At 36.2% G+C, this 72,089-nt stretch overlaps 1 protein-coding gene and 1 pseudogene across 1 annotated transcript; one reads left to right on the top strand and one right to left on the bottom strand.

The window, feature by feature from the left end:
- Positions 1-34,542: 34,542 nt before the first annotated feature.
- Positions 34,543-35,253, top strand: LOC149239179 (uncharacterized; annotated as a pseudogene).
- Positions 35,254-46,155: 10,902 nt separating this feature from the next.
- Positions 46,156-46,718, bottom strand: LOC149239178 (uncharacterized). Its single transcript, XM_089367084.1, has one exon. The coding sequence runs from the start codon at positions 46,698-46,700 to the stop codon at positions 46,263-46,265; it is 438 nt and encodes a 145-aa protein (XP_089223210.1). The 5' UTR covers positions 46,701-46,718; the 3' UTR covers positions 46,156-46,262.
- Positions 46,719-72,089: the final 25,371 nt, after the last annotated feature.

Here is a 72,089-nt window from a genome sequence, read left to right as displayed (position 1 = left end):
TGTGTGTTTAACAACAGAGCATAAAAGTTATGGATTCTGCCTCTCAGACTTGTATACATTCACATAAAGAGTATGAAATGATGAAATGGAGTCAACAATACATTTTAACACATGAAAACATAAGAAAAACTGAATTGAGCATCATATCACATGGATCCCAAAGAAATAGATGCAATTTTCTCATTAATCTCCTGTTGTAACTGGTACAAAATTATGTCTATGAAATTCTAAGCAATCCCACTGAATCCAACCCTTTACAATGAGAAAGAAACAAAAGATATAGACCTAAATTCAACCTCCTCCGATACTCAAGGGTCGAATCCTTAAGATGGGGAACTAATCCATCAAAAGTTGAACAAGAAACTAGAATCTAGGTAGCCCTAATAACTTGCCTTTAAAAGGGAGGAAACTTATTCATTTGACTTCATGAGAACTTTTGATCTAATGAATCTAACCTTCAGTGACTAATATTCATCTTATTTACATGCGTAGTCACCATTTACATAAGTAAAAACATCATCCATGAGAGAAAACCCAAAATTTACAGTCATGGCACAGCAAAGTGAAAATTTAGCAGAAAATTGTCCTATGCGCAGCATGAGAAGGCTATGCGCATCACTTTTTGCAGGGCCAATTTAGACACCTTCCCGGTGTCCAAATTGAACTCATGATAGCTCATTGGAAAGTCTATCTTGTTTGATTTCCAAATATACCTTTATTTTCCCATTTGGAGTTGATTTGACACCTTAAAAACGTATTCTCCCAAGACTGTTTCTACGCACAGTGCCATGGTAAAAAAGAGGGCAGAAAGGTCATTTTTTGGGTGTTTTTTTGACATTTTGACCAACCAATTTTTCTTCAAAACTTAGAAAATGCACAAAGAGCATGCTAACATTATTAGGAGTCCAATGGTGGTCTTATTTTTGCCATTGGATTATCCTAGGAAAAGCACAGCGCCAATGGCACTGCGCATAGAGCCAAAATTTTTGTGTCAAAACTAATAAATTATTCAAAAATGAAAAAATTATCAAAACATGCTCAAAATATCTCAAAATTTGTGGGAGCCCACCACCATCAAGTTTCTGGGTCAGCCGAGGAAGCTTCAGCAAGCAACCTAAGCCTATCAACCTCCTTTTTTCCTTTGAGGGTTTGTTTTAGCCTTGTCTTCATTTGCTTGATTCTTATGTTACAAATCATGTTCCGGGTCCTGTAATGATGAGCCATGTGACTGATGATTTGATTGTACCTTTTGGACCCTTTTAGTAGCTTCTCCAAATGCAAATTGACCCTATCAAGCCATGTTTCTCTATCCTCTTCAATCTCCTTTTCAAGCCTTTGTTCTGTAGTCAAGGTGGATGGGGTCTTTTCCTATTGCATTAATGATTTTCCTTTGTCATCTTGCCTCTTTTCCTTGAGAGGTTATATCTCCATGCAGACCTATTTGTCACTTAGCTACTTGTTCTCTTGCTCAAGATATGAAATGACATACTTAGCTCTTTCCAAGTTTTCCATCAGTGCTTGGACCTGTCATCCTTTTCCTTTATGAATATATTTTCATTTGTCACCTCATCTTGAGCCTCCAAGTCAACTATCTCAATGCCATGATGAATGTGTGACTGTTCTGGTTCATCATGTTCCATCAAATCAAATTCCCTTTCGTCTTCATCATTGAGGCTTTCCTCCCGCATCTTTTCCTTCCCTTTTTGCACCTGCTGAACCTGTTATGTTGATGAAGAAGGTAAAGCCCCTTCCACCATTTGTAAACCAAGAATTTTCTTATGAGTTGATGAAGAAGGCAATGTCCCTTCCACATTAGGTGGAGTAAACACTTGCCTATCTGCTGCAAACAACTTTCTAGCCCCTCTCTGATATGTCTTGTAGGTTTCTTTCTTCTCAACAACTTTAATCTTTTTAGCCTTCTTACTTTTCTTTACTTTGGTAGTGCTGGAAGTCCTTTCTGCTTCTTGAGGCATCGGTGGAGGAATCTGAGGACCATTGAAGATGTCATTGGAAATAAACGTATCCCAGGAGATGTTTAGGAGGTTGAGATGATGTAGAACAATAATCTTAAGCAAGGAATAGTGACAAATACTATTTATCTGTTGAGGGTATGGCCTTTTCTATATAATGTAAGCCATCTTCTCAATGTTCCTAAATGAGAAGTATGATATGTTCAACATTTTCACTCTTGTGAAGTACATAAGAAGCCTAATATGATAGGTGTATAGTTTGGAAAATCTACCCTCACATGTCAAATACTTCATAATGATCCTCACCATAGGGGTATACTTGCCGTGAAGGAACCTGGAAGGAAAGGTCCTCTTCTTTTCATTATTGTACCTGGATTCGATGTATAGCTCATAGTAGTGCTCATCTAAATCTTGTTCTTTATACCATTTTCCCCCACATTCAGAATCCTTGTACATCAGCAATGATGGAGGTGGAAACTACAAATGTGACCCCAACAAGAGTTACCCTATTATCACGGAGATTTACTACAAAAATCATGGTCAGCTCAGGATGATGTTGAACTCTTTTTACTCGCTCACAAAACTCATAACATCCTAGATACCTGAAACAAGAGACAATCATAGGGGGACCCTCTAACTCTCTGATGTTTGATGGTTCCTCTCTGATAATTCTGCCTCCCTTATGTGGTTTTCTATGATGCTGAGGTTCATCTTCCATGCTTTCAATACCAATGTTTTCCTCCTCCTCATAATCATTATCCTCTTTATCCATGTTTTTGAATTTGAAGCTTTAGAAACCCTGGAGAAGGTAACCAGGAAGTGGGAGTTATGGTGAGTAGGGATCACGAGGTATTCACTCAGTGAACCTCTGACATATCACGTGCATCCATATCATATTAAACAATACCCTTAATTTGACTACATATTGTGAAATCCCTCTAAAAATTACGTTATTTAACCCCCTACCAATATGAACCCAATACAGCTTCCGAACTTAAGAAACCCATACTTTCACTAGATATTGTAGGCATACATTTATTCATTAACATTTTTTATACCCATTTATATTTTTTCATTAACTTTAACCTCCATTTTTTATATTTGTCAATATAAAAAGCCTTTACCCCTATATATCCCACAATATATTATGTCATTTTTTCCTCAATATATATCCCCCAATATGAAACCACATGGTATGATATTGTTCCCCTAGTGAAGTCCCTGTGGTAGGGATAGAGAAAGGGGAGAGGAATTTGTGTGATGTAGGAATGAGATATGTATGATGTGAGAGTGAGAAAGGGGGGTATTTTTTAGTAGCGACTATTTTGTAAGTAGGGGTTTTAGGGATTTTGTTTAGGGACTAGGGTATGTGTATTTGACAGTAGGGAATATGGAATAGGGATGATATTTAGGGATATGACAATAAGATATCAGAATAAACATAAAAATGGTAAGCAGGGAGGTTTTTTAGAAAACCTACCATTTGAAAATTTTAATAGCGAACAAACTCAAAAATATTGAAATGAGTGCTGGGAGGATAGCTTAGGAAGTATACTTACTTGTTTGAGGCTCTATGTAGCAAAAGGAGTGATTTGGATGCTTGTTAGGATAATTTTGATGGTTGTCGGCCCTATGTGCAACGATGTGTATAGGTGCACATCACCCTGTTGTATGTGTAGCACCATGAAAAAATACACAGGCATGCAGCATGCACAGCACTCGGGCTCTATGCACAGCGCTCTCGTTGTATGCGCAACGCCCTGCTTGCGTGTGCAGCTCTTGGGTTCTATGTGCAGCACCCAAGTTCTATGCGCAATTCCCGTGGATTCTTCAGCCACCAATTCACTGCAACTCGGTTTTTCTCTTTGCAAATGAGCATGATGAAGTTTAGCTCATCCCTTTGAGGTTTTATAACTATAATTTTCACTATAGGGACCCACCACTTTAATCATTCACCTTTTAAAATTTCTTTCTCATGTTTCTTTCTAATGCTTTTGAGTGGCTGATATGCTTTAAGGCTTTGCATTATGGAGTGTATAGCAGGGAATATATGACTTTAAGCAGCTTGGGAAATTAGAGACTTTATCATGAAATGACTTTGACAATTACAAATAAATCTTCCATTTTCAACTCAAAAACAATGTTTTTGAGATGAAAAGCTACAAAGAACCAAAGAAAACATCCATATATCAATTTTGATTGAAAGAGACTAAATGACCTTTATTAGGTCTTCCCCACACTTGTTGTTGCCCTTTATTTGGATACAATAATGACCCTAGACCTAGAAAGATGAAACCTAATGACCTAAATGAAAAATGAAGACCTGATTTCATGACTAATTTTGACTAAGATGACAAGAGTGACAAAAGGTTTTAAAAGCTCAGCCAACTATGAGAGTGGGTCAGTAGACATCTTTGTGAGGGAAAATACCAATCCTGACTCAAACAACCATCAGGGAATCAATTTCAAAGTATGACCTAGCAGAATGACTTGAAATTGCAACGTGAGACACCTAAAATGATCATGTAAAAAGAGGATTGTGAACTCTGATGGAAGTATGCAAATACTGACACTAACAAAAGGAAAATAAGCAGCAAGCTTTTGTGAATCAATTTTAATAGAAACTGAGATCTGTTGATAAAAATAATGCACAACAATGTTTGGCAGTGCAACACTGAGCATAAATGAAGGAACCTCTGCGATGTTGGACATGTTGGGAAAACCACCTAAGGAAATATTTCCCACACCAGCGTAGCACAAGACTGGAAATTTATAATATTTAGGAGGCTCAAATAGTGGGAGAAGTGGCTCAAAGTTTTCCTAGGATCTACGTAGCAGTAGACAGTTAGCAATAAAATCATAAAGATTCCATCATTGAGATGGAAGGTAAGATAACTGACCATTATGTTTCAATTTTAATAGATATCGATTCAAATTATAGTTATATCACTGTAGAATTCACACAAAAATGTAAGGTGATTACAGAGCAGCAGGAGGAACTATAATGCCCCTTACCCTCATTCACCCACTTTTACAAGCCCTCCAGGTAAATGTGAAACATAGTGCTACTATGATATCACTCAACCTCCTAGGTTACCTTAAGGAAATGGAGTCGACACAACAAGACCTTACTCGATTTCCTTAGGTGCTACAAGACCCAAAAGGGCTGACCCACCCTTCTTGGACCTCTGTCCCTGAGACAACATACCTTTTTTTGAACCCAAGCCCTAGTCGCTCGCTTGCTAAGCCCTCCAAGTGACTGAGAACCTCTGGTCACTCCCATGATCCTCCCTGAGTGCATAACCATGCTGTAGAAAATCATCTATCCCTCTTGCATAAGGACTCCACAAAACCCTTTCATGCAAGAATTTTTACACACTACGAACTCTCTATGCAGATTTGCAATATTTAACGCTGGAGCATTCATCAACAATTACTTTAACTTTTCAAAACCGGTTGCACACTCCTCTATCCATTCAAACTTCTTACCTTTCCTCCGCAATGATGTAATAGAACAGGTATTGCATGAGAAGTTCTTGATGAACCTCCTATAGTAACCTGATAAACACATGAATGATCTGACTTCATCCACATTTCTAGGAGTTGGCCATTCCATAATAGCTCTTATCTTTTCTGGATCTAGTGCTATGCTTTCTTTGGAGACAACATGCCCCAAGTAGTGCACCTCTGTTTGAAAGAAACTACACTTTCTAATCCTTTCATACAACTAATTATCTCTTAGAAACCTCAACGTTGCTACTAAATGCCTGGCATGCTCTTCCTCATTCTTAGAATGTACCAGGATTTCATTAATGAATACAATAACAAACTTTTCTAGATAAGGACACAACACATTATTCATTAAACACATAAAATTAGCTAGAGAATTAGTCAAACCAAATGGAACTACAAAAAAATCATAATGCCCATACCTGATCCTAAAGGCAATCTTGTTGATGTCCTCTTGTTTGATGTGTACTTGATGGTATCCTGATCTTAAGTCAATCTTTGAGAATCTTGTTGCTCCCTTCAACTGATCAAAAAGTCATTAATCCTGGGCAAGAGGTACCTATTCTTGATCATAACCTTGTTCAATTGCCTGTAATCAATGCACAACTTGAGATTACCATCCTTCTTCTTCACAAAAAATAATGGTGCACCCCAAGGTGATACACTTGGTTGAATGTATCCCTTCTCAAGAATTTCATTCAACTGCAACTTCAACTATACTAACTCTAGGGTGCTCATCCTATAAGGTGCGTTTGATGTTGGTGCCACCCTTGGTACCAAATCAATAGAAAATTCCACTTCTCTATGAGGAGGCAACTTTGGAACCTCTAATAGAAACACATCCTAAAATTTCTCTAATACAGGGTACCTCTAGAAGATTTCTACATCCTCAACATCCTTACCCTTGTTACTAGAAATATGAACTGCAAACATTACACACCCTTTCTCGCAACTACACTGAACCTTCATATTTGTGACCATCCTCACTGACGTAGGCTTCTTCTTTCCCTACGATATTACTTTTTCCCCATTATTATCTAGCCACTCAATATCCTTATCATAAAAATCTACTTTCGTCTGTCAAGATACAACCAATCCATAGCCCAAAGCATACTATATGATGCTAATGGCAGTACATTCAAATATTTTTTTCAAGGCATACCATTCAACTCGAATGCACAATCTCTTACCTAGTGATGATCTCTCTTCTTAGTACTTGTAGCCAACTACACCAACCAAGACTCTGCATCCACTTATTATTTCAATCCATAGTTATCCACCAGGTCAGGATTAACATAATTATAATTAGATCCGGGATCAATCAAAATAGAAATAACTTGATCACAAAGCCTACCATCCATCTCAATGATATATGTCTAGTGATATTCCTGCTTGGTGTCCACAACTACATAAATATGAGGAATACTATGACCAACATCCCCAATTGTCTGTGCTTACTGAGCATTAAAGATCTAAGGCCTACCTCCATGGCACAATGGACAATCCTTCTTACGATGATCTTTGCCACATATCCAACACTGCAAAATTCCCCTACCATCACCTCTAGTCTATTTCTCTTCGGGCTACGACCCATACCCCTTCTCAATTGTATTGAACTTCTTGTAAGGAACCACATTTTATTTCTCACCTGCATCTTAAGGTCTTCCCCACTTTGGTGGCAACATCCTTTTAACTTTCTCATTTCCTTTCAAGTCATGCCTAGGCTCAACTTTGGGCTTTGACTGCTCATAACAATGCTTTAGCTTCCTGATGACTTCCTCCAATGATCTACACTCACGAAACTCAATCTGGTCTTTATATTCTACTAGTATCCAATTGATGAATCTCTGTATCTTAGCCTTCTCATCTTGAGATAAGGGACATACCTCAACAACTCTAGGAACCTGCTAATGTACATCATATGTCATAGAACCTATCTGCAACTCATAAATCTCCTTAGCTCTATCATCATAGTACCTCTCCAACAAGTACTTCTTCTTGAAGAGTCTCTCAAACTCATCCCAATCAACCACACATTTGCATCTTCTGACTTCTTCATCTCTGCATCAAATGTATGAGGCTTCACTTTCTTGGACTCCTCAGTTAAAAAATCACCCCTCTTATAAGGATGATGACAATGATGACTGTCGTGATGTATCCTAGAAGAGGAAGTAGAATGATGTCCATACATACCAGTCCTCGTGTCAGGTGTTTCCAATGATCTGCCACCTCTAATTGTATCCCCTTTATCCAACCTGTATCCAGACTGAGACTTGCTACCATAGGCTCCATTAGTTTTTTATTACTACTCTTGATTGATCCTCGACTATCACTGTCTCTGAAACTCTGACAAGCTTTGAAGAATCCCTCCATTGACCTCTACCTGCTTCTCTTGAGCCCTTGCAAGTCTTTCTTGAGCCTCAACCAACCTCTCATTATATTCTTTGCAAATTTTGGCCTCTTCCCTCAAACACATCAATGCATCTACTATACCAGGAGAATACTCTTTTGCTTGCTACCTAACTGATTTGTAGGGAGAGTCACGGGAACTGTAGTCTAACATTTTGCTCGTCATCTTTGATTTTCTTCTTCTTGCAAGTATACCATGTGAGATAAAACCAAATAGATACCAAAATCAAAACCATACCTTATTGTTGTTCAGGGGAGGCTTATCTCATCTTAAAGATCATTCTACACTAGCATGTACATGTATAATCATAAGCATATACATATAATCACATCAACACATAAACATCACAACAACATAACAACATCATGCGTGGCCATAACAAATGTATATCGTGACCCATGCATGACAATGATAACCTTGACAATATCAGACTTTACTCGAAGATAGCGCAACCCTCTCTCATACCACCCTGTAATGCCTTTGCCCCTCATTTACCTACCTTACCATCCCTCCAAGTAAATGTGAAACAGAGTGCTACTATGATATGACTCAAAATCCTAGATGACCATAATGAAATGGAGTCGACACAACAAGACCTTACTAGCTTTCCTCAGGTGGTAAATCACCCCAAAAGGGATAGCCCACCCTTCCTCGATCTCTATCCCTAAGACAACTTATCTTTTTCTAAACTATAGCCCTAGTCGCTCCCATGAGCCTATCTGAGTGTAATTGTAGCATTTATCTGTCAGTGCATGCCAACAACTACGAGATTTAAGGTTTTTTTCTAGGGCTAGAACCCAGTCACTGCACATAACTCCATGAAACTTATCGAACTCATAAAATACATGAAGACAATGCTTTTGATAACAAACTTGATCAAGGACTTGGCCTAATCCAGTCTAACTATAACTGTCATTTTGTCGAACACTTGGTAAATATGCAACCTACGGGTCATGAATGCAATTCTAAACATAAAGAGCTGAAAATTTGTCTGAGGTTTAACAAGAAGGATCACTACCTTCGCACATTAGCTGTCATAACATCAATTAGGTTTTTCATTCATTTTTCATTCAGTTACAAGTAAAAACATGGAAGGAGCCATGACTAAGAGCATCCAGATAACCATGCTTATAAGAAGCATATAACTAGATAAATAACAATGAGAGAACAACCATTAAAGCCACATAATAACAACCTTATTTACTCATCAAAAGCAAGAGAAACTTAACTCTTATTAAAAATAAGAAATCCAACCATGTTCGGGACTTCCATGTACCACCTGACCATAGATTGGCTAAACCAAATCCTTCTTTCAACCAATCACCCTTGCGCCATATTCCAAGAATGAATGTGGGATCTCATGGGATAAAACAATCCATAAACAACAAAGGGAATCCATAGGTTAAACCACCTCAATCCTCACTATACCGCATCTCACCTAAACCAGTGTCCAAATCACAAAACCAAACTGATCTTAGATGCCTCGAAATTCTTCTCCAATACCTTGAGGAATTTTCCCGTCTCCACCCTCAAGCTTTACCATGTATCCCACCATTACTGATCAAGGGATTCCTAGGCATTTGGGATTTTCCTGAGACCACCTCACTTGGATCCAAAACCTTCCGACAATCCAAAGCTCAAACCTAGAAAAGTCCAATCACACCATGGCTATTCGACAATTGCAAGGAAATTCTGAAATCCATTGTCGAAACATGGGAAAATCCATGCCAGTAACAATGAAAGGACCAAATACCAACACGCACATACGATGCATGTCAAAACCAGCTAGGAAATCATACATGTAACTTGTTACGTGAAATTAGTCATGTTGAAGTTGTTTGATCCAACTTTTCCTTGCTTGATCCTTACATTCCTTTGCTTTCCTTGTCTTTCCTTTTCTTTCCTGCTTTCCTTCTCCTCCTAGTACTTTTCTCCTCTATGTGACTAATTCCAAAACTGAACTGACAAAAGGCTACCAACTGATGCTCTGATGTATTTTTATTATTGATTCTTCTAATTTCTTCATTTCCATTCTTTTCCTTCAATTTTCTCCTCACATGGAACCTATGACCTTTCACTTCCCTTTTTTCCTAATTTCCTTTATTTTCATAAATAAAATACCAGTAATGAGTTTTTTCCTTTTCAAAGACTTCACTCTTGCCTTTGCCAACTTCTCCTTAGCCATAAATACACAAAGTGATGGCCACTAGGATATTTTTCCCAACATTAAGCATGGAATAAGTATCCTTGTACCTTGGTGTTATTTTGCCTTTGTTAACTTTATAAATTTAAACTTTGAAATGGGAACTATAAACTCAAAATGGGAAATGTAGACAGAAAACCCTGAAAACCCATAAAAAACAGTGCTAAAAACGAAAAGTGTGTATACTAGAACAATGGTTTTTTTTAGGGTCAATTTCGAACATGTTTTAAAAATGGCAGTGAAAATGAAATTTTCGTGCAAAAAACACCCTGAAAATGAAAAATGTTGATACTGGAAAGATGGTTTCTTTTTTTTAGGGTCAATTTTCAACATTTTTAAAAGATACTAGTAAAACCGATTTTTTATGTGCAAAAAAACAGTTGTTTATGAGGAAAAAAACACACTAATGTTTTTGGTAGAATAACATTTTTCTTTCCTAAGTTTAAATTCAACATGTCTTAGTAATGACCATAAAGATAAAATAATGAGATCTAAAATACATTAAAATTCTATTAGTTTTCATCCATGTTGTTAAACATATAATAACATCACACTAAAGAATGCTAAAATTCTAATTGTTTTCAACCATAACATTAAAGACACAAAAAAAATGGAATTTTTTCAACCATAAAATTAAAATACCATGACATTATGAACAAATTACATGAATAAATTAATCAAAATGTCATTATTTGTATATTGAATGAAACATACATTATATCTCTTATTTAATGTTGCATTGTAGATATTCTAAACAATAAAAATCATCATAATTAAAACATATAATCCAACAACATAAAAATGACTCATAACTTCTGATTTAACACCATATGGAAATCAAATTTTTTATTTCAATATACGATGCAAACATCAGTTATATAAATTGTCTTACAAAATTATTCAAAATCACTTATATTTTCTTGCACACCATCAGAATTCACATCTTAAAATGAAAGACTAGATGCAGACGAAGATGTTCCATATTCTTCTCTTTCATCAACTAGTGCCCCATATGAGTCCACATGCATGCCCAATATGTCAAGTTTCAAAATTCTTCTGGATCTATGACTAGTTTCAACAGACTTCCATCTCAACATTGTTCCTTATGGTAACAACCTTTTCAGAATCTCTATCATCTTGAACCGAAGACTTCCTCTCCTTTTTAAATTGAAGTCATAAACAAGTATGTCAACATCCTCCAATTTTAAGAGGTCCGTGCAACAACGATTTAAGTTTGTACCCTTTCTTTTTCTCTTTCCGCTATTTTTTTTTGTCAACTACCATCTCTGGCTTATACACACCATTGAATGGTTGTGTATTTGTGGCATACCAATGTACTTCAACACCTGTAACATCCTCATTTTCAGTGAATACCTTTATAACTTTAGCAAACCATAATGGATAGCCATTGTGATCTCCATCTGCTAGCACTGTGATCATGCAACCCTCCTTAATATTATATACTGAACACCTATAAAGGTGCTCCTTCACTTCACGTTGTGCATGAGATCTTCTGGAACCAATATACATCTCTCTTTCCTCTACCTGTGAAGAATTAATAATACCTTGAGGTTGTTGTTTTTCAACAATGTTTATTTCCTCGTATTCATTTGACACATTTTGTGGCCAAATAAATGGATTTTTCAAAGGTATATATTCATTTGTTGTTGTTGAAATGATATCACTTTGATTATTGAAAAATGACTCCCACCAAACTGAATCAGCAATGTCAAAGTACTCATATGTATATCTAATACATTTTTTAATTTCTTCTAGGCAATCAGAATAATGTATATCTCTATTATGTCTGCGTGCATTATGAATTTCACCAACTAATTGTAATCAGAATATTTTTATGCAAATATTGGATGATTTGGAATGAACTTAAAAAATTTCCAAACTTGATGACGATGCCCATTCTTTAGTATTTGAATACTTCTTGCCCCATATTAGTGTTTTCCCATCAATTTTTTTGCTACGAAATTGATGTTGGAAGCTCGCGTCACTAAGTTGTTCAATGCATTTCTCCTCACCATGCGATCCCAGAGTAAACCTTTGCATGTCAACAGTTTCTTCCAACACATCAAAAGTAGGCTCTGGCATGTATGATTTCTTAATACATTCAATTAATGATGGCAAGCTCCCAACATCCTTCCTCCTCAATGTGACTGAAAAACGACAGAAAATCTGATCAATATGGTCATGAGTGTGCCCAATAAGAAGGAAACCAAACTTTACCTTTTGAAAATTTCTTAATTCAACAAGCATGCTTAGATATCCAAAAACAACTTGATTTTTGTTTTCATGGTAAGCGTTGTCCAATTGTAGATACAAAACTTCAAAAATATTACCAAACCAATGAGAAAGCACATCATGAATTATGGTTATTGTCAGATTTGCATCATTATGAATATTTGGAGCTGTGAAGTATTCCCTTGGAAACATTTTCCCATTGAAGACCATATAGCCGACCAAGTGATACTGAATAAAATTTTTCGCTTGTAAAATTTTGGGTGTGAGAAAAAAATGTGGTAAAAGTTTTTTCTTCTGGTCCATACCATCAATTATCAAACCCAAATATTTATTTGGATTATCATAACACTTCTTTTGATGCTTGTACAACTTTTTCCTTTCTAGTTTGTGGTTCGTGATGCTCCTGAAGTTCTTTGACAATTGAATCTACACAAAATAAAAGAAAGCCATTAATAACTACGTTTTCATAGTTGATGACTATACAATTTTAAAAGTTAAAGTTATGAATGCTTACTTCTTTCTAACCATTCACATTTGTCCCTTTTTTATTTAAGAGAAGCACATGTATTGCAAATCCCCATCCTTATCTTCTTAGGAATATGGACATTGTTGAATTATTTCTTCCATACCTTCATAAAATATTGATATGTAATAAAGCAACCATTTCCCTCAGAACCTTCTGCATTTTCTTTGTATAAGTTGTAGATTTCTCGTCTTAAAAAATTATCTAGAATATGTATTATCTCTCTATTTGGCATACACTCTCCATGCTTTGAAAAGAAATCTTTCATCCATGACATTGCGGTATTTGATAATGGCCCAAACTTTCATTTATGATGTACTTCTGAATAAAATGTGGGATCATGTTCCAAATTTTCTTGGATTCTCGAGAGACGAAAATTACCCATCGAATGAAACATTTTGAAAGCCTTTCTACAAATAAATAAAGATCCATTATGATAATCATAACCTGAAAATGTAGATTGCATGCACCCAACTAAATATGAATTTTGCATGCTTTTATTCATTGACAAATATCCCTTTTTTCTCTCTAATGCAAATTTGAAATCCATATGTTTCAAGCAATCTTTTTGACAAAATTCACTTGAAATGAGAGTGCTGATAGAACTTCTTCTTGTCAGATATTCTACTCTACCCCTTGTATAACTAAAAAATCTTACATTGATATGAAAAGGTTTGCTTCTACTCCTCGATACAATATTTCTTGGCAACATCTCCATCATTGGATAATCATTTGTATAAGCATTTTCATCATCATTATGAGGAATGTTATCCACACTATGATCAGTTGTGCTTTTCAAATACTGGCTTCGAGGATATTCTTCATCTTCCCCTTCTTCAGTGCTACTATCATAGTCCTTAGAATTGGGACTAAATGGAAAATTTGACTTGATGTTTATTGGATATTCTTCGTCATGTGCATTGTCAGTGCTGCTCTCCTAGTCCATAGAATTAGGACTACGTCGAAAATGTGATTGTTTAATTACTAAAAATGATACATCGTGTACCTTTTCACTGCTACTCTCATAGTCCTTGGGATTAGGATTAGGTGCTTCATCCTATCCTTCATAACTACTGCTCTCATAGTCCATAGGATTAGGACTAAGAGGATATCATGACACTCCATCCTTTTGAAAATTTTCATCATGCTCTTCATCACTGTTGCTCTCATAGTCCATAGGATTAGGACTAAGTAGACATCGTGACACTCCATTCTTTTGAAATTCGTCATCATGCTCTTCATCACTACTGCTCTCATAGTCCATTGGATTAAGAATAAGAGGACACCGTGACACTCCATTCTTTTGAAATTTTTCATCATGCTTTTCATCATTGTTGCTCTCATAGTCCATAAGATTAGGACTAAGTGGACACTATGACACTTCATTCTTTTGAAATCCTTCATCATGTTCTTCATCATTGTTGCTTTCATAGTCCATGGGATTATGACTAAGTGGACACTGTGACACTCTATTCAGTTGAAATTCTTCATCGTTGTTGCTCTCATAGTCCATAGGATTAGGACTATGTGGACACCATGACACTCCATTCTTTTGAAATTCGTCATCATGCTCTTCATCACTGCTTCTCTCATAGTCCATAGGATTAGGACTAAGAGGACACCGTGACACTCCATTCTTTTGAAATTTTTCATCATGCTCTTCATCCCTGCTGCTCTCATAGTCCATAGGATTAGGACTAAGTTGACACTGTGACACTCCATTCTTTTGAAATTCGTCATCATGCTCTTCATCACAGCTACTCTCATAGTCCATAGGATTAGGACTAAGTGGACATAGTGACACTCTATTCTTTTGAAATTCTTCATCATGCTCCTTATCACTGTTGCTCTCATAATCCTTAAGATTAGGACTAAGTGGAAACCATGACTCTTTAGTTATTTGAAATTCTTCATCCCCTCTTTCATTAGTGTTGCTCTCATAGTCTTAGGATTAGGACTAAGTGGAAGAATTGACTCTCTATTCATAGTGAAAGAATTTTTGTTATATTCATCAATACGAATAGAGTTGTTACACGATGAATATGTTGATGCTTCACAAAGTGAAACTTCCCTATCAGAAGAATCCATCACTTTCAAATAGAAGAGGTTGAATGATACAAATGCAAACACTCCTAATGATATTATATAGCTTAAAGAATGAAATTTTCCCTCCAAAAATTTCGTTTCATGTATTTACCTCCATCATTTTATTCTACAATTTATTGAAAAAATTTAACCAAATTTTTTTGTTGAAATAAATCTTTAAATTTAAAATCCCCCTTCCCCACCCCGGCCACCCAATGGCTTGTGGGGGTGGCAGCCGATTCCGAGAATCGGCGCCACCCCTTTCGGTCGTTGGGCCACTGGGGTGGGGTGGGGCTGGGGTTCGGGAGGCAGGGCAGTTGTTGGGAAACCAGGGTGGGCTAGCGGGGACGGATCCAATGGACAGCTCGGTTGGCCGGCTGATATTCAAGGGTATGGCGGCAAGGTGATGTATTTTTTAAATTTCTCATATTCTTCTTTTAAATTGTTATGGTTTATAAAATTAATTATCATTTATCGTTTTCATTGTTAATTTAAGTTATTATTATTTTTTGATTTACTGATTTATATGTGTCTTTTTTTTTTAGGAAAACGGCATCCAAGAATATTTTTGTGAATCTTTCTGGACCAAAGACTCTTAAAGGTGGATCTTCAAAAAACATTGGTGAACGAATCCCACCTGAGCTGATGGCTACAGATCTTTCAAGTGCCTCAAACGATAAGAAGATGATTTGAGACTGGAAGAAATAAAAATAAGTGAAGCTTCCATCAATTGTCTAGTATGTGAAAGAAAGAGAAAGCCAAAATGTGCAAATATAATTATACGTTGATATACCTAATGATAATGGAATTTATGAGCTGATGGGAAAGGTCATAAACATGTATTCGGTATCGGACAATGAAGTTGTTTACATACTTACAAAACTACCCATCACATGAAAATATTAAATAATAGTTATCATATTCATTGTATGACACGAGAGAGGTATCTACAAAGTTGTGTAAACAAATCATAAATGAGATGATGCAAAATATCGTAAGTATTGTTATTTATATTTGTGTTTACATTCTTGTAACTATTTCACTATATTTTTATAACTTTGTTTTTATTGACATATGATATTTTGTTTGGCAAAATTTTGTTGAAAGTTGTTCAATTAGGTTGGGAGGCATTCATTTCATAGAGCATGATATTAAACTTGTCAACAGTTTCTACTCAGTGTCAGAAGAAGATATGGCAAACAATCAAAATGTAGTAATTCATGATGCTACAAAACTACATGCAAGGGATAAAAAAAAGGCTCTAGTGGATAAATCTAGCAAAGGTATACAAGTTATTTTTGAAGACAAGGAAGTTGAAACTAGAAGTGAAGAATATGTTGTCATTACTGAGGATGAAATTGGAACTGAGAAGAGCTGTAAAAGACCAAAAGTAATAATTCCGAAGAATAAATTTGTTCCAGTTAATGATGAGAATGTTATGAGAAAGAAAAGTAAAGTTGAACATTTTGAAGTAGTCCTTACCAACAATCAAGAACCTATTGAAACTTCAAAAGAAAGCATAGAAATTATTACACCAGGAGCTGATTTAGAGGATGGCATTATCAAAACAAAACAAAATGTCATTCGATAGAACTTGACAAAGAGAAACTTAATTGAGAATGGTCGTACATTTTAGATTAATGTCAGAGAAATCTATAAGGCAAGTGAAGGACAATGTAAATATCAAATCAGAAAGCCACACCATCTGCATGTTCACAACTTGAAGACATTGATGAGGTACAATCCATATGCTCATGTGGTTAATTATGTGCTTCTTATTGATCCAGTTCAAGTTCCCAACAGAGAAGCATTTGATAAGTCAAATTTTTTTGAATACAATTATCATGTGTTTGGGGGGAACCATTCTGTAGAACCTGAAAGACAATTGATAGAGGAATATCCCAATAACCCATTTTTTGAAACAATGAAATGTATCATTTATGCTGGTTTTTCAGATATAAAAGAAAAGTTAGTGGCATGGAATCATAATTGAGATAACAAATATAGGATATATATGACTTTCATCCAAGGGGTTAGATTTATTCATAGTGAATATGAAGAAAAATGTGGTGGGGATAAGATAAATGTTACTGTAGATTTCCAAAGGGAATGTTCTATGGAAATAGGCTATCAAATTGAAGAGAAAATCAATTCAAATGGAGGCAAAAATGACAAAGTTAGTGATTTATTTAGAGGCATTGATAACATTTTCCAGTTGTAATTTAGAACTGGAGAGATATGGGAGTTGATTAATGACACTTTTAGCATGTGGGAGAACATTGGCATGAAAAAAAAGAAGGTCAAAAGGTCTAAACCATTGATATGTAGCAACAGTAAATCAAGTCCTGAAATGAAGCAACTTCCAAAAGATATGACTATCACACCTCATCAAGCATTGCAAGGAGTGAAGGATGAAAAACTTGTCAAAGCAATATTATCTCGTTTGAGGTCAGGGGAATTATCATTGGAGGAAATGTTTGAGGAATTTCAAAAGTAAGTTTGTTGAATTATTTTTATTTATTTCTAGATTATAATTTTCTTTTAAATATAACATATCGTTCTTGGTAGTATTTGTTATACATATCATTATATTAACCTTTTTTACTTTATCTATCCAGTCACAAAGTTTACATGAAAATTCAAGAACGAATGGTTAAATTGTTGAATGAAGATAGTTGAGATGATGTGTTATGCAACTATCCAAATTCAAGTTCTACATCAACTTTAACTTGTTTTTATCTTGCATTTAAAAAAGAATGTTGATTTATACATTCATTTTTATTCATCTATATACTATTTTTAATTTACAACTAACACATATATTTGTTTATTTTATAAAAGATGAAAAAGGATGAAAATGGATTACCAGATAGTTTCAGAACCTTTATTGAAAAAATTAAGATCGAAAGACTAAAGAAGCAATGTATTAAGAATGTTGAACTTGATCCAACTCTTACTCATTTCATTTGGACTTGGCTTGACACTATTCAATATCAAGTAATAGAAGGCGACTATGATGACATTTCTAAACTCATACCTGAAAGGGATTCTGCCCTAGTTATTGCAGATATTCCCCATGGTTTCAATATTCCAAACATTGACTATGATAGTGACGCTTATACTTATCAAGATCTTAGTAAAGTGGTTGCGAGATTCCTATAAGTCACATAATCACCATTATGTAGATTGGTGACATTTGATTCAGACACACAATTGATAATGTTATTGTCAAACTTCAACGGGAAAACAAGTTCAAGGATGCAATTTACATGGTAATACGTTTAAAATGTATATTTGATTAAGGTTAAAAAATTCATTTATGTACAAGTTAATTGAACCTTTACTATTTCATAGTACAAGAAAAAGTCAAATCTTCTAACCGTGAAGATCAAGCATTTATAAATGATTGTGAGTTCATCCATATTTGTAGATGGGCAAAAGATGATAGCTATATGTCTATGATTTTTAATTGGGTAGATGGAAAGAGTCATAGCCAAATACTGACTTATGATGTTGTTGTGAGAAAACTAACATATGAAAACAAAGAAGCAAAAGGTGAGATATTTAACATTTACAAAAAACCACAGTTATTGATTAACTATCTTATAGACATATGTTCAAATGAAGGAGATTGAGTTCTGGATTTATTTTTTGGCTCAGGTAAGTTTTATTATATGGAATTGAATTTCAATATGTTATTTCTTAATTTATATGCCATTGTACTAATTTACTTCATTATTTCTTTTGTGCTTGATAATTAGGTACAACACTAGCATATTGCCTTCAGAAATGAAGAAATTGCATTTCCATTGAAAAAGATCCAATACAATGAAATTTTATTCAGCAAATAATTAATGCTCTTCAATTTCTTCCATATGGAATGCAAGAAATTGGGTTGAAGAAAGGGGACTTTAGTGAATCACGTGTTGCAAAAAAGGTAAAGGAACCCCAATCACCATTACACGGAATGATTGGAAAGGCATACATTGGGAGATTCATAGACATCAAAGATCCATTAAAAGAGGAAAATGAGCAAAATGAAGCAGAAAATATTGTGGAAGAAGACAATGATGAAACTCTAGAGGACGAAATTTAATTTATGCTCGGAAATGAAGCTCATTTTTTGTAACTATTAATTAGTTGACTTTGATATTTTATGAGAATAATAAGCACTCAATTAAGGTTGTTATGTTGGCATTATGAGACAAGTGTTGTCTTTGATGGCAAACCACACTGATGAGAAATCATAGTGCAGAAGGACAACAGCAAGGAATTGATGATCAGATTATAAGAAGATGAGAAAGTTCATACACGCAGGTTCATTAAGCCCAAGTCGCGTATACAAGCAGGTTCACTATATACAAAGTCACGTATACGCAGGTTCTCTATATACCAAGTCGCGTGTACATGCAGGTTGGCTTCAGTAAAAGCGCGTGTATGTGGAAAACTTATCTTTGGTCCATGGCGGTTATTCCTTGGAAGTTGTGCCTATGGTTTTGGACCTTGGTGTCTCGACGGACGTGTTGATCCCTAGTTTTGAGGATGATGGTATTGGATTTCTATGGTTTTGGCTCTTGGTATTGAACAAGGCCTAAGGCTAAATAAGGAGAAGGAAATCATTAGGCAAGTGTATCTGAAAAGTCTTGAATATATGATGAAGTATTAGATCCAGTGTGCAGGTTATTGGTTGATGATGTATTGCTTGATCTGAGCTAAGGAGAGATCTCATCGGTTGATGGAGAACAAGATCTAAGGAGAGATCGGGATCAAATGGTTTGAAATGAACTATCTTTATATGGTTGATTATGCAAATTTCTAGATCTGCATACTGACGCAATGGTATGTTCTGGGTATAACTGAAATCTGGTACAGCTGCAATTTATGAAAAATTATTTTTAGATCTGTACGCAGGTTGTCTTCGGTAAAACCGCGTGTATACGCGGGTTGCCTTCATTGTAGTAGCGTATATCTTTTGGAGCTTGATTTTTTGGGTTGCAGCTGGGTCTGACTGTTATTGCAGAGTTCTGTAGTCTGCTCTGTGTTCTGGTGACTGGGTTTGACAGGGTTTCAGTGGTTCATTGATTCAAAGATTGATGATGCTAGTATTGGTTGTTTTATGCTTCAATGATTTGTGAATGAATCATGGTCTTCAGATTGTAATGTTGTGCTTCAGGAGTATCCAGTCTGAAAATTGATGAAAAGTGGTACCTGAAGGAAAGAAGATTGTAGGCCTACACCTACGTACTAGTATCTTAGCTAGTACAAGAGCAAAGGGGGTTGAAGCTCCCTTCCAAGGAAGTTTGGAGAACGAGAGAAGGTTGAAGCCTTCTGCAGGTTGTAGCCTGTGTACTGGTATAAGGCTGCACCAGTACAAAAGATTGTAAACTGAAGTTCTTATTAAAGAAAGATAGAGACGACTTGCAGCAGGTGGTTTTCACCCACATTGTGTTTCCACCTTATATCATGGTGTTCATGTGTGTGGCTTTTGTGTGATGATCTGTTCTGTTATATTGTTTACTCTTAATATGGTGAATAATGACCTGATGCACTTAAACTATCTGAATTATAAGTTTTTCTGGTTATACGCTGTTTTCTTTAGACACAGTAGCGTGTACACGCTGGTTCACTTAACTGAAGTAGCGTATATGTTTCTGAGCATTGAAAAAGTACTATTGATCTGATAATACTGATTCACCCCCCCTCTCAGTATTATTTCCAACAATTGGTATCGGAGCAGGTCCTTCAGAGAAGCTTGATCGCTTGAAGGTAGATCGTTCATCATGAGCAACTACGAGAGAGAAGCATCAATCAGGCCACCGGTTTTTGATGGGACAAACTTCAATTATTGGAAGGTAAGAGTTACTGCCTATCTTCAATCTCTTGGTACAGAAGTCTGGGACATCGTAGAAACAGGCTACGCTTTTCCTTCAGCTACTCCTACAGATGCAGCTGAGAAAAAGAAGTATGAAACAAATGCGAAAGCAGTCAGTACCCTATTAGGATGTATATCCCAAACATAATTCATGAAGGTAATGCACTACAAATCCGCAAAAGAGATATGGGACAAAATTGTCACGAGCTATGAAGGAGATGAATAGGTAAAGCGTGCTAAACTTCAAACTCTCAGGATTCAGTATGAGACTCTCAAGATGTATAATGATGAAAGTGTGGCTAACTATTTTCTTCGGGTAGATGAGATTGTTAATTGTATGAAAAATCTGGGTGAAGAAATAAAAGAGGCTATAGTGGTTGAAAAAGTTCTAAGATCATTGTCCCCCAAGTTTGAATCTAAAGTATCTGCAATAGAAGAAAAGGAAAATCTACGAATTCTTACTATGTCTCAGCTACATGGAATTCTAACTGCTTATGAAATGAGAAAGGGAGGTCCATCAGACAGAAGAGAAGCTGCTTTCAAGGCATCAGGGAAAGAAGATTATTATGAAGCAAGCCACGTCCCAAAAGAATAGGAAGAAGAATCAAATTTTGTCAGAAATCTTCAAAGGGGTTCTGGAAGGTTCAGAGGTAAGTTACCTTTTAAATGCTTTGCTTGTGGAAGAGTAGGTCATTATGCTTCAAAATGTCCTTATAAGGATAAAGGAAAGGAACCTGCTAGATGGAACAAGAAACAGAGTGCAAATAAGAAAAGCTACTACACTCATGAAGATAGTGATGGTCTATCGAATAGTGATGAAGATGAACGAGGTAATGAATATAAGTTGTTAATGGCATTTGAAGATGATGATTATATGGATGATATAGATGTGGATAACCTTTATGATGAAATTACTAGACTCAAGAGATGTATAGAAGAAAAGAATATGATCATTGATACTCTACAATTTCAAATTGATGAAAAGGAAAAACATCTTGAAAAACTAGAAGGTGAAATTGTTGGTCTTAGAAAAGAGATTGAGAAAACAAAAGCTATTAATCTTAAATTTGTTAAAGGATCTGAAACCTTGGATGAGATTATCAATGTGCAGCGATCTCCTCTGATCAAGACAAGTCTTGGATATAATGGAGAAACATCTCAAGCCTCTACCTCTAAAAGTTATCTTGATGCAGCAAGGAGAAGCGAGCAAAGGCCAAATAAAAGTAATCAGGTGAATCAGGGACAGTTTACCTCAAGAACAAATAAAGACCATCAAGAAATTTGGGGACAAACTGCCTTAAGGACAAACAGAAGCTACAATCAGCCACAGGTAAAATCTTCCCAATTTGCTCCAAGAATAAATAAAAGCTACAATCGGTTGGATGATAGATTTGGTTATCGCAGAAGTTTCTTTAATGGCCAATGCTTTTCTTGCCATAACTTCGGTCACAAAGCAGCTCAATGTGTTGCCTACAAGACAATCATGACTAGAGAAACTCAAAAGCAAGGGAGAATGACTGAAACCATGAAAAGGACTTATAACAACTTTTCGGTTCTTGAAAATGAAGTTGAATGCTCTATTTGTAATAACTTTGGTCATGAAGACTCTGAATGCAGAAGCAGGTTCCGGAAGACAATTCAGAAGGAGCAAAACTCAAATGTCAGAACATGGAGAATAAAGGAACCACAACCAGAAAGATGTGGGATAGCCTTTTATGCAGAAGGTCAAGAAAGTCTATGGTACATTGACAGCGGATGTTCAAAGCATATGACAGGGGACGAAGAAAAACTTGAGTCATATACCGCATTAGAAAAGGGGAAGAAAGTTTCTTTTGGAAACGATATCTCGGCAGCCATAAAAGGAAAAGGTGTGGCTCCATTGAAAGAGAAGGTCAAAGCTGGAAATGTTTTGTATGTTGATGGATTGAAGCATAATCTTCTGAGTGTCAGTCAGATGTGCGATCAAGGAACAGAGGTAATATTTAGATCAAATGGATGTTGTGTTCGTGATCTTGATACAGGTAAAACAGTGATCAAAGGAAGAAGGACTCCAAATAATCTATACATATTTGAAGAAGTACCACAACAATGCTATTTGAGCAAGGATGATGAACACTGGCTATGGCATCGAAGGTTGGGGCATCTAAGCTTTTCACAAATAAGGAAAGCATGCAAATATCAGGCAGTTCGTGGTCTTCCAGATATCAAAATTCCAGACAACACTATATGAAAATCTTGCCAGTTTGGAAAGCAAACCAGAACTAACTTTCCAGAGAAGGAAGGATCAGCTAGCATGCCTCTTGAGTTAGTACATACAGATACATGTGGTCCATTCAGAAAAAGAACACCTCGAGGAGAAGAATACTTGATATTATTCATTGACGATTTCTCCAGGTTTGTCTGGTTAGGACTTATGAAGCACAAAGATGAAGCATTCGAAAAATTCAAATCCTTCAAAGCCTTGGTTGAAAATGAATCAGGACACAAAATTAAGTGCCTCAGATCTGACAGAGGTGGGGAGTTTACCTCAAACGAATTTTTCGATTTCTGTGAAGAACATGGGATAAGAAGAGAATTCTCTACAGCTAGAACTCCTCAGCAAAATGGGGTGGTGGAAAGAATGAACAGAACAATCCAACAAATGGCTCGTGCTATGCTTAATGAATCAGGTACTCCCGCAACTTTCTGGGGTGAAGCTGCACATGCTGCGGTTATTATTCTTAACAAAACAAATGTCCAAGTAAACAACACTCAAACACCTCATGAGCTCTGGAGTGGTAAGACTCCTTCGGTGAAGCACTTCAAAATATTTGGGAGCAAATGTTATATTAAGAATATTGATGAGCAACTTGGCAAACTTGAACCAAGAGCAGATGAAGGCATTCTTCTTGGTTATTCTCCATATAGCAAAGCATACAAGTGCTACAATAAAAGACTTGGCAGAATTGTTGACAGCATTGATGTAGTGGTTGATGAGAAGGGATATATTCCTAGGCAAGTTCATCATGAAGACATTGAAGAAGATGAAGGCTACACTCAAAGGCAGAATGATGAAGAAGAAGAACCTCAAGAAGAACCAGAGGAGCAGGCAAGAATAGAAGAGAAGACTCCATCTAGATATGTTCAAAAGAATCATCTAGAATCTCAGATTGTGGGGCGGAAAGAAGCAGGAATACAAACAAGAAGAAGAATTGCAGAAGATTCAAGCTATTTGGCATTACTCTCTTCCACTGAACCACAAAATGTGAAAGAGGCATGCAAAGATGAATGTTGGGTCAAAGCAATGGATGAAGAACTTGAGCAGATCGAAAAGAACAACACTTGGGAACTGGTTCCTAGACCAAAAGATAAGAATGTCATAGGGACAAAATGGGTCTTCAAGAATAAATTGAATGAAAATGGAGAAGTAATTAGAAATAAGGCCAGACTTGTTTGTAAAGGGTATGCGTAGCAAGAAGGGATAGATTTTGAAGAGACCTTTGCTCCTGTAGCAAGACTTGAGGCCATCCGAATGTTCCTTGCTCTCTCAAGCTTTCAAAACTTCAAGGTATTTCAAATGGACGTGAAATCAACCTTTCTGAATGGAGACTTAGAAGAAGAAGTATATATTGAGCAGCCAGATGGTTTCATTCTTGGGAATGATCCAAACCTTGTATGCAAATTAAAAAAGGCTCTCTATGGTCTCAAACAAGCTCCAAGGGCTTGGTACTATCGATTGGACAAATATCTTCACCAACAAGGCTTTTCAAAAGGATCAGCAGATAGCAATCTCTATATAAAAATTGAAAATAACAAATTGCTAATACTTGTTGTTTATGTAGATGATATTATCTTTGGCAGTAATGAAGAGACTATGAGTCAAAACTTTGCCTTGGTTATGCAGAAAGAATTCGAAATGTCACTACTTGGAGAATTGGCATACTTTCTTGGATTGCAAATCCAACAAAATGAAGGAGGCATCTTCTTGTCTCAAACCAAGTACCTCAAGCAGATCTTGAAGAAGTATGGCATGGAAGATTCAAAGCCAGTATGTACACCCATGGTTACAGGGTGCAGCCTCAGTGCAAATGATGAATCAGCAGCAGTTCATCAATCAACTTATAGATCCATGATTGGGAGTTTGCTTTATTTGACAGGTACCCAACCAGACATCATGCATGCAGTCGGAATAGTTGGGAGATTTCAGGCAAATCCAAAGGAGACTCATCTTCAGGTAGTGAAGAGAATCTTCAAATATCTTCAAGGGACACAAAATTATGGATTATGGTATCCTAGAGATACAGATCTCACACTTCATGCTTATACAGATGCAGATTGGGCCGGAAGCATGGATGACAGGAAGAGCACAAGTGGTGGTGCATTCTTTATGGGTTCCAGATTAGTATCTTGGTTCAGCAAGAAACAGAGTTCGATTGCCTTATCTACAGCTGAAGCAGAATATGTGGCTGCGGCATCTTGTTGCACACAACTTCTTTGGATGATGCAAACCTTGCAGGATTTTCAAATCACTTGCACTTCACCGGTCTCTATCTTATGTGATAATACAAGTGCAATCAGCATTTCAAAGAATCCAGTCATGCACTCAAAGACCAAGCACATACCAATCAAGTACCATTTTCTTCGGGAACAAGTGCTTGAGCAGAAGGTCAAGTTGGAGTATGTTCCTTCTAAGGAACAAGTTGCTGATATTCTCACAAAACCACTGCCCAGGGAAACTTTTGAATATCTCAGACAAAAGCTGGGAGTAGTTGATGCTTCATCCTGCTGTTGAAGCTTGTCTGTTCTACAAAAAATTTGGTATACGCAAGTTACGTAAGGGATATCTGCGTATATACGCCGATTTATACTGGGAAAGTCGCGTGTATGGAGTTCTGAACAGCAAGGGCAGACTCTGGTCGGAGAAGGTCTGAGATGGGTATGCCAGAATTCTTCAGGCACAGGTTCAGGGGGAGCAGCAGGCACAGGTTCAGGGGGAGCAGATTAAAGTCTCATAAAGCATTGTTGGCATCTAGATGCTTTTGGTTCTAGTACACAACTGTTGTTGGTTTAAGGAGAAGGAGCTCAGAAGGAAATCTTGGATGCTGATCTAAAAGAGGTGTATCAGATGCTGCTTATGAATTTCATAAGTCTTGGTCTAGATTTGTTGTCTCTATGTCATGTATCTCTTTTGTGATATCTCTTTATGGTGTCAAGGTCATGTAACGGCCTATGTTGGTTTCCCCACTATGCCTGGGATGAATATTGGTTACTATATGTCAATTTCTGATGTATCCCCTCTTGGTTGGGAGTATGGATGTATGTATTGAGTCTTTTGGTGATAGGAAGGTCCTTTATGATGTACAAGTCTCAGTTCTTTTGAAGAACATCTCTTGCAGTTCTTGCCTACAGTCAGAGGGAGCATGTTTCAGCACAGCCAAGCAAAGATATCAGGGGGAGCACAGCCCTTTGCCCTTGATGACAAAGGGGGAGAGTGATTTGATTTGGTGTTGTTGCCATCAAGTCCAAAGGGGGAGATTGTTGGCATTATGAGACAAGTGTTGTCCTTGATGGCAAACCACACTGATGAGAAATCATAGTGCAGAAGGACAACAGCAAGGAATTGATGATCAGATTATAAGAAGAAGAGAAAGTTCATACACACAGGTTCATTAAGCCCACGTCGCGTATACAAGCAGGTTCACTATATACAAAGTCGCGTATACGCAGGTTCGCTATATACCAAGTCGCGTGTACACGCAGGTTGGCATCAGTAAAAGCGCGTGTATGTGGAAAACTTATCTATGGTCCATGGCGGTTATTCCTTGGAAGTTGTGCCTATGGTTTTGGACCTTGGTGTCTCGACGGACGTGTTGATCCCTAGTTTTGAGGATGATGGTATTGGATTTCTATGGTTTTGGCTCTTGGTATTGAACAAGGCCTAAGGCTATATAAGGAGAAGGAAATCATTAGGCAAGTGTATCTGAAAAGTCTTGAATATCTGATGAAGTATTAGATCCAGTATGCAGGTTATTGGTTGATGATGTATTGCTTGATCTGAGCTAAGGAGAGATCTCATCGGTTGATGGAGAACAAGATCTAAGGAGAGATCGGGATCAAATGGTTTGAAATGAACTATCTTTATATGGTTGATTATGCGAATTTCTAGATCTGCATACTGACGCAATGGTATGTTCTGGGTATAACTGAAATCTGGTATAGCTGCAAGTTATGAAAAATTATTTTTAGATCTGTACGCAGGTTGTCTTCGGTAAAACCGCGTGTATACGCGAGTTGCCTTCATTGTAGTAGCGTATATCTTTTGGAGCTTGATTTTTTGGGTTGTAGCTGGGTCTGACTGTTATTGCAAAGTTCTGTAGTCTGCTCTGTGTTCTGGTGACTGGGTTTGATAGGGTTTCAGTGGTTCAGTGATTCAAAGATTGATGATGCTAGTATTGGTTGTTTTATGCTTCAATGATTTGTGAATGAATCATGGTCTTCAGATTGTAATGTTGTGCTTCAGGAGTATCCAGTCTGAAAATTGATGAAAAGTGGTACCTGAAGGAAAGAAGATTGTAGGCCTGCACCTACGTACTAGTATCTTAGCTAGTACAAGAGCAAAGGGGGTTGAAGCTCCCTTCCAAGGAAGTTTGGAGAACGAGAGAAGGTTGAAGCCTTCTGCAGATTGTAGCCTGCGTACTGGTATAAGGCTGCACGAGTACAAAAGATTGTAAACTGAAGTTCTTATTAAAGAAAGATAGAGACGACTTGCAGCAGGTGGTTTTCACCCACATTGGGTTTCCACCTTATATCATGGTGTTCATGTGTGTGGCTTTTGTGTGATGATCTGTTCTGTTATACTATTTACTCTTAATATGGTGAATAATGACCTGATGCACTTAAACTAACTGAATTATAAGTTTTTCTGGTTATACGCTGTTTTCTTTAGACACAGTAGCGTGTACACGCTGGTTCACTTAACTGAAGTAGCGTATATGTTTCTGAGCATTGAAAAAGTATTATTGATCTGATAATACTGATTCACCCCCCCTCTCAGTATTATTTCCAACATGTTATGCGTTCAATATTCGTATTATGTGATTTTCGCATTAATTTTTATGTTAATCATTATTTTTTGAAAAAAAAATGTGATTATTATTATTTTTTTGATATGAAATTCATAAAAAAAATTACTATTTAACCATTTTTAGTTAAAATTTTCCTATAAAAATTGTGATTTTGACATGTCATTTCTAGCAAAAAATTACAAAAAATTATCAAAACATGTAGTTTTTTAGTTATATTTATGTTGAAAATGGTTATCTTTATGTCAATTGTTAAAAAATATTGTTTTTTAGAGAAAATTATTTCATGTTGATTGAAAATTAATTAACGATGTATCAATATGTAGAATATTAGAAATTCAAAATATTGACCTTCTTCTTTAAATATGAAGAACAATAAAAACCTCACTACAGAAGAGAAAAAAAAAAACGACCACTTCAAAAATGATTAAATTTATAAATAATTATTTACATTTCACACATTAAAAAATTTAACGTCAAAAAATAGGTCTTTTAAAAAAAGGGCCTGATGCAGAATTACCATTTTTTTAAATCAGCATGAAAATCACTACCATTCTAAAACATAATGTATATAAAAAAATTGAAGTGCCAGAAACTATGCACTAAGAAAACATGTGTGTTCTGCATCACCCCTTTTCAAAATCGGGTCACTTTTTTGCTATCTTTATGAAACAGGTAACAATATCAGTTTCCATTTCAAAGTTTACATTGTTCTTTTATTACATGAACTTTTAACCAACATATGTTACAGGGGTTGTGGTTGGTTCAATTGGCAACTGGGGCCAAAAGGTGAATTCTACATTGGGTGAGGTCTGGTACATTTGAGCTCGGTGGAATGCCGACATCAACCCACTTAAATGTGTTACACTTGGGGAACCATAGCTTGTTGCTAGCATGGACTTGTTATACAACCATAGGGCCAAAGTGGATTGCTTTGAAAAATCAGTTGAATGTTTGGATGAGGCTGGGGAGTACAAAATCATACAAGGAAAAAGGAAGCCAACATTAGTTAGGATCATTACGAAAATGCAAGCTAAGGACAATTGTCAGAAGGGTTGTAAATTTTTTTGTATTCAGATTTCTCAAGATAGAGAAAGAAAGGCCAGTGAAGGTAAAGTAGATAGCGAGATTTTAAAAAGGTACTTGTGCTTCAACAGTTCGAGGATGTGTTTCCCATTCAGCTTCCAAGGTTACGTCCTCACAGACAGATCGACTTCTCCATCAAATTGATTCTTGGATCAACACCGACATCAAAATAACCTTACATAATGAGTACACATAAGCTTATGGAATTAAAATTGCAGTTGAAGAAGATGTTGGATAAAGGGTATATTCGGCTAAGTGTGTCATCATGGGGAACCCCAGTCTTTTTTGTCATGAAAAAGGATGGGATCCTTTGCCTTTGTATTGACTATAGGAAGCTAAACAAAGTGACTATTAAAAATTGATATTTGTTGCCACAGATAGACAATATATTTAATCAACTGAAGGGGGCATAAATTTTCTCCAAGATATATTTAAAGTATGGATATCATCAAATGCAAATTAAAGAAGAATATATTCACAAGACCACTTTCCATACTAGGTATGGGCACTATGAGTTTGTTGTTGTACCCTTCAGGATTACTAATTCACTTGTTGATTTCATGTTTTTGATTAACAACATATTGCCTCCTTACTTGGACAAGTTTGTTATTGTATTTGTGGATGACATCCTAGTTCATTCAAAAATAGAAAAAGAGCACGAGAAGCATTTGGAAGTAGTACTACAATTGTTGCAAGAGAATAATATTTATGCAAAGCTTAGCAAGTGTGAATTTTTCCAGCCTCAAATACATTATTTGGGACATGTTGTCTCCAAGGAAGGGATATCAATTGACCTAGAGAGGATCAAGGCTATAATGGAGTGGCCCACTCGAAGGAATGTGAACGAGGTTAGATCATTCATGGGATTAGTAGGTTATTATAGGAGATTCATTAGGAATTTATCCAATATTAGGTATCCCATTACAACATTGCAAAGAAAAAGGAAGAAGTTTGAATGGACAACAAAGTGTGCCAAGCTTTGAATAGCTAAAGCAACAATTGCCCACAACTGTACTAGTGCTGAGGATTCTAGACCTTGCTAAGGATTTCATGGTTTGCATAGATGCATGCAAGGAAGGACTTAGTGGAGTCTTGATGCAAGAAGGACAAGTAGTTTCACATGAGTCTTGAAAGCTAAGAGCATGAGGTGAACTATGTGACTCATGGATTAGAGTCGGAAATTATCATTCATGCACTATAGATGTAGAAGAATTATCTCCTTGGTAGGAAGTTTTCTCTTATGATAGATTGTAGTGGACTCAAGTATCTATTTGAGCAACCCAAGCTAAATGTGAGACAGATTACGTGGTCAACCACACTCAGTGAGTTTGATTTTGAAATCAAGTACATTAAGGGAAAAGAAAACATAGTTTCTTATGCACTTAACAGGAGAATTCATTTAAAACATTTAGTAGTTGCAAGTTCCTAGAGGAAATACCTAGGGGAAGGTATCCAAAGTGTAGGATAGTAGGATGAAAAGCATCAACGATGAGTTGCTACAAGGAAGTGAGAATAAGGAGTATCACCTCACTGATGATGGCGTAATTAAATTTAAGAGCAAAACTTATGTGCCAAGTGATCAAAATTTAAAATCGCTTATGATCAAGAATTTAAAATCGCTTATGACAACCTTAGAGTGATATTCTATTACAATGATATGTCATAATAATTATATCATATATATTTGAATAGACTTAATAATTAAAGACACAAGGAATTTGAGACACAAGAACATTTGTTGAATCGATGTCGGTATAGTCAGTATCTGTGGGAAGAAATCCGGGACCTTTTCGGCTCCTTGCATAGGGATCCTGATAGCCTTAGAGGTACCATTATTCAATGGGGAGCGGGGCAGTTTCATAGTAAACTTATTAGGAGGCTATGGAGTTTGTCATTGGGCTTTGTAATTTGGGAGGTGTGGAAAGAACGAAATCGGCGAATCTTCAAGGCTCGAAGTTGCTGTGAGGCTGGCATTTGGGAGGCAGTTTGTCGATCACTTAAAGAAACGGTCCTCTCTGAATCTTGGGGAGAGGAAGATTGGAATTTGGCGGTGGAAGAACAAAGAATTTTAACTAAACTGAATATTGATTCTTCAATGTTATATCCCAACACCGAGAGATGTCATAGATATAGCGCGCAGAGTCCTAATTATTTTCGCTTCCCAGGAGATAATCAGATTAAATTATCCTTTGACGGTGCATCAAAGGGGAATCCTGGGGAGGCAGGCTGGGGCGGGATATTTCGAGATTGTCGAGGGCGCCCGCGTTGGGTATATGCTGAATGGGGTGGGGAAATGTCTAACAATGAGGCGGAGCTCTGGAGTGTCTTTCATGGCATCAGCATAGCTATACGGCATGGGTATCGAAACCTTGTTATCGAAGGTGACTCCCAAATGGTCATCGAATTACTTCGGAAATTACAGCAGGGTAAAACTTGGGATCAAGTTGCCAAGAGTTGGCGGGTGGCGGCCATTATACAAGATATTGAAGGCCAAATACGCCAGATTGATTATATAATACTTAGTCATGTCCTACGGCGCGGCAATAGAGCGGCCGATCATTTAGCTAATTGGGCAAGTGCTGCATCCCATCGGGCGCTGGACGGATGCTGGGCAGGGTTACAGGCGGATCCACGGTGGGCTGAGTTGGCCACCATCATTCGGCAGGACGTGGATGAGGCAAATGAACGTGGAAGGATGGAATAGATATGGCAGGTTGAAGTGGATACCATCCTACAATTGCATTCGGATGAGGCGATCGTGGGGGGTAGGACAGCTACGAGCCATTTTTGTAATCATATGGAGGAGTGTTCGAAGCGGTGGGATCCGGTATGCTCCTGTCAAAATTCCCATTTGGCAGGCCGTTTTAATGCAGACATGGGATGAAATTACAATCCCAAGGATGACTGCAGGGCGCGTACAGAGGGTGGTGTGTGGTGGCATCACGCTGCCAACAGATCTATCACATCAAGGCCTTTCTTTAGGGACGTGTTCTGATGCCCAGCGCTGGGCATTAATTACCACTCGAATCGGGAGGTGGACGAGAGGAGTGTTATTGCTGCATGGAAGGGTGAGGCTCCTGCCTGCGGGTAGAGGAATAAGGCTCTGCGTAGGAAGGTGGTCGAGTGACGTTGTCTTGGAGCAGGAGAGGGGGACGTATCAGAGAGCCTGTAGAGGAATAGAGCTCTGCTCTTATAACCGTGTGAAAACATTCAGTCGGGTAGAATTGGGATTCTGGGTTCGTTCGTATCCAAAGGTCACAAGGATGGCTGCACTTCGCACTGAGGGACGCAGGACGCGTAGTCAGGGGGCATTGCTAGAGGATACTGGGAAACAGTCGATGGAGGAAACTCTGCGGTCTATCTATCTAGACATTTCTGATGCATCAGAAGAGCAGGAAGGAGCTCGGGAGCAATATGTTGAAGCGCAGGCAGCAAGGCCGCCCTCGGGAGGCAAGGTGGGCAAATGGATGAAACAGTCTGAGTCAGCGGGTGATGCAGCTGCTGCTGTTGGGGAGGAGATTTCGGAGGATGATGAAGAGGGGGAGTATGTGGGCAGACGAGGTCGTGGTAGAGGCAACAGGGGTCGCGGAAGCATGAGGGGCCGTGGCAGGAATCGAACTTACGGTGAACAGTATGAGGAAGGAAATAGTGCTGGGGAGGCAGGCAGGAGGCGTGGGCGTGGTAAGAAGGACATGCGTCGAAAGCTGCAGGAAGCTGAGGATGCATATGTTAATGAAACGCACCCCCATATTCGTAGAATAATAGATCACCTGGAAGAGGAGGCTTTGCAGGATCAGTCGGATCCTGAAATGGTAGATTGGGAGACTTTTCTCCCGGATCCGGGCCACACCCGAGGGAGGATGTCCCTCTATAAGCAATCCCTGCATGTGTATTGGGGGATGAAGCGTCTTCTTGCAAAGGCAATGGAGCAGGTTGCAGGGGAAATGATGGAGCTTGCCCAAGCAAACCTCAAAACAGCCACGAAGAGTCTTCAACTCACGCTCATGATGCAGGACAGAAAGCTGGATCAGCTAATTCAGATGCTCAGAGATAATGGCATAGTTAAGGCTGAACCTGCTACCCAGCCTGAGGATGTTATGAAGCCGTAACTCATCGAGGTTCATGCATGACTTTTTTGTATTTCTGATATCGTTTCTCGTTATAGCTAGGCAGAGTATGTTTCTAGGTAGATTAGGTGGTGTTATAATCAGATTTGACAAACTGGAACTCTATTTCTTTTGGATGGGTGTCATATACTTTCGAAGGCCACTCGGTTTCCCTTCTGGGCGGGTGGCGCCATGTTTAAATTTATGTACATAGTTTTGTTCTGGATATATTAATAGAACCATGCCTCAGCTTACAAAAAAAAAAAAAGTATGCGTTTTTCCTGAAAAGATACAAGTTTAAAACAGAAAAGTCGAAATATGTATCAAATCACAAATCATTCTCTTATGTCATAAACAAAAAAATGTTACACACTAATTTGATATTTTACTTAAATAAATAATAATAATAATAATTAATCTCTTTACCTCCATCCAATCCATCATGAATGCTTGTTGATTGGATGCTTATCAGGTAGATATTCTATTGATTCCATCCCATCATTGTGGTGGCAAAAAATGGCCTTATATTACACTGATGATGTCACAATAATGACGTCATATGTTATAAATCATTTTCCTCGTACCGCGAAATCAATTATGGAGCCTCCTGTTTGAATTATTCGGTAGGTTGATTCGATGCTTATCAGGTAGATATTCTATTGATTCCATCCCATCATTGTGGTGGCAAAATATGGGCTTATATTACACTGATGATGTCACAATAATGACGTCATATGTTATAAATCATTGTCCTCGTACCACGGAATCAATTATGGAGCCTCCTGTTTGAATTATTCGGTAGGTTGATTGGATGCTTATCAGGTAGATATTCTATTGATTCCATCCCATCATTGTGGTGGCAAAATATGGGCAACAAATAAATCCTAAGCTATTGGGTATTTAAGACTTCTCAGAGTACATTTAGTCAACCTAAAATACATCTCGGCATGTGCATGGGCATGAGCATGGCAAGCTATATTTAATTGATTTTTCAGTATTGACGTGACATCCATTCATATGGTAATACATACATGGGATAGCATGTATGAGTGATGGTCCGCTTCCTTGCCGAACTTTCCGATAACCGCCAAAACAATCCCCATACCGTCCACGTCGCCATACGCCGTCAGCGCAATTAAAGCATTAAAGTATGGATCAGCGACTATTTGTAATTTAAATTTTGAATTTTCAAAATGCCGCGCATAGCTACATGACCACTAGAGAGGCAGGGTTTCTATGCCCTGGATTTTTGTCAAACATAGTGCCCCTGTTTCAGTGGCTCTGCTGTTTAGTGTGAATTGAACGCAGAACTCTGCAGGAAGGATATATTGAGTGCCCTCTGTGTAGCGCTAGCAGAGTTAAATTATATTGATGGGTGCAGGGATCGATTCCGTGAATCATCCTCAGCGTTAGCATCGTCGTTCCCTAAGCGGCAGTGTTGAAGAATTCTTTGCTCTGCTACAATGGAAATTGGGGGTAACAGTAACAGGACTGTCAATGCAGATGCAGGGTGGTCCTTGGCTTCTTATCCAAAGCAGAACCAAACATTTGATACTTATGCCCTGAATATGAGTGGATTCAAGTCTCTGCCACGGAGGTCTCTGAACTCAATAAAGCAGGAGTGCGAGATACTGGCAGCAGCAGCAGAAGCAGAGAGCGTTTCGACATTGCAGGATGGCTGAGTGAAATGAGTGTTAGCGATGGAGATTTTGTGGTTGTGAAAATGGGATCCGAAAATGTGGCCATAGAGATGAAGAATATGAGAGGAATAGGATTCATGCGTCTCATTGATGAGCTCTTCCTGCAGTGTTCTTCGGAATTATCTGAAGAAGTTAATGGGGAATGCCTACAGTTCCTTCAGACTCTCAGTGATCAGGGTGTCTTTGTCCATCCATGGTAAGGCATCGGCAGGTAATTAGCATACCCTAATAGAATAGAATAAATAAACTGGCTGATAAATCTCCGGAGGCGTCACCCATATCCAGTCCAGTAGAGTAGTGTAATAGGATACAATAAATGCAAATTTTATCACCTAACTCCGATTTATCATTCACTCTGGTATTTTGGAGTTTTGGTATCTAGAATGGATTTGCAGTAGTCCCATTTATGTTGTATTTAGCCATCGCTGACTAATCATTAGCGAGAAACCCTTACTATTTAGTATTAAAAGTTCTTACTCAATAAGCATCTTGTTATTAAGTTTTCTGTATTTTATGTTTAAATGTGATGAGTACTATCCTTTTTTGTATCTTGAAATGTGATAAGTGTTATGTTTTTTTGTATTTTAATATATATTCAAAATTATAATGGCAAATATTTAATATTATATTTGTAAATGTATCACATAAATAATTTCATAATTTATGTGTTATGTTTAATAGAATGGAATATTTTGTTGATTAATTAATATTAATGTATCCATTTATCTTCAATATATAACATTTTTTTAACGGAATCATATTTACCGTATTATTAATTATTGACTTCATATTGGAAGTTCTCATGAATAACCATCTTTTGGGGGTTCAAAGTTGTATTGATATCATGTGCAGTGTTAGAATGTTTTATTTAAAATATATTTTTAAAAATTAAAGTTAATTATCAATATTATTAATAAATAATATGTATTGATATAGATTTATTTTAATTTAGTTTATTAAATGTTAGGTAAAGAAAATTGACTATTAAATTGGAAGAAAGATTATTTTACGAGATTTGATATATTTAAAGTTAAAATGTCTCATAATATTTTTATATTTATAGAATAAGTGGAAATATTCTTAATTTTACTTTTATTAAAATATTTTTTAATGTGATATGAGTTTAATTATATATAGAGAGAGAAAGAGAAATAGATAATTATAAGTATTAAGTTTTTATAAGTTTATTAATCAAATTTAAATGTCAAATTTTGAAATATAATGATTACAAATATAAATCATCGTTTTAATATATATATATCTATATATATATAAAGTTAAATTTTGTATTGTCTGCAAATAAGGAAAATCAGAGCGGTCTGTTATTAGACAATCCTAACAAATACAGAAATATAAACTATTTAGAATTGAATCCAACCTTTTTAGTTAAATCTAGGAAAGTTAAAATTGCATCCAGACTTCGTGGGTCTTTAGAAAATAGTGGCATGCAAATGTAAGACATAAACTAAAGAGAATTAACAGAAAATCTTCAAGAGGTAGGATCATAATCAATGGCCTCTACTTGGATAGGTTCTTTGCTACTGGCAGGAGAGCAACCAAGGTCTGGAGGAATGCCCAATTGTCTTTTAATTCATGCCAACCTTTTATCCATATAAGCCAGGTGTCACTGCATGCAGTCTAAGAAGAATAACATGCCATCTTTGGTAGTGTTGCAGTCCATGAATGCCTTTGCAAGAAGTTTGAGATGCCATTGAATGTCCATCGTGTACATGTACTAGCTATATCTATCCCAGTGCGACCTGTATTAGGTACCCATTTTGCAATGTTTGCTAACACCTCAGAATCAATGAGAGTATGTCATTCCTTAGCCAAGTGTCTTTCCACCTGGGTAAGTTCATCATGTATTGGCTGCAGAAATAATTCTCAGTACCTCGTTGCAGAGCTTTCAACTTGTAATTGAGTCTGGGTTGGCACCCTCCCTTGATAATAGGTCACACCCTGAAAAACTTGTGCTTGTTAGCATGGGATGACCAACTTTTGGAGCAGGGGTCCCACAGGGAACCAAAAGGGAGAAAGCCTCTTTATGACAATAAGTTCCCATAGCAGAAAAGTAAGTGCAAGTCCTTGGTGTGGTGACAATAACCCTATGAGTGTAACCCTAAAAAGGAAGTCCAAAGATTGGTGCTATGTATTTGCAAACTCCTCAAAGAAAGAAGATGAGAGATTCCTTGGCCTATATGGTTGTTTTCACCTGCACTGAAGTGTCCCTAGTGGAAGAGTTGACCTCAGGTGGATAAATCACTAAGGACACACAAAGATTATATTAAAAAATAATATTTATATTAATAAATATCTATATTAAAAATTATTTATAAAAACAATATTTATATTAATAAAAAAATATTAATAATTAATAATAATAATTAGTTAATTATTTTTAAATGCATATTTCATAGTTGTCATACATCTTTTTTAAAAACAATAAAACAAGAGCAAAGAAGAAGATAAATAGGTACCAATCCTTTTTAAGAATAGTGGTCTCACGAGAGAAGTTAGGGATTAGAGGTTAGAACTTATTAAAAATAGTAAATTTATTTATTTCATATTAGAGGTTAGAATTTATTAAAACTATTAAATCTATTTATTTCATAATTAAGATCTAAGTTAAAGAAAAAATAATAATAAACTATTAAAAATTAAATTATAAACAATAAACTATTAAAGTATTAATAACTAATAAGAATATTATTAAATATTAATTTATTGCTAAAAGATAAAAAAATATTAAGATCTAATAAGACCAATTAATATTAATAATTTGTTAAAAAATTATAATGAATATCAACTTATAAAATATTAAATAACTAATAAAATTTATAATTATTAAATTTGAATTATTAATAATTAATAAACTAATAAATTATAAAATTTGAATTATTAATAATAAATAAACTACTAAATTATTAAAGGATAAACTATAAATTAATAAATAATAAATTATTAATTAACTAATAGAAAAATTATTAATTAAATTAAAATATTCAAAACATAAATTAATTTTTCAATTGCACACTATTTAAGGTTTTGAAATCAATTTCAAAAAATAAATTTAAGCTGGAATCAGTTTTGCTTATATCAAACTCTTTAATTTTTTGTATTTTTTTAATGTATCTTAAATTAGGTAAATATATTAAATTTAAAAATAAGATGGCTAAAATACAATATAATAATATACTTTAAAAATTTCTATTAAAATAAAAGAATAAAAAATTATAATTAATTAATAATGAGTTTTTTAATTATATAAAAATAATAACATTTTAAAACATAAAAACTAACCTATTTAAAAAATAAGAATACACCTTTTCATAACAAAAGAAATAGTTTTATTTGTAACCAATGAGATGGTTTTAAGGGTGCAAAATCAACGTCCAGTTATCTATAAGTTTATTAATAAATCTTGTAACTTTTAACGCCAAACAGAAAAATATTAAAATTAAAATTAGATTTGCTAAAAGAGATTTTAGTGTGAAAATAATTATAAAAAAAATTCAGAAATAGAATTTCAAATTAAAATTTGAATTTTACAAGCCGTTTGGCGTACAAATTATATAAATTTGGCAGGTATAATACGGTTTTGAATAACTCATGATGGATTTTATATGGAATCTGAGAGCCTTTTAGCCTTCGTGTCTGCTGAGAATCCTGTTGTTCAAGATCGTCATAACATATATTAAATTGAAACAACTTTATAATTTTAATGTTAAAACCCATTCCTTTACCATTCATTAAATATCTCACATTATATATATTAAAAAAAAAGTTGTTTATTTTCTCAAACTTTGATGAATATGATACTGATTATATGCCCATGAAAGCAATACATTTTGCATACAAATTTATATAATTTGTGGCTGTTAAAGAGCGATGTTTGAATTAATAAAAAACACCCACTAGTCAGCTCTACAACAGAGAGTCTGAACCAGGAGAGTCTGGCACTACAAAACACTCTACATTATCCATGTACATCACACATTATATAGTAATCATAGTTCTAGGAAAGTTAGAACCATAACCTAGGAAATAGAAATTAATTCCTATCCTGAGGTCTCATGAACCAACTCTCACTATTCTAGGATATTCTCCATTATCTCTAACAATGGCATCTTCCAACCGCAATCCTGGATCAACGATGGTAATAATTGTTTGGTATAATGTAATTTCAACAAACTAATTGCATTGATGTGCTTACTAATAACATTGATATTATACTAATGACATTCAATATTTTTTGAAATTCGAATTCTAGTGATGAAGAGCGACCCACCTACCATCTTCCGGTGTACCCCACCACAAAGTAAACTCGAGAGAAATATGCATTAAGATCAAGACTCAGAGAGGAAGAATACAAAGAATTGTTGAAGAGCGATGTTTGAATTAATAAAAAACACCCGCAGAGTTTAATCCAGATTGCATGGAGCAAGCTGCAACTAATCGGATCATGGACACATAGATCAAGCACACTCTCCAGTAGAATATCCAACTGTATCTAGTTGTTAAAGCAGACCAACTCCTTCACCAGGGCATGTGGCTCACCAGGGACCAAGTTCAACAGAAGTTTCCTCATCTCATGGAGGAACTCAATGCAATGGGGACCATTGCTTCCTAAGGGGGGAGGAATGATCCAGGTGGATATTGGTGGCCACCTGCCAAGTCCACTTGGACCCCCACCATTGTTTCTTTCAGCTTTTTAGTTTCCTTAATTGTAGCACAGTTACTATTTTTAGCAGTTTTTCGGGTCCTGAACTTCCGAAGCCGTTTTGAGGCCCTAAACGACGTTTTTTGGGAAAACTGGGAGCAACATGGGTCCATGGACAAATTTTTCTCTTCCCAAAGTTGTAGTTCTCGGATAGATCTTTCTAATGAGATACTGTGCGTGTCAAACAGAGATCGTATGCCAAAGTTACAACCCCAGGAAGTTGATGTACCAATTTAGCCAAACGGGGCCCACAGTTTGGTGTTTCATCTCCTAGGGTTAGGTTTTTGGATGTTTAGAGTTTTTCATTGTTTATCAACAATAAATAGGCCTTCGAGCCTCATTGTAACACAATTCAGAGGCATGTAGCTGCCACATCTCTTCTCAGAGATAAGCTACCATCGCCCTAGCTGGTTTATTTCCATTGTTGTTTGTAAGCATATTTCAGTATTTTACATTAATGAAATGAAGTATTATTTCCACTGCATCTCTATGTTTATCGTTATCTCTGTAATTTGTTGCATTCTTGTTTAAATCCGGATCAGCGAAGTAAGAAAGCCTCAACCTCTACAGATATTCGAGGATGCTATTGTCTAGTTACCATGCTATACACTTCTCTTACAAACACACCCTGAATAAAGAAAAAAATTAAAGAAGCTTCATGCTGCCAGAATATAGGATACCAAAACTACATTGGTTCCTTGGGAAACTTGAATACAGGAATACAAAGAAACCTGTTAAACAGATGCATTGACACGAGAAGGGTTATGAGATATGAAATCATAAAGAACCCATTGTTCTTTGGTAACCTATGTAACTGAAAAATCTAATTCATTCAAAATGACACAAGCCTTATCGAACATACAATTATTTGTGTATGTCTCATAAAGCACATAGAAAATGCACTTCAAAACATGTGAGGTACTATTTAGCCCTACTACACAGGAAAAAACCAATAAAAATTCCTAAACGATTTGCTAAACAAAGAAATATCTACAAGGAAAAGATCGGAAGGAACCTCAGAAATTGTAGAAATGAATTCCCGCACAATGTCAATTATGTGACCTTCTGCCTCTAGGAAACTATCCGCAATGAACAATTCTAAATGCTTGTTCAGTTCTGGTTACTTGAATAAAAATATAAATACACTGGGATTCATAGAAACCTTTACCACTCCTAGCTTAATTTCCCTCTTTCTGAAATCAAAATTATCTGAATAAAGATAAACAATTTTTTTTAAATTAAAGACCTTTGGAACACACCCAACATTCGCTAATTTAGTGCTCCAAATCTTGTCATCTGTTTTTTCTTCCATTGACAGATTCACATATCACTCATAAATTCTCAACCAGTCAAAGTTATCATCGATCTCAGCGAGTGAGTTAACCGTATCACTACAAACAACCTCTTTCCCTCACCTGCTGCCCATTATTCCTTTGAAGCAGAGGAAAAAGAAAAAAAAAACTTTGTCAATGAATAACGTATTCAAATCTTGTTCTAGTATACAATTCCTTGTTTTCTCCACAAACATTGATTGTTACTATTATTTGTGTGCAAAACCATTACAGACGACGCTTTAAGTATATAGCAATTGAAGATAGAAATACCAAGTTCTACGGACAGTAATAGGATTTTTTTTCGAAATTCCAAAAGCATCTTGTGCATTTACTACGCACTTTTCTCTCGCTTCAAGATCATTGATATACATGCCCTAAGAAACAGAAATTTGCGATAACCGGTAAGTTCATCTACATAGCCAAAAATTAATGCTTCACCCGATCATTTTTTGCAATAGTGGAAATGGATTCAGCACCATAAAAAACCCCATCGACAAATTTGCCAAGAACAACAAAAATCACTGCAAACCATTTTTTTCTTTTCCTTTTTTAATGCTTTTTTTCGCTTTGTTTTTTTGTTAACATATCCGATTGACACCCAAGATGATGAAAATTGACAACTGTAACCTCAAATTACAAAAATTCACTGCCATATTTTTTCAGCAACGTGCCTGAACTTCCTTTGTTTTTCCGGTCAATTTTGAAGATCCGAAAAGCTACTGATAACGTCGCACTGTAACCGGAAATTATTTTAAAGATTCTGGTAACAACTATCAAGATTCAGATTAAAAAAATAAAAAAATAAATGATTCAAACACTTTCAACATTCAATTTCAACAACTATTAGGCCTCAATATTTTGCAAAAATAACTCACCAGGGGAATTTGTAACCTATATTCGGCTACATTCTACGACAAATCGACTTGACAACTGGTCCCACTACTTTGTAAAACCGAACTAAATATGATTTACGAATAACCTGACACATCTAGTTTTCGCAAAGTTTGACATGCATTTACGATGCAATGCAAACTTTACTATGCACATACGCATTTAATTTTAAACTCTTTATTTTTTAAAATTGTGAAAATAATATAATTACTTAAAGTTAAAACTCGTAAAACCATCAATAATACCACAAAAATAAAAAAAATTACCTTACACGACGAATCAAATTCACATCTACTCCCCACTACTTTGTAAAATCGTACCAAATTTGATTTACGAATAACTTGACACACTCATTTCTCGCACTATCATAAAGAAAACCAAAGTCTATAGAATATTGCAGAGTATTATAGAGGAAATCTTGACGAACCAAAAACTGCATCATTGCCAAAAGCGGATAAGGAAATCGGTATAGAAGTTTGAAATATTGTACAACTTTTGTATCCCACAGATAATAGTTTATATAATGCAATAGAGGCTCGGACAATACTCCAAGCTCCTAAACGCAATTTTCAAAGAGAAAACACTACACACCCCATTGTTTTGTCTATAACTACAAATAGTGTTTTCCCCTTACTATTCTAGCTATTTCAAATATTTTTAGTCTCGTTTCCCTAGAAATCACCACCTACAGCTATTTTGCGTCTGAAACACACTACAAAGATAAAATCGTCATCTAGATTTTTCATTCTCTCGAATTTTGTCCTCTAATTAATAGAAAAGAAAGCTACATATAATTACAAGTCACCTCAACATTCAATTCATTGAGTACACAACCTCTCATGCATTCAGAAAACCACATAAACACAAAAACATCAAATCTAAAAACACGATTTTGATACACTTTAAACATAACAAAAATGCATATATGTGAAAATGGAGCATTGCGCGTGCGAATAGACAATGTGCAGAACATGTGACAGAGATGGATGTATGGAAGTAGAAACATAGAAATATGTACCTGCCTAGTAAGTGATTGATAAAGAAATTGTGTACTTAGGACAGGTTGTGAAATACGTCTCCAAATAAGAATTAAAAAAGAGATTTGTATATTTATTATCTTAGTAAAATCTGCACAAAACTTTCGCATAACATCTGCACATGCACAACAACCTCTGCACAACTTAAACTTTGAAAACAACTTTAGCATAACACCGCACACACACAACAACCTTCGGACAACTTCATCCGCACAACTACTTTTGCACTCTATAACGCCCTTAATTGACATTCGAAACTCCGCACATGATACCTCCGAACAGCGAGCTTCGTACAATCACGTTCTTACAACTCTGAAAAATGTTGCTAAATAATAATTAAAAATGACAAAGCCTTTTGCGCATTTGTTTTACCGCACAACACCTTTTCTTCACAAAAATTGAAATTACAGTTTTTTAGCACCCTGTTTTACGCAAAAGACCTCAAATCTCCCACACATACTCCGTCCTACGCACAACAAACGTTCTGCACAACGGCCTTAGTACAAACTACGCAAAGGACCTCAACTCTCTCGCACATGCTTTGTTCTTCACAGAAGCGAACATAATAATGTTAGTTCGACATTTGTTTAGCTACCCTTTGAGTTCCAATTATGCTACCCTCTGAGGGCAATTTCACAATCTATAATTAATAAACATAAAATTAGAAATTATATGTGTGTGTGTGCGTGTGTGAAATATATATTAAATATAAATAGTAATTATAAATTAAGATCATTTTAATTATAAATCTCTTGATGGGGTGTCTATCATGCAAAATGGTGGTGGGTTGTCGTCATCCCACCAAGACACACACTCGAGGGACGTGGCAACACACCCCCCTATGAGTTCGTATAGCCATGCAAGCAATAAAGATCAATCACTGCATGTAGGAAATATGGCACATTTAACACTTTGTTCAATGATGCGACTTCCATTACAATCGATTGTTCAATGCAACATTATGCAGCTCTTCACGCCTAAACCACTGGTCATGTGGCCCACACGCATTGGTGGAGTTCTCTATCGAGGGATTGTCTCTGCGTATAGCTTGGGGACCAACATTTATGCTCTCATTTTGTTATGGCTCTTTGAGGGTCTCTGGGCTTTATTTCTCCCTTGGCTCTGCCTCAGTGACTCGGCTTCTCATCACGTCTAGGATTACCACTCTAGGTCACAAAGGTTCAGGGTTATGATAGTCTGGTTAATTGATGAGAGGAAAGTTCATACTTGCCTCCACACTAATGGTGAATTAAAGCTCATAGGATTGCTTTGTTGGTCTTTCTTTGTGTGTCCTTAGTGATTTATCCACCTGAGGTCAACTCTTCCACTAGGGACACTTCAGTGCAGGTGAAAACAACCATATAGGCCAAGGAATCTCTCATCTTCTTTCTTTGAGGAGTTTGCAAATACATAGCACCAATCTTTGGACTTCCTTTTTAGGGTTACACTCATAGGGTTATTGTCACCACACCAAGGACTTGCACTTACTTTTCTGCTATGGGAACTTATTGTCATAAAGAGGCTTTCTCCCTTTTGGTTCCCTGTGGGACCCCTGCTCCAGAAGTTGGTCATCCCATGCTAACAAGCACAAGTTTTTCAGGGTGTGACCTATTATCAAGGGAGGGTGCCAACCCAGACTCAATTACAAGTTGAAAGCTCTGCAACGAGGTACCGAGAATTATCTCTGCAGCCAATACATGATGAACTTACCCAGGTGGAAAGACACTTGGCTAAGGAATGACATACTCTCATTGATTCTGAGGTGTTAGCAAACATTGCAAAATGGGTACCTAATACAGGTCGCACTGGGGTAGATATAGCTAGTACATGTACACGGTGGACATTCAATGGCATCTCAAACTTCTTGCAAAGGCATTCATGGACTGCAACACTACCAAAGATGGCATGTTATTCTTCTTAGACTGCATGCAGTGACACCTGGCTTATATGGATAAAAGGTTGGCATGAATTAAAAGACAATTGGGCATTCCTCCAGACCTTGGTTGCTCTCCTGCCAGTAGCAAAGAACCTATCCAAGTAGAGGCCATTGATTATGATCCTACCTCTTGAAGATTTTCTGTTAATTCTCTTTAGTTTTATGTCTTACATTTGCATGCCACTATTTTCTAAAGACCCACGAAGTCTGGATGCAATTTTAACTTTCCTAGATTTAACTAAAAAGGTTGGATTCAATTCTAAATAGTTTATATTTCTGTATTTGTTAGGATTGTCTAATAACAGACCGCTCTGATTTTCCTTATTTGCAGACAATACAAAATTTAACTTTATAAATATATATATAAATTAAAATGATGATTTATATTTGTAATCATTATATTTCAAAATTTGACATTTAAATTTGATTAATAAACTTATAAAAACTTAATACTTATAATTATCTGTTTCTCTTTCTCTCTCTATATATAATTAAACTCATATCACATTAAAAAATATTTTAATAAAAGTAAAATTAAGAATATTTCCACTTATTCTATAAATATAAAAATATTATGAGACATTTTAACTTTAAATATATCAAATCTCTTAAAATAATCTTTCTTCCAATTTAATAGTCAATTTTCTTTACCTAACATTTAATAAACTAAATTAAAATAAATCTATATCAATACATATTATTTATTAATAATATTGATAATTAACTTTAATTTTTAAAAATATATTTTAAATAAATCATTCTAACACTGCACATGATATCGATACAACTTTGAACCCCCAAAAGATGGTTATTCATGAGAACTTCCAATATGAAGTCAATAATTAATAATACGGTAAATATGATTCCGTTTTTTTATCGATACAACTTTGAACCCCCAAAAGATGGGTATTCATGAGAACTTCCAATATGAAGTCAATAATTAATAATACGGTAAATATGATTCCGTTAAAAAAATGTTATATATTGAAGATAAATGGATACATTAATATTAATTAATCAACAAAATATTCCATTCTATTAAACATAACACATAAATTATGAAATTATTTATGTGATACATTTACAAATATAATATTAAATATTTGCCATTATAATTTTGAATATATATTAAAATACAAAAAAACATAACACTTATCACATTTCAAGATACAAAAAAGGATAGTACTCATCACATTTAAACATAAAATACAGAAAACTTAATAACAAGATGCTTATTGAGTAAGAACTTTTAATACTAAATAGTAAGGGTTTCTCGCTAATGATTAGTCAGCGATGGCTAAATACAACATAAATGGGACTACTGCAAATCCATTCTAGATACCAAAACTCCAAAATACCAGAGTGAATGATAAATTGGAGTTAGGTGATAAAATTTGCATTTATTGTATCCTATTACACTACTCTACTAGATACTCTACTGGACTGGATATTACACTACTCTACTAGATACTCTACTGGACTGGATATGGGTGACGCCTCCGGAGATTTATCAGCCAGTTTATTTATTCTATTCTATTAGGGTATGCTAATTACCTGCCGATGCCTTACCATGGATGGACAAAGACACCCTGATCACTGAGAGTCTGAAGGAACTGCAGGCATTCCCCATTAACTTCTTCAGATAATTCCGAAGAACACTGCAGGAAGAGCTCGTCAATGAGACGCATGAATCCTGTTCCTCTCATATTCTTCATCTCTATGGCCACATTTTCGGATCCCATTTTCACAACCACAAAATCCCCATCGCTAACACTCATTTCACTCAGCCATCCTGCAATGTCGAAACGCTCTCTGCTTCTGCTGCTGCTGCCAGTATCTCGCACTACCTGCTTTATTGAGTTCAGAGACCTCCGTGGCAGAGACTTGAATCCACTCATATTCAGGGCATAAGTATCAAATGTTTGGTTCTGCTTTGGATAAGAAGCCAAGGACCACCCTGCATCTGCATTGACAGTCCTGTTACTGTTACCCCCAATTTCCATTGTAGCAGAGCAAAGAATTCTTCAACACTGCCGCTTAGGGAACGACGATGCTAACGCTGAGGATGATTCACGGAATCGATCCCTGCACCCATCAATATAATTCAACTCTGCTAGCGCTGTGCAGAGCACTCAATATATCTGCAAAATTCTGAGTTCATTTCACACTAAACAGCCGAGCCATTGAAACAGGGGCACTATGTTTGACAAAAATCCAGGGCATAGAAACCCTGCCTCTCTAGTGGTCATGTAGCTATGCGCGGCATTTTGAAAATTCAAAATTTAAATTACAAATAGTCGCTGATCCATACTTTAATGCTTTAATTGCGTTGGCCTGCGCTGACGGCGTATGGCGACGTGGACGGTATGGGGATTGTTTTGGCGGTCATCGGAAAGTTCGGCAAGGAAGCGGACCATCACTCATACATGCTATCCCATGTATGTATTACCATATGAATGGATGTCACGTCAATACTGAAAAATCAATTAAATATAGCTTGCCATGCTCATGCCCATGCACATGCCGAGATGTATTTTAGGTTGACTAAATGTACTCTGAGAAGTCTTAAATACCCAATAGCTTAGGATTTATTTGTTGCCCAAAATATGGCCTTATATTATATTACACTGATGATGTCACAATAATGACGTCATATGTTATAAATCATTGTCCTCGTACCGCGAAATCAATTATGGAGCCTCCTGTTTGAATTCTTCGGTAGGTTGATTGGATGCTTATCAGGTAGATATTCTATTGATTCCATCCCATCATTGTGGTGGCAAAATATGGCCTTATATTACACTGATGATGTCACAATAATGACGTCATATGTTATAAATCATTTTTCCTCGTACCGCGGAATCAATTATGGAGCCTCCTGTTTGAATTCTTCGGTAGGTTGATTGGATGCTTATCAGGTAGATATTCTATTGATTCCATCCCATCATTGTGGTGGCAAAATATCGCCTTATATTACACTGATGATGTCACAATAATGACGTCATATGTTATAAATCATGGTACGAGGAATCAATTGGAGTTGTCTATAATGCGACTTTTTGAGATTCTGGTGACGGAATCCGGCGGAAGAAATTGAGATGAAATCATGATTTGTTGCAGTTAAAATGGTTTTTTAACTGCATATTCGGATTCAGCACCCTGAAAAACCCCTGGGACGCTTTCATTGTGCAGAAACTAGTTATCAAACTTCGATTTCAATAAATCACTGCCGGATTTTCACCGGAAAAAATCGCCGGAAAGACTTTCAAAAAGTCGCGTTAAAGACTACGGCGAATCGGTTATGCAGCCTCCTGTTTGAATTATTCAGTAGCTTCTTTCAGTGGTTTGTTGCTAAAATCCTTCAAGATTTGATTCGCTGGTGGGCCGCTGATGCTGTGTAGTTAAAACATAGAATGGTTGATATGTAGTTAAAATATACTATGCTTAGTTAAATTTTATCACTGTGTTAAATTTTATCACTGTGTGAAAATGGGTCTTCCTATCATAACGCAGAAATTTTATATTAATTTGATAGTCTGGTTTTATAGGGATATTATTATTATTATTATTATTTAGGGATTTTATTATTATTATTATTATTTATCTTCTATTGGTTCCATCCCATCATTCTGAAATATCGGCTGATGATGTCACAATAATGGCGTCATATGTAATAAATTACTTTCCTCGTTCCATCGAATTAATTATTGAGTTTCCTGTTCGAATTATTCGGGAGGTTCCTTTCAATGGTTTGTTGCTAAAATCCTTCTAAGATTTGACTCGCAGGTGGGCCACTAATGCTGTGTAGTTAAAACATAGAATGGTTGGTTGGTTAAAGTCTATGGTCTATGCATTCTTGAGTCGTTTTGTTACTTCTGCGGTTGAATGTTTAGATATGGGTATGTTTCTGCTTTAGGTTTAGATAAACTGGAAAAGTCTGTTTTTTTATAGATTATTTGTTTCTGGGCATCTTATTGTTTTTAAAAAATATTATGTCTTGCAGATCTTTATATTTTCTTAATATAAATCCATGATGATTTTTTCCTCTAAAAAAAAGTCTATGGCCGGCATTATGGACATTCTATGTGTAATTAAAACATAGAATGTTTTAAAGCCCGTCTATCAAACAATATTATGGGCAAAGCCGAATCGTACAACAGAGAGAGCTGAGATAAATGGCAAAGCCGAATCGTACAACACCGAGAGCTGAGATAAGGATTTATCGTTCATCGTCAAATATCACATGGTATATTGTTTGATAGATGGCCTTTAACTTCTTCCTAACGTCTTGTTGGTCATCCAAATTCACATGGCTCTAGTACTGAACAATGGGAAGGGACATTTTTGTTTTATTAATTTTTTTTCTTGAAAGTTTTGTCAGCGATTTGATTGGAATTGTTATTATTTTTATTACCTTTTAATTAGCATATATATATAAGTCAGTGTGGATGTGGGGTTTTTGGTTTTTCTGAAATCAATGGCCAGAATTTAATGTGTTGCGAAGATGCTTGGTCTGAAAGTGCTATCTACAGGTACCATTTGTGCAAGTGCAAAGTGTTACAGTTTTTTTTCAATTGAAATTAGGTTGATAAAAATCGTGGGCTATGTTAACGCCAGATTTGCTTTTTACGGGTGAAATTAGCAACACTGCTTTTGTAGGTAGAAGCTTTTGCAATAGAAATCCCACTACCAAAACATGCATGACTCCTGTGATGTTTCACGATTTCTCTAAGCTAAAATATGAATCAATGATTTTTTTTGTATGATGCCATACACTTAAAATCATTTGTTAAAATCGTACTATAATCAGCGGAAATATTCCCACAGGGAGACAATTCAATACACAGTAAAATCTTAATCTAATAAAATAACGTGGAACAGTTATATATTATCAGAGACTCGTGACTGCCCATTCTGTATTCTAATGAAATCAACTTTATCTTCCCTATGACAGTTAAATTGGTGATCATAGAGTTAAATGCATGTTGGGGGTAGTGCTTACACAAACGTAGTTAATTTTGATTGCAATGCATTCAATTCTGTGCGAGTAGGGTTTATCACCGTTTTGCTTTCCATGTTCAAAAATTTAAAATAGTACGAATTTTGCTTTATTGTGTACAGTGAACAATAAATGCATTGATGTTATGGAAGAATGTTCATTGTTAAAGCAATTTTTGTTAAGATTACTCCAAAAATATTGAATATTTCCAACACAAAAGTAAGCGTAACCATTGCTATAGCAAATGGGGATACCATTTTTTTTCATTTTCCCCCATTTCTTAACATTTATGACTTTCCTATCATATGTGGGAAAACCAAGTTCAGAGTAGTTTCCTGTACTCTTCGTTGGAATCAAGAGCGCTGTGCAAATCCATAGTTGCGTGGCAAAGTCGTTGCCCTTCGTATCCTGTTTTTGGAATTTATGTTTACTTGCGTTTGGATTTGATCCCTTTATCTTATTTCCTTTCCGCAGTTAACAATGGGATCATAATGCATATATATATATATATGTATGGAGACGTATATTAAATATTTTATTAATATAACTGCGAGGAATTTTTTATTTTTATTTTAAAAACGGGAAGATAATCTTTATGCATTAATGATCAAATCTCTACTTGGAACGCCCTTTGTGACGCTCGCGTTAAATTTAGATCATTAAATATCTCATAAATTAAATTAGTAATCGTAGGTGGAAAGAGATGTCCATAAGATTGTTAAATTATGATAATTTTAAAGATAGATATACCTTTGATTTTAACATGTTAATATTATCAGTTTTTCAAGAGAGAATACAACACTATTAATAGTCTAATGAAAAATGCAATTTCAACCCATTAATTGATTGACTTTGCACTGTCAATATGAAAATAGCACAATCAAATTGAGAATCTAGTTTCATTTCCTCAAATAAATAGAAAGCTTGACCTAATTACTTAATTGGATAAATAGATAGCTATAAAAATGGATGAATAGAAACTTAAATAAAAAACTTAACACAATTACTTAATTGGATCACTGGATAATTATAAAAATTGATGAATTGAAAGTTAAGCTAGCCAAATGAAATTGTTAACTATTTCATTTTAAAATGTATTTTTACATATTAATTCATTATGAATTGAATGATTTTAGTTTATATAATTTAAAAAAAAAAATGTCATCTTTAATTAATTATGAAACGACCAATAATAATACAATGGTGAATTTATTTAAAAAACAAACAAATAAATTTACTTTCATTTTAATAGCACATTCATTAAGTCTCGAATATATATACTTCAACTTTAATAGTATTTAAGATGAGTTTTAACGTATTATCTCACAACTATATTCATTTGATAGCAGGAATAATTCAACATGGTTGGGAATTCTTCTACAATCCTTCTAAACTCTAAGTCCCTTTGAGAAAAGGCTACCTTACAAGTTATTGTATTCTCTCGCATTAAGATAAAAACGTATCATCTCATTTTTCTAACTCTAATAAAAGTAAAATTACAATATAAAATAATACAAATAATATACAATCCAAAATAATACAAACAATTGAGGTGAATCAAAATTGGAACCAAAATTCCTTTAAGTCGCGGAATACCTTTGAGTTCTTTCACATGAGAAAAGTAGAAGTAAACAATGTTACCAAAGTCAAAGTGAAAGGAATAAAATGAAAGGTTAAATTGAAAATAATTTAGTTTATATATTAAGATTATTGAAGAACTTATCCTTTCCACTAAATGAAGCCTTAGGGTTAGCTCAATTGGTTGAATCCGCATTGTTAAAGTGTTTTTGCTATTGAGAAGTCATAATTGGTTGAATCCCCAATGTTAAAGTGCTTTTTCTATTGAGAGGTCATTCAATTCTAAGTGGTAAATGAAAATATTTTAAGATATACTTAAATGAAAATATTCTAAGATATACTTAAGCTTGTAAGGTTGAGTTAATGGCAAGTTATGTCAAACATTTAAACATAACAAATTAGGTCAAACATTTAAACTTTGTTACTATGATTGAGATATCCCTAAATTTTTAGCTCTCATTTTCAATTCATGTGACCTATATTATAAAGTCAAACAAAATCCAAGGGAGAAAAGATTTCCTTTGGTTCCATTTTTCTCCATCCCAAGTGAAATCTGGGTGTGAGACACTACTTGACCATCTGAGACTCTCAAACCATCAAACACTTCAATGAAAAAACTAAATCTTGGAGATTTTTTGTAACATACAGTGGGATTTCATGAGTTGTACTTTTCTTACCATGTTTAATTTCATTTATGTTATTTAACTGCTAAAACTATTGGTCTTAAAATAGCAAGAACAAATATTGTTAAGTATTATTTAAAAGACTTTGGAGCAGATCATTAAAAGAATCAAAAGAAACAATTTAACCAACTTCTAAGTACAATTACAACTTCTCCTTCATTTTATTTTATTTTATTTTCCTTAAAGGAAAAGGAGGACAGAACCTTGGCGTGTTGGGAAAAGGTGAAGAACTGTGCTACACTCTTCCTTGAGCTGGAAAATATAACCAGTGGGAAGGAAAGCTGAGGAACAAGCTGTGGGGTATGGGACTTGAGGCTAGACAGAGTCCTGATGCCCAAGGTACCCAGTTGTTATGTATTGGCAAAAGTGGAAGGGCTCAGAGGGGAAACTTGGACGTAATTGTCAGTTCTAAGGATGGGTGGTGAGATCTTCTGAGTATTTAACATATAAATAACGAGATACAGATAAGTGATACTATCATGGTAATTATTATCAATGGAATAGTTGATTTTTTATTGTGAATTTAAATAACATCGTTATAGTGAATGATCTACTGTAAGTAGGTAGTTTGGAAACAAACTGAAACAATATAGTTCTAGTGAATAGTCTGCATACTCTAAGTAGGTAGTTCGGAGATGAATTAGTTTAAATTACGATTTACAACCATTGCTAGTTTTTGAGTAGAATGGTAGAGCAAGGAGACAATGCATGTTTTCCTAATAGATAAATGCTTATTAGCTTTCTCCTAAAATAAACAGTTAATGATATAAGATAAACATGTCATGCAGCAACGCATAGGTCTACATACCAGAACTTTGTCATACATAGGAATTTCTGTAACCAAAGAAAGAAAATAACTTAGTAAACTACTCTATATAGTCTTGATGGAGTATATAATTTATTTGTACAGACTCTTCGTAAACCTAGGGTTTGTAGCCGCAGACAAGTTCACAACGAACTCACCCATAGCCTTGTACCTTGGATTTTAAAATTAATCCATGGACTCTCATTACACCAAACGTGAATATATATTCAGACAACAATTTAAGTAAGAGAAAAAAGTGACATAACCGGTATAATATCTAAAGGAAAGAAATCATGAACTGCATATATATCCTTGATACTTAGTCAAAAGCCCCAATCTCTACGTCTTCTCGTACCACAATGAGTTTACATATGCAAATGCCATATAAGTTAATGAAAAGTTACAACATAATTACAATGTGACGAACTCAGTTCAAACAAAGAAGTATTTCTAAAAAAATTACAATTCAGTTTTGTAATGGTTCAACTCAGGATAAGAGTGAAGTAAATCAATACAGTAAACCCAGCAAATAATTTAGGAGCGTACCCTTCTCAATCTCTTCCAAACAGTCAAAATAGGAAGGATTTAATTACATATGGAACCAACTTCACTGTCTGCGAATCATATCAACATCGCTGCATAAGACTTCAACTATTTTCTAATTAAATCCTAAATTATAAGAAATCCACGAGAAATGTCCTAAGACCACATCAATTAATTAACCAGCAAACGCCATAAGAGTAAGCTCCAGGCTGTACCAATTGCAGAGTTGTGAGTAAGCTTCATCATTAGGCCATTTTATAGAACAACTAGCCCTTTTAGTTTAGAAATGTGTCATACCTACAACCACCATAAACAAGTGTTATGACCTAGCTAATAAATCAACCTCAGGATCAGTAATGTGCAAAATTCAAAGGTACAACCCTTAACTCGTTTTTGCAAGCTGTGCACATGGATCTCACACCTGCACGAGATAAGAACATGGGGTTAGAGATACCTAGAGTAAGCCTGTGAAAAATGAATGAATCGATAGTCTATATGTAGTAACTTAAATAAAACAATATCTGGTTCATGCCGAGGATAATAATGGCTCCATAGTCTAGCGGTCAAAGAGCTGAATGCCCCACCTGTCCATCATGGAAAGGCACAATATCATGCATCGAGACAACCCTCAGCTCAAACAGAGAACAACTCCCATCACACACCATTTCTGCAGGTAAAGGAAACTCGAGATTACCTCTCTGCGGCTTACCACAAAGCATGGAGACTGGATGATAAAAACCACAACAAAATCAGTAACAGGTGAGAGGCAGAGCACCAAGACTCTCCACCTCGAAGAGAAAATGAGCAGGAATGCCGGTGGGAACCCAAGTGTTGGTAACTGGATAATCCCAAAGTGAACACCACCATCGAGTTGTGCAATCTAAATCAACAGATAGGATGGCTCACAACTGTCATAGCCAAAGCGATAAGTGGAGTGATGACCAATCGAATTAATGCCCATAAATAGTTGCTTGGAGGTCGCGTACAACCAACCATAAATTCCAAGGTAAGTTGTAACCCAAACACCATGTGAAGGATCGCATGAATCATGGGCTTTGGTAAAAACCACTATGATTTTAGTACCCTAAAACCGTCAGTCATATGTGACTTAATTTTATAACAGATGTGGCATGTAAATAATAACTATGAGATTACTAGCAAGGTAGGATGTGAGATTTATACATTAATGCAAATAGATATGTAGCTAGGTTAGAGTTAACTTTTTTTTCATGTGTTGATTTTATTGATTTATATAGATGTGTGTTACAAATGGTATCAAAGCCCAGGATCACAAACTGAGACCTCTGGCTTGTTCTAACAGTAAATAAAGTTACGATGATCCTATATATGTATGAAGCAAATAAACTAAGTTTTTGTTGAAAATGCAAAAAGATGATGGAGCTTAGTGAAAAGAAGTCGCCTTCACTAAGTGGGCCCGTAGGCTATTTTTGGTGCAAAGTCCATTTTTAGACTACGTCTATTTTTAGCCATATGGATCATGGTCTATGAGTTGCAGGATACTATTTATGGATGATTGGTCATGTTGGTAAAAATAGATGGACCTTTATTTTTATACATATGGGCGGAGTCTATTTTTAGATTACCAGTCAAAAACTAGAACAGTCGAATATTATTAGCTCTTAATAATATTTGGACTATAAACATTATATTATCCTCTTGCAACACTTCAATTCGAGCTACGGATGTGGCACATGAAACTGCTAGAAGGAAATACACTTTTCCTATGGGTTAGTTGAGCTATTGCATGATGGACTTCAGTTAGAACTCAAGTGATTGAGTTTGGTGGAGTTGATTGAGGAGTTGATGGAGTTGTGTTCAGTTTGACTTAGTTGAACTAGTTGTATTTAGTCTAACTGCCAAATACACTAGTGATGAGTGATGTGAATTAATTATTAATTAATTCACTAATTATAAACTCATAAATCAACTAAAGAATACATTAGTTAACTCAGTGCATGGACATTTCAATGGAGACAAGTGTTAGAGGTTGGTGAAAGGGTGAGACTACTATCAGTTGTGACTATAGTTGTGCATGAGATTTGCACAATCATTGATTGAGATTGCCAATGAGGATTGCACAATACAAGCTAAGGGAATTCGAACTTGGATCTGATATATTCTCAACTTGGATTGCGGAGTAGAGGCAAGCAAACAGTGGAGGAAATTTGAACCCGTGACTTGTTCAGATCTGAGCTAGTTTTTGTGTAGCATGTGGAGATAGTACTGAGTACTTGTGAGGAGTATTGTACTATGTATTGTTACATGTTCTCTATCATTATAATGTACAGATAGTTGGGGGTTATCAGCTGTATGCTTTCCCCATTACATACTGTGTTGATATGTGTGATTGATGTTTCAATGTGCGCATGCGATTGTTTTTTTTAATTCCGCAAATTGACGATCAATGGTAGAGGAGGTTATGTATTATGCATGCATTCCGCAAATTGTGTATATTCAGGATAATCTTTGTGAATAAGTGTTATATTATTAAAATTTCTACATGGTATCAAAGCGAAGTTGATCATCAGATCTATTATTCAAAAAGTGATTACATTTTATTTCTTCAGGCAGAATCAGTAATCGGGCCAGGTAGCCTCTGGATTCATCCTTCTTTTGGAAGGCGAGATATCTGGTAAATGCCCATAGAGTCAATCTCTGTACGAAAAATACTTTGTTCTCACAAATTTTAGATCAGAATCGGTTGAGTTTTGAGCTTGTGGAATTCAAATTTGCAGCAGTGTTTTCTTGGTGTCGAAGTTGAAATGTCTTTCAACAGATTACGATTGGAGTATGCCCTTGAAGGCAACTTGAATTATATTGAATGGAAAGACAGGATGGAGGCAGTGTTAGATGACAATGCGTTGAAGGAGTTCATAGATGCTGAGGTCCCAAAGCCTATTGATGCTGCTCAAGTTGAGGCTTGGTAAAAGAAGACAGCAAAGTGTCAAAAGATTCTGTTGGAGGGCGTGAAGGATCACATTGTATCCAACCTGCATGGAAAGGCTTCTCCATACTTGATGTGGAAAGCATTGACAGATTTATTCCAAAGCAAGAGTGACCAGAGGAAGTTAGCGCTCAAGGATAAACTCAGAAAAATTAAGTGTGAGAAAGGAGACAGTATGCCCAAGTATCTCACGAAGTTCACCCAATGCCGGGATGAGCTGGGAAGTTTGGGGGTGACTATCGATGATGAGGACTTGGTGAGCTTGGCTCTCCTTGGTCTTCCGAAGAGTTGGCATTCCTATCAAGACTCTGTCAATGGTCGCAAGAAATTGCCAGGATGGGAGAGGCTTTGGTCGGATCTTGTGCAAAAGGAGATCAGGTAGAATACCAGGGACAGATCTTCATAAAAGGCATTTGATGAAGAAAATTGCGCTTTGGCTGCTAAAGCAAAGAAGGGGAAGAACAAGAAAGCTTCTTATTCCAATGCGAAAGGCAAGAAGCAGGACATGTCCAAGGTGAAGTGCTTTCACTATCACCAACATGAACATTATGCCACAAATTGTCCGCATAAGAAGAAAAATAAGCAAGCTGCTGGATTTAGAGTGGGAGAGGCCTTAGCCTCGCAGTTTGACATGAATTTTTCACTGATTGCATGCTTCGTATCAAGTGTGATGGGATCGGTATGGTTCTTGGACAATCGTGTGTCTTTTCACATGACAAGAGATCGAGATTTCTTTTCTGATCTGGATGAGAAAGATCTTGGAGTGCACATCGAGATGGGCGATGATGGTAGATACAGTGTGACCGGTATCGGTACCATTTCCTTTAAGACGAAGTCTAGTAAACCCTTCGTATTGAAGGAAGTGATGCATGTTCCAGGATTGAAGAAGAATCTTATCTCTGTGGCGATGTTAGAAGACAAGGGATATGATGTTGTCTTCAACAAGGGAAAGGCTTTCCTGTGCAGTAAGACAACTGGAGAGACCTGGAAGATAGGGGTTCGAGTCAAGAACCTTTATCAATTTCATGTAGATGGCTGCGCAGCAATGGCATGCAAGGTAGAAGGATTGGTGAGCCGGGATGATGGCGAGCTATGGTACCAGAGATTGGGCCACATTCACCATGGAGCCTTGAAGATATTGCAGCAGATTTCTACTGGGATTCCTAAAGGCACTCTTGCGTAGACAGATCAGTGCAAGGGGTGTACTTTGGCAAAATTTGTGAAAGCCACCTTCCACGAGAAGGATTGTCATGCCATGATGATCCTTGAGAGAATTCACACGGACGTGTGTGGACCTTTCTCAGTAGCTTCGACAGCAAATCACAGGTACTATGTGATCTTTGTTGATGATTTCTCTCAAAAGTGTTGGATCTTCTTCATGTACAAGAAGAGCGAGACATACTCAAAGTTCTGTGAGTTCAAATCACTGGTCGAGAAGGAATCGGGGAAGAAGGTGAAGGCTCCTAGGGGTGACAATGGTGGTGAATTCATCTCTAGCGAGTTCAAGGACTTTTGCAGCGTAGAAGGGATTCAAAGAGAGCTCATAGCTCCCCATAACCCACAACAGAACAGGGTTGCTGAGCGGAAGAACAGAACAATCGTGGGTGTTGCATGGGCGATGTTGCATGATCAGGACCTACCCCTTCACTTGTGGGCGGAGGCATGCAATACTGCAGTATATGTGCAGAACTGTTGTCCTCACAAGATACTTGGCATGAGTACACCCGAGGAGGCTTATTCTGGTAAGAGGCCTGATATTTCTCATTTGAGGATTTTTGGTTCTCCTGTTTACATGCATGTGACAAAGGATGTCAGGAAGAAGCTGGAGCTGACCGCAGAGGTTGGGATATTTGTGGGGTGCATTGATATGCCCCACAACTATCGTGTGTATTTGTTAGACAATCACAAGAATGTTGTGCGATGGGATATCAAATTTCAGGAGGAGAAAGCCATGAAGTGTTCACTTGAGAGGGAGCCACACTTGCATGCAGATGAGGAGCTATTAGTTCCTAAGGATGAGCTTTAGGATGTGGATCAGCCACAAGATGAAGTTCATGGAGTGGAAGAGACCACTCATGTAGTGCCAACCATCAGAGGGCAAAAGCGCACTACAAAAGCTGAGCGATTGGCTCAAGATGTAGAGAAGGTTGTAGGACCACCTACAGCACAGCGCAGACAGAGACATTCACCTGATCGGTACACTGGATACATGGTTCCTCTGAGAAAATGTTTCGTGACTGAGCCATCCTCTTTCAAGGAAGTTGTGGAGGATCCCGCATGGGTAGATTCCATGGTGGAAGAGTATGATTCGATTATCAGAAACAGTGCATGGGAGATTTTCCCAAGACCAGAAGGGAAATCAGTGGTGGGTTTGAGATGGATCTACAAAGTGAAGCAGGCAGCTGACAGGAGTGTGGAGAAGTACAAGGCAAGATTTGTTGCCCGAGGCTTCTCATCGATAGAGGGGATCGATTATGAGGAGACCTTTGCACCTGTCGCAAGGTATTCTTCCATACAGATGATTCTTGCTCTCTCAGCACAGATGGGGTGGCACATCCATCAGATGGATGTGAAGACTGCGTTCCTCAGCAGAGTCATTGAGGAGGAGGTGTACATAGAGCAGCCCAAAGGTTTCAAGATCATTAGCAGCGAGTCACATGTGTGTAGGCTCAAGAGAGCATTGTATGGGTTGAAAGAAGCACCTCTAGCTTGGTACACATGGATAGACAATTATTTCACTGGACTTGGATTCTCCAAGAGTGAGGTAAATCCTAACCTATACTAGATTGTGGTGGAGGGTAAGTTGCTGATCATTGTACTTTATGTAGATGATTTGATTTTGACGGGAGATGAGCTGTTGATACTTTCATGCAAGGAGGATCTTGATAGAGAGTTTGAGATGAAGGACTTGGGTCTCCTTCATTATTTCCTGGGATTGGAAATTTGGCAGCGCAGTGATGGACTATTTATTTCTCAGGGTAAGTATGCCTGGGAGATACTGGAGAAGTTCAACATGCATGGCTGCAAGCGTGTTGATACTCCTCTTCCTGGAGGTTGGAGGGAGGAGGATGCTACTTCAGCGGAGGTAGTGGATGCCACTGTTTATCGACAATTGGTGGGGTCGCTTATGTATCTGGTCAATACACGACCTGATATATGCTATGCTGTTAACATGCTTTCACAAGCTATGGTTAATCCAACCAAGCTCTTCTGGAAGGTAGGCAAGCATGTATTGCATTATCTCAGAGGCACATCAGGATATGGATTGTGGTACAGATCGGAAGATGAGGTGAAGCTATGTGGCTTCACGGATGTAGATTGGGCAAGGAGCCGAACGGACAGAAAGAGAACATCTGGAGGGGCCTTCAGTATCGGGTCGACAATATTTTCTTGGTACAGCAGGAAGCAGAGATCCGTAGCACTCAATTCAGGAGAGGCCGAGTATATGGCAGCAAGTTTGGCTGCATGCGAGGCTATATGGATGAGGAAGATCATGGTCGGGTTGTTCGGGTCACACTTAGAGCCTACTGTGATTTATTGTGATAACCAAAGTTGCATTAAACTCTCGGCTAATCGAGTATTTCATGATAGATCCGAGAAAATCGACATTAGGTACCATCATATCAGAGATTGTGTGCAGCGGAGAATCATGTTACTTTCATACATTCCCACGGAGGATCAGGATGCTGATATCTTGATGAAGGCGCTCACCAGGAGCAAATTCGAATACCGCAGAGGCAGGATAGGGGTTGCAGATAATCTATATCTTGTTGAGAGGGAGTGTTGAAAATGCAACAAGATGATGGAGCTTAGTGAAAAGAAGTCGCCTTCACTAAGTGGGCCCGCAGGCTATTTTTGGCACAAAGTCTATTTTTAGACTACGTCTATTTTTAGCCATATGGATCATGGTCTATGAGTTGCAGGATACTATTTATGGATGATTGGTCATGTTGGTAAAAATAGATGGACCTCTATTTTTAGACATATGGGTGGAGTATATTTTTAGACTGCTAGTCAAAAAATAGAACAGTCGAATATTATTAGCTCTTAATAATATTTGGACTATAAACATTATATTATCCTCTTGCAACACTTCAGTTCGAGATACGGATGTGGCACATGCAACTGCCAGAAGGAAATACACTTTTCCTATTGGTTAGTTGAGCTATTGCATGATGGACTTCAGTTAGAACTCAAGTGATTGAGTTTGGTGGAGTTGATTGAGGAGTTGATGGAGTTGTGTTCAGTTTGACTTAGTTGAACTAGTTGTATTTAGTCTAACTACCAAATACAGTAGTGATGAGTGATGTTAATTAATTACTATTTAATTCACTAATTATTAACTCATAAATCAACTAAAGAATACATCAGTTAACTCAGTGCATGGACAGTTCAGTGGAGACAAGTGTTAGAGGTGGGTGAAAGGGTGAGACTACTATCAATTGTGACTATAGCTGTGCATGAGATTTGCACAATCATTGATTGAGATTGCCAATGAGGATTGCGTAGTACAAGCCAAGGGAATTCGAACTTGGATTTGATCTATTCTCAACTTGGATTGCGCAGTAGAGGCATGCAAACAGTGGAGGAGATTTGAACCCGTGACTTGTTCAGATATGAGCTAGTTTGTGTGTAGCATGTGGAGATAGTACTAAGTACTTGTAAGGAGTATTGTACTATGTATTGTTACATGTTCTCTATCATTATAATATACAGATAGTTGGGGGTTTTCAGCTGTATGCTTTGCCCATTACATACTGTGTTGATATGTGTGATTGATGTTTCAATGTGCGCATGCGATTGTTTTTTTTAATTCTACAAATTGATGATCAATGGTAGAGGAGGTTATGTATTATTCATACATTTCGCAAGTAGTGCATAATCAGGATAATCTCTGTGAATAAGTGTTATATTATTCAAATTTCTACATAGATGTGACTATAGATGTGTGTTACAAATGGTATCAAAGCCCAGGATCACAAACTGAGACCTCTGGCTTGTTCTAACAGTCAATAAAGTTGCGATGATCCTATATATTTATGAAGCAAATAAACTGAGTTGTGACTACTTTTGAAAACAAAGAAGGTGAATTAGCATCAAGGATACAATGCATAAGAGCCCCAAATCATCAAGGAAGCCAGAGGTGCCTTATGTAAAGGCCAACCCAGAATTATGGGTGCAGTTGGGAGAATAATCGAGACATGCTAATGCTGCCTTACTCAAGATAGTACAACAACTTTGAGCAGAAATGATGAACCTCAGAACAAACAACGAGTGATTGAGACAGGAGCAGGAAAATATTCTCAAAAGTTTGTCATGTCTGCAAAATTAGAGAGGACCAGATCCAATAAAGAAAATAGGGAAAAGACCCCAACTACTCATAATGAGGAATATCGTGCAGAATCCTTAGAGGGCCACAAAGAAGAAGATGAAGGGCATCCAGATCATATTTTCGACCAAACAAAACCAAAAGGAACAAAAATAGAATTACAAGGTGAGCTCAAAAAAATTAGACCCTCATTGTTCGAAGGGGATTCAGAAGAAGTGACAGAAGCTTGGTTAATAGACATGGGTAAATACTTCCAGATCCATGAATACAGTGAAAAACTTAAAGCAAGGTTGTCAGTTTACCAATTACGAGGAAAATCCACCCTTTGGTGGGAATAAATTAAAACCGTAAGGAAGGTCGATGAAGAACAAGTAACATGGAAAGAATGCCATAAACACTTTAAAGACAAATACTTAAAAGAACATTATTATGATGAAAAATCAAAATAGTTCCATGAATTAAGACTGGGGACCTTAACCATGGATGAGTATGTAGCATGCTTTACTTGTTTGTTGCGTTACGTCCCCTATATGCAAGAATAAAAAGATAAGATCCAACGGTTTATTAGTAGTTTGCCTAACTTCATGAAGGAGAAATTAGAATTTGAATACCTTAAAACCATGGATGATGTAGTCTGAAAGGCTCACCTCTGTTATCAGCAAATGAAGCAGAAAAATGAAGGATCTAAAGGAGTTGTTACCGAGAAAATGAGGAATTTACCACCAAACAGACATCAGAAAAACATGCATGGCAGGAATAATTTGCAAAGGAAATTTGGAAAGTTTGTAAGGAACCCACCCAGAACTCAGACCTTCACTGATAATAGACAACCTGAAGGAATTAGCAGAACTATTATTGAACAGCTACCAAAACCACCCCTACAATGTTGGGGATGCGGGGAGGCACATTATTACAAAAATTGCTCACAAAAAGCTCAGACTGAGCAACTTTCTAACATGTAAGAAGCGTCTACAGTAGGGCATATTGCAAGGACCATGCCCAGGATTAATGCGGCTTTGGATGATTATCAGGCAGAGTATCAGCCTACTATGATAGAATGCGAAGGTAAGATTTCTAGCCAACCTGTTTCTATTTTATTTGATCCAAGTGCTATCCGGAGTTATATTAGTCCTAAGGTGGTCGAAAGATGTCAACTGCAAAGAAGTAAATAAAAATAGTCGTGGCTAGTTCAACTAGTTACTGGTACTAAAAGAAAGGTGTCGGCCAAAACAAAACACTGTCCTGTAGTAATTCCAGGACAACCTATTCATGTCAATTTGAATATTCTTCCCCTAGGCTCATATGATGTACTAATAGTGATGGACTGATTAGAAGGTCATTGGTACCTAGTAGATTACAAAGAAAAGTCCATAAGTTATCTTACCGAGTCAGGACAGCGGAAGGAAATTCAAGGAATTAAGAAGAATATCAAGCTGCGCCCTATCACAACCAACCAACTCAGAAAGTGTATAAGAAAAGGATGCTAGATTTATGTTGTTTAGGTAGGGTACAAAAATGATAAAAATAAAATGACCTCTCTCGAGAATATTCCTGTAATCCAGGATTTCTTAGATGTATTTCTTGAATCTATTCTAGGATTTCCATTAAGGCGAGACATTGATTTGATAATTGAATTAATGCTGAGCGCAACCCCTGTTCCAAAAACTCCTTATCATATGAGTGTTCCCGAATTGACTAAACTTAAAATGCGGCTATAGGAGCTATTAGATAAAGTATGCATATGCCCAAGTGTGTCTCCTTGGGGAGCCTCAGTAATATTTGTACGTAAGAGGGATGGGACCCTATGATTATGCATCGATTATCGTTAGCTGAAAAAGCTGACCATAAAGAACAAATACTCGCTACCTCACATTGATTACTTATTTGACCAAGTACAAGGAGCTAGCGTGTTCTCGAAAATCGACTCAATGTCTAGGTACCATCAAAATAAAATAAAGGATGAAGACATCTGTAAAACCGCATTCTAAACTTGTTACGGATATTACAAGTTCATGGTACTGCCTTTCGGCCTTACCAACACACCAAGCATGTTCATGAGCCTAATGCACAGTATTTTCCAGCCCTTTATGGATAAGTTTGTATTGATTTTCATCGATGATATACTAATATACTCTAAAAATCAGGTAGAACACAAACAACACTTGAGGACGGTATCGCAATTTTTGCAAGAAAGCTCGCTGTATGTAAACTTTAGAAAATGTGATTTTTACAAAGAACAAATTCAGTACCTAGGCCATGTTATATCAGTAGAAGGGATAGTTGTGGATCCATCGAAAATCAAAACTATAATGGAATGGACTGCACTAAAACACGTGGTTGACATAAGATCATTCTTAGGCTTGGCAGGGTATTACCATCAATTTATAAAGGACTTTTTGAAGATTGCCTTCCCAATTACTTCACTTCAAAAAAAGGACGAGCCTTCCATTGGACAATCTAATGCCAACAAAGCTTTGAGCAACTAAAAAAATTGCTCACAACCACCCCTATGCTGATGGTAAGAGATTAGGAAAAATCCTTTGTAGTATGTATTGATGCAAGTAAAGAGGGCGTCAGTGGAGTACTAACTCAGGAAGGAAAAATCATTGCTTATGAGTCACGAAAGCTGAAGGATTATGAACAACGTTACTCAGCCTATGATTTGGAGTTGACCGCGAGAGTGCATGCACTAAAGATGTGGTAGCACTACCTTCTGGGAAAGAAATTTTTGTTGTTAACTGACCATAGCAGTTTGAAAAATTTCTTTAATCAATCTAATTTAAATGCATGCCAGGCCAGATGGACAACATTCCTAAGTGAATTTGATTTTGACTTGAAACACATCAAAGGAAAAGAGAACCGGGTAACTGACACTTTAAGCAGAAAATTGCATTACATCTATGAGGTTTATTTCAGTCATGCACAATCTAACCTACCAGGATTCATCCGAGAAGCTTCCCTTAAGGATCCAGAGTATGCATTCTTATGGCAACAAGCTTCATAAGCCCAAGTAAGAGGGTAGCAATGTGAGTATACAATCAATTTTGATAGCATGTTAACATTCAGAAATCAAATCTACATTCCTAACCAAATTTCTGTGAAGCAATTGTTACTAGATGAGTTTCATAGGAGACCTTATGTTGCCCACCCATGATACAAGAAATTGTAATCTGCCATTAAGAAAAGTTATTTTTGGCCTGGATTACGAAAATATGTGGCCGAATATTTATCTAAGTGCTTAGAGTGTAAATTGGTGAAAGTAGAACATCAAGATCTTGCAGGTCTATTGCAACCACTACCCATTGCAGAGTGGAAATGGGAGACCATAACTCTAGACTTTATTACAGGATTACCTTATACCAGAAAGTAGCACGAGTCAATCATGGTGGTTGTAGACAAACTAAGTAAGGCTGCTCATTTCATCCCTATAAAATCCACTTACAAAACAGTGGAGATCGCAAACATATTTATGAGAGAAATCTTCTACCTACACAGGATACCCCAAGTAGTGATCTCTGATAGGGATGTAAAATTTACTTCCGCCTTCTGGAAAACTATCTTCGCAGGATTGAGAACCCAAATCCATTTTAGTACGGCTTATCATCCGTAGACAAATGGCCATACAAAACGAGTAAATCAATTTCTAGAGGATATGTTGCGCATGTTTGTAATGCAACAACCACATAAATGGGAGGATTACCTCCACTTGGTGGAATTCGCCAACAACAATGTGCATCACGAGTCATTGGGTATGAGTCCCTCCAAGGTACTTTACGTGAGGAAGTGTTGGGTCCCCACGGATCGGAATAATATGCAAAATAAATTAGCCTTGGGTCCCGACATGCTAGCAGAAATGGAAGCTACCGTTAAGAAAGTTCACGAGAACTTAAAGGTGGCACAAGATAGGCAAAAACTCTATGCAGATGGGAAGAGAACTCATAAATAATTGCAGCTAGGTGACCACGTGTACCTAAAGGTGAAACCTAGGAAGAGCACGTTGCAGTTGAAAGGTTGTACAAAATTGGTACCACGGTATTGTGGACCTTTCCAAATTTTGGAACGGATTGGGCCTGTAGCATATAAACTAGCGCCACCAGGCCACATCTAAGTACACAACATTTTTCATGTGTCCTTGTTAAAAAAGTATATTTATGACCCTCAACATATTATTAACTGGGAGAGTAATCAGGTAATGATAAATAGGAAGCAACATGATCAAGAGATTAATGTTTTGAAAAAAATTCTGACAACATAATATGAATGCACAGGTAGAACCTAAGGGAGAATTTATAATAGAGCCTCTTCGTATCCTCGACTAGAGAGAAACCACCTTGCGGAGGTGAGCCATCATCTAAGTTAAAGTGCAATGGAAGCACTTTGGCCCGGATGAGGCTAACTGGGAAGAAGAGGAGGCCATGGGAAAAGCTTATCCTACACTATTTGTGTAGAGAAAGAACACCAGGGATGGTGTTCCTCTCGAGGGGAGGGATCTGTAACATACAATGAGATTTCATGAGTTGTTATTTTTTTACCAACTTTAATTTCATTTATGTTATTTAACTGCTAAAACTATTGGGCTTGAAATAGCCATAGCAAATATTGTTAAGTAATATTTAAAAGATTTTGGACCAGATTGTTAAAAGAATAAAAAGAAATAGTTTAACGTACTTCTGAGTACAGTTAAAACTCCTCCTTCATTTTGTTTTATTTTTTTCCTTAAAGGAAAAGGAGGACAGAACCCTCATGGGTTGGGAAAAGGCAAAGAACTGTGCTACACTCTTCCTTGAGCTGGCAAATATAACCAGTGGGAAGGAAAGTTGAGGAACAAGCTATGGGGTACGAGACTTGAGGTTGGACGGAGTCCTGATGCCCAAGGTACCCATATGTTCTGTATTGGCATAAGTGGAAGGGCTCAGAGGGAGAACTTGGATGTCATTGCGAGTTCCAAGGCTGAGTAGTGAGATCTTCCAATTGTTTAACATATACATAACGAGATACATATAAGTGATATTATCATGGTAATTATTATCAGTAGAACAATTGATTGTTTATTGTGAATTGAAATAACATCATTATAGTGAATGATCTGCTTACTGTAAGTAGGTAGTTTGGAAACAAACTAAAACAATATAGTTCTAGTGAATAATCTACTTATTGTAAGTAGGTAGTTTGGAGATGAATTAGTTTAAATTACGATTTACAACCATTGCTAGTTTCTGAGTAGAATGGTCGAGCAAGGAGACAATGCATGTTTTCCTAATAGATAAATACTTATCAGCTTTCTACTAAAATAAACAGTTAAATGATATAAGATAAACATGTCATGCAATAGCAGATAGGTCTAAATACTAGATTTCTATCATACACAGGAATTTTTGTAACCAAAGAAAGAAAATAACTTAGTAAACTACTCTATATAGTCTTGATGGAGTATGTAATTTATCTCTACAGACTCTTTGTAAACCTAGGGTTTGTAGCCGTGGATGAGTCCGCAAAGAACTCATCCAAAACCTTGTACACTGGCTTTTAGAATTAATCCATACACTCTCGTTTCACCAAACATGAATATATATAGGGAGAGTAATTTAAGCAAGAGAAACAAAGTGGCATAACCGGTATAATATCTAAAGGAAAGAAATCATGCACTACATATATACCCTCGATAGTCAGTTGAAACCCCCAAGATTCTCGTACCGTAATGGGTTTACATATACAAATGCCATATAAATTAATGAAAAGTTACAACATAATTACAATCCAACAAACTAAGTTCAAACAAAGAATTATTTCCAAAAAAAATTACAACCCAGTTCTGTAATGGTTCAACTCATGATAACACTGAAGTAAATCGATACGGTAAACCCAACAAATAATTTAGGAATAGAACCTTCTCGATCTCTCCCAAACAGTCAAAATAGGAAGGATTTAATTACATATGGAACCAACTTCACCATCTATGAGTCCTATCGACATTGCTGCATAAGACTTCAACTATTTTCTAATTAAATCCTAAATTATAAGAAATCCACAAGAAATGTCATAAGACCGCATCAATCAATCAACCAGAAAAGGCCATGAGTAATCCCCAACTTGTACCAGTTGCAGAGTTGTGAGTAAGCTTTATCATTAGGCCATTTTATAGAACAACTAGCCCTTTCAGTTTAGAAATGCACCATACCTGCAACCACCATAAACAAGTGTTATGACCTAGCTAATAAATCAACCTCAGGATTAGTAGTGAGCAAAATTCAGAGGGATAACCCTTCCCTGAGTTTTACAAGCCGTGCACATGGATCTCACACATGCACAAGATAAGACTCTGGGATTAGAGATACCTAGAGTAAGCCTGTGAAAAATGAATGAATCGATAATCTATATGCAGTAAATTAAATAAAACAATCCTTGGTTCGCGCCGAGGATAATAATGGTTCCATAGTCCAGCAGTCGAAGATCCAAACACCCCACCTGTCCATCGTGGAAAGGCACAATATAATGCATCGAGACAGTCCTCGACTGAAACAGAGAACAACTCCCATCACACACCATTTCTGCAGGAAAAGGAGACTCGAGATTACCTCTTTGCGGCTTGCCACAAAGCATGGAGACCGACCGATAAAAACCACAGCAAAATAAGTAGCATGTGAGAGGAAAATGACCAGGACTCTCCACCTCGAAGAGCAAATGAGCAGGAACGTCGACAAGAACCCAAGTGTTGGTAAGTGGATAACTGCAAAGTGAACACCACCGTCGGATTGTGCAATTTAACTCTATGGACAGGATGGCTAACACCTGTCATAGCCAAAGCGATAAGTGGAGTGATGGCCAGTCGAATTAACGCCTGGAAATAGTTGATAGGAGGTCGCGTACAGCCAGCCATAAATTCCAAGGTAAGTTGTAACCCAAACACCATGTGAAGGATCACACGGATCGTGGGGGTTGGTAAAAACCACTGTGGTTTTAGTACCCCGAAACCGTGAGTCAGATGTGACTTAATTTTATATCAGATGCGGCATGTAAATAATAACTATGAAATTACCAGCAAAGTAAGATGTGAGATTTATACATTAATGCAAATAAATATATAGCTAGGTTAGAGTTAAAGAAATTTATAGGTTGATTTTATTAATATATATAGATGTGTGTTACATTTTTCCATCCTCTTCTAAAACATAATTATATCATATTATAATTATTGAATAAAAAATATATCACAATTTATTTTATGATTTTAGAATCTATAAATAAATGGTTATATAATTCATTATAATTATATAATTATAAAAATAATTATGTTATAAAATTATAATCATCATGAATTAAATAACCATTTATTTCTAAATTTCAAAGTCAAAATAAATTAAGATAAATAATTTTTTTATTCAACAACCATATTTAATATGGAAAAAATGTATATATCAAATTCACAAATTCCAAATCATAAAACAAATTACAAGATACTATAAGTTTTTAATTCCACAAAATATTAAACGTAAGAAAAATTTCCATATTAATTTAACTAAAAAAAATTATTTCACTAAAAACTATATATTTTTTAATAATGTCAAAAATTAATAATTAATTAACTCCTTTTTTATGAAATCTTATAATAAAAAATATTTAAATTTAACTAAATCAAATTTGTATTTTTATCTCAATTCACTTTTTCTTATAAAATAGAAAATAAATTTACACAAAAAAAAATTGCCACTCTCATTAACCATAATTAATGAGAATTATCATTTCCTATACACAAATTTTAATTTTATTATTTTTTATTTATAAATATTAATTTCTTATGATATAACGAATGAAAATTAGTTGATTCTAAATAAATTATTAAATAAAACTATCTTAAATTAAAAAATGATTACGATATTCCATGTAATTAACTTGGTATAAGCCTCACTTTTGCTAATAATAATAGCAGACGAAAATATATTGATTTTCCAAGATACAAGTTAGGACGTACCCTATAAAGATCCATTGGCAACTTTTATGTTGTTTAACATGAATGCAAGATTTTACTTAATAATTAGAATTGTGCTCATTCAAGATTGAGAGAGATTCTATGCTGTTTAACAATAGTTAACGACAGTGCAGGATTTTTCTTGATAAATTCAAAGATGTTCGTTCAATGATTGAGGAACTTCCATGATTGAGATTGTTGAACTTAACCCACAGCAGAAGAATAAAGGATCGATCTCCCTTGTGGCTTAGGAAAGTTAACAACGCTTGTTGAACTTAATATATTATGTCGTGATAAACTAAGTAGTATTCCTGAAAGCATTGGACAATTGAAGTTGGATTCAATCATATTACATTCAACCTCTGTAAAAGAACTCCCGGATGTGTTTTGCAACTTGTCCTTTTTAACAGAACTTGACATGAGTTGGTGCGACCATCTAGAGAAGAGAAGCTTCCAGATCGATTTAGTGAAGTAACAAGTTTAAGAAAGTTGAGGCTAACCTTTTGTCAGTATAAAGAAACTTGCAGAAACTTCAGCCAACTCAAGTACTTGGAGCACTTGGATTTATCACGCTACGAGAATCGAGGATAATTATGTCTATACTTCGAAGGTCTATCATCACTGCGAGTTCTATCACTGGAAGACTGTAAGATGCTAACGAAGCTCCCTGAGCGTTTCCATTGCCTCATTGGAAATTCTGGATGTAAGCAACTGTTATAAGTTGGAAGGGAAATGGATAGACAACATGGTAAAGATGAAAACCTACAGATTTTGCGCATCAGAGGAAGCACATTGTTGGATAAAAGATTTCTAAACGACTTTCCTGGACAGTTCCTATTTCGTAGACCATAGTAATATTAATGGCCGTTATTTTTTTTCTCTCTCATCACCCCCCACCGCCGCGCTGTGTGTTCACCCCATGTGATACCACATTAATATTGCTATGGTCTACGAAATAGGAACTGCCTACTTTCCTTCCTTCCGCATCCACACGTACCGGAACTGCTGAACTGAACGTTGACCAACTCCTTCTTTTGGAACCGATTCCTTTCAGTCTAAAGACTCCGTTCCTCGTCTCGGATCCAATCTTGAACCTGCTGTGCTCATGCCCCTACGGGGACTCGGTCGGTTCGGTAACTAAAGTGTGGAACAGCTCTCACCGATCGGGACCGATAAGCATTGCATTGACGCACTCCACAACATAACAACTTCCGCCTTAAAACCCTAAAACCGGTTCGGGACTGAGATGTCTGCTTGCTTGCTTGGCAAGTCCTGCAAAATGAGACATCTTCCGGGGAGCGCGGCCAGCGTAACAGGAAGAGGCCGAAATATCTGCCGAACTGTAGTAGATATATGTCACGTTTATATGAAAATAGTATACCGAAAGTGTAGACACATGTCACCTTTATATAAAAATAAAATGCTATCCGCCTAAATACAAATGAACATAGTAAAACTTTAAATAAATTGTATTACTTATTTTAAAACTTTAAATATTAATTATATATATATATATATATATATATAAATTAATCTAATTAAAAATTAGCTTTATATTATAATGTGATTTTTGTTATATATATATATATATATATATATATAAAAGTTTGCTAAAGGATGTTGAATCATTGTTGTTCTATATTTTAAGTAATTTAATTCAAAAACCATAGAATCTCATTAAAAATAATTGTGGTTAAATTGTGATGGAAAGATTTATTGTGGAGATATGTTTTGTAGTGTAATGGTTTTATAAGGTAAATATTGATTTCCATACAATGAGTTAGTGATAGAATGAGTTAGTGATATAGTTACTTCCTTTTCATTTCATTTATTAAAAATGATTTATGTAATATCTGTGAGGATATTAATAAATATTTGTTAATAGATGCAAGTGTTTAATATTGTAAGTCCTTGAGATTCATATGTAATATGTTTTTTTATATTCAATTTTTCAAAGGGAAAGGGGATATGATTTATGGGTGATAAAATTGCTATATAGTATTTGGGTTCAATGTTTATTGTTCAATACATTTGATATTACTATTTTTTAGACATATTTATCTTTATGAAGCATATTTAATAAGATGATTAGCATGTTTAATAATATAACTATTTTTTGGACATTTTTTCTTTTGTAATATAATATACAATATTTACTTTTCTTTCACGAAAGTTGTTGATTTTCCCATGGATCCAACTATTTGGAAGTTTCTACCATTTCTATTATTGAAATTATATTTCATTGGCTTCTTTTATTAGTGTTGATAAGATTTCGATTGGTCTATAAATAATGGAGTGTTGTATTTCAAAACCTGATTTTCCTTGCAACTTGCAGTCAATGTGCCAACAAAGGATTTGGATTTATTGTTTTGCTAGTTCATATCGAGAAAAATTATTTTGTTCGATCTTACCTTAATAATAAATGACACATAGCTCTCTTTCTTTTTCCTTTTCTACATTTTGGATACAAAATTTAAAGTATAGCTGGATCAATGATTATGTTCACTATGCCTCGAAGCCTTTT

This window comes from Pinus tabuliformis, chromosome 8 (assembly GCF_031772625.1).
Source record: "Pinus tabuliformis cultivar Carrire ecotype Pingquan chromosome 8, CPIR1, whole genome shotgun sequence".
Classification (NCBI taxonomy): domain Eukaryota; kingdom Viridiplantae; phylum Streptophyta; class Pinopsida; order Pinales; family Pinaceae; genus Pinus; species Pinus tabuliformis.
Note: the sequence above shows the minus strand (reverse complement) of the source record. Positions and strands in the feature narration are given on the sequence as shown.

Excerpts from the sequence above, each read along its gene's own strand:
- LOC149239178 (XM_089367084.1), bottom strand. The coding sequence starts at position 46,700 with ATGGAAATTGGGGGTAACAGTAACAGGACTGTCAATGCAGATGCAGGG.